This window comes from Corylus avellana, chromosome 4, assembly GCF_965113065.1.
Source record: "Corylus avellana chromosome 4, dhCorAvel1.hap1.2, whole genome shotgun sequence".
Taxonomy (NCBI): Eukaryota; Viridiplantae; Streptophyta; class Magnoliopsida; order Fagales; family Betulaceae; genus Corylus; species Corylus avellana.
In genome coordinates, this window is record NC_142493.1 from 23,581,509 (window position 1) to 23,641,535 (window position 60,027).

General features: G+C 36.5%; 7 protein-coding genes across 14 annotated transcripts; 4 read left to right on the forward strand and 3 right to left on the reverse strand.

Annotated features, from left to right (window-relative positions):
- The first annotated feature begins 1,688 nt into the window (after positions 1-1,688).
- On the forward strand, positions 1,689-20,150 carry LOC132179889 (heat stress transcription factor A-6b). 3 transcript variants are annotated; one of them, XM_059592680.2, is made up of 8 exons: positions 1,689-1,913; positions 2,227-2,504; positions 2,896-4,002; positions 4,102-4,232; positions 4,564-4,650; positions 4,738-4,832; positions 19,501-19,736; positions 19,846-20,150. In XM_059592680.2, exons 2-3 carry the CDS (start codon positions 2,268-2,270, stop codon positions 3,622-3,624), a joined length of 966 nt encoding a protein of 321 aa, XP_059448663.1. In that variant the 5' UTR covers positions 1,689-1,913; positions 2,227-2,267; the 3' UTR covers positions 3,625-4,002; positions 4,102-4,232; positions 4,564-4,650; positions 4,738-4,832; positions 19,501-19,736; positions 19,846-20,150. The 3 variants fall into 3 exon arrangements, with proteins under 3 accessions (XP_059448663.1, XP_059448662.1, XP_088371892.1); XM_059592679.2 differs by having other exon boundaries at positions 2,896-4,232; XM_088515766.1 differs by lacking the exon at positions 1,689-1,913 and having other exon boundaries at positions 2,231-2,504; positions 2,904-4,232.
- Positions 4,572-18,150, forward strand: LOC132191614 (eukaryotic translation initiation factor 4E-1-like). The gene is made up of 7 exons (XM_088515656.1): positions 4,572-4,650; positions 4,738-4,832; positions 15,946-16,022; positions 16,753-16,921; positions 17,005-17,130; positions 17,767-17,832; positions 17,944-18,150. The coding sequence occupies exons 1-7, from the start codon at positions 4,572-4,574 to the stop codon at positions 17,992-17,994; spliced, it is 663 nt and encodes a 220-aa protein (XP_088371782.1). The 3' UTR covers positions 17,995-18,150.
- A 2,420-nt stretch (positions 20,151-22,570) lies between the features above and the next one.
- Positions 22,571-24,817, forward strand: LOC132179189 (heat stress transcription factor A-6b). 3 transcript variants are annotated; one of them, XM_059591854.1, is made up of 4 exons: positions 22,571-22,797; positions 23,092-23,369; positions 23,772-24,513; positions 24,614-24,817. In XM_059591854.1, exons 2-3 carry the CDS (start codon positions 23,133-23,135, stop codon positions 24,495-24,497), a joined length of 963 nt encoding a protein of 320 aa, XP_059447837.1. In that variant the 5' UTR covers positions 22,571-22,797; positions 23,092-23,132; the 3' UTR covers positions 24,498-24,513; positions 24,614-24,817. The 3 variants fall into 3 exon arrangements, with proteins under 3 accessions (XP_059447837.1, XP_059447836.1, XP_088371581.1); XM_059591853.1 differs by having other exon boundaries at positions 23,772-24,817; XM_088515455.1 differs by lacking the exon at positions 22,571-22,797 and having other exon boundaries at positions 23,096-23,369; positions 23,780-24,817.
- Positions 24,818-38,731: 13,914 nt separating this feature from the next.
- LOC132178663 (dyggve-melchior-clausen syndrome protein) lies at positions 38,732-46,602 on the forward strand. 3 transcript variants are annotated; one of them, XM_088515829.1, is made up of 18 exons: positions 38,732-39,237; positions 39,592-39,831; positions 40,103-40,166; positions 40,252-40,381; positions 40,474-40,612; positions 40,872-41,120; positions 41,205-41,289; positions 42,553-42,655; positions 42,974-43,099; positions 43,170-43,283; positions 44,329-44,447; positions 44,548-44,581; positions 44,727-44,819; positions 44,922-45,011; positions 45,183-45,302; positions 45,394-45,485; positions 45,761-45,818; positions 46,279-46,602. In XM_088515829.1, the coding sequence occupies exons 1-18, from the start codon at positions 39,045-39,047 to the stop codon at positions 46,357-46,359; spliced, it is 2,130 nt and encodes a 709-aa protein (XP_088371955.1). In that variant the 5' UTR covers positions 38,732-39,044; the 3' UTR covers positions 46,360-46,602. The 3 variants fall into 3 exon arrangements, with proteins under 3 accessions (XP_088371955.1, XP_088371956.1, XP_059447133.1); XM_059591150.2 differs by having other exon boundaries at positions 38,733-39,237; positions 44,548-44,629; XM_088515830.1 differs by lacking the exon at positions 45,761-45,818 and having other exon boundaries at positions 44,548-44,629; positions 46,279-46,366.
- A 402-nt stretch (positions 46,603-47,004) lies between these two features.
- LOC132178665 (early light-induced protein, chloroplastic-like) lies at positions 47,005-47,918 on the reverse strand. 2 transcript variants are annotated; one of them, XM_059591153.2, is made up of 3 exons: positions 47,677-47,918; positions 47,497-47,571; positions 47,005-47,406 (listed from the first exon to the last, which is right to left on the reverse strand). In XM_059591153.2, exons 1-3 carry the CDS (start codon positions 47,824-47,826, stop codon positions 47,059-47,061), a joined length of 573 nt encoding a protein of 190 aa, XP_059447136.2. In that variant the 5' UTR covers positions 47,827-47,918; the 3' UTR covers positions 47,005-47,058. The 2 variants fall into 2 exon arrangements, with proteins under 2 accessions (XP_059447136.2, XP_059447137.2); XM_059591154.2 differs by having other exon boundaries at positions 47,005-47,403; positions 47,677-47,916.
- Positions 47,919-53,106: 5,188 nt separating this feature from the next.
- On the reverse strand, positions 53,107-54,115 carry LOC132178987 (early light-induced protein, chloroplastic). Its single transcript, XM_059591587.2, has 3 exons — positions 53,858-54,115; positions 53,658-53,732; positions 53,107-53,567 (listed from the first exon to the last, which is right to left on the reverse strand). Exons 1-3 carry the CDS (start codon positions 54,005-54,007, stop codon positions 53,223-53,225), a joined length of 570 nt encoding a protein of 189 aa, XP_059447570.2. The 5' UTR covers positions 54,008-54,115; the 3' UTR covers positions 53,107-53,222.
- A 4,064-nt stretch (positions 54,116-58,179) lies between these two features.
- Positions 58,180-59,164, reverse strand: LOC132179075 (early light-induced protein, chloroplastic). Its single transcript, XM_059591703.2, has 3 exons — positions 58,924-59,164; positions 58,755-58,790; positions 58,180-58,654 (listed from the first exon to the last, which is right to left on the reverse strand). Exons 1-3 carry the CDS (start codon positions 59,071-59,073, stop codon positions 58,310-58,312), a joined length of 531 nt encoding a protein of 176 aa, XP_059447686.2. The 5' UTR covers positions 59,074-59,164; the 3' UTR covers positions 58,180-58,309.
- Positions 59,165-60,027: the final 863 nt, after the last annotated feature.

Here is a 60,027-nt window from a genome sequence, read left to right on the forward strand (position 1 = left end):
AGGTTCCCCAATGGGTGTAATTAAATCAAAAGTTCGAACCAAAGAATCTGAAAGACGCCAACAACAAACAAAAGTGAAAAGTCGGAAAATGCAAAAAGATGCTAATCAAGCTCGGGTGAGATCTAAAACATTTATCATTCTATCACGTTTAATCCCTTTGTTAATAGTTTCCAAAAGGTAGCTTAATTGGCTGGAACCATGCCTAATGAAGCAGAGGTCTTTAGTTCGAATCCTCATTTCTCTCTTGTGTGGACATGTCCACCAAAAAAAAAAAAAAATTTCCCTTTGTTAATAACGTTAGAATTACTCAGCCACGTCTTGTTGAATGATTTGTTCACTAGCCTCCAATAAAAATGGACCCCAATTTCATTAATATTATATATACTTAATGAAAAACGCAATCCATCAACCCCACACAGCATTTAAATGGAGCCTATAGGTGTTCGCAAAAAATCGCATAATTTCAAATTCCCACAACCATAGTATCAATTGTCAAAATAATGGAAGGGTTTGTGTTTCATTTTAGGCTTAGAAAGATATGGCATCTCTCCATAAACAAAGAACAGTGGCCTTCACTCTGAATGAAAATTATGGCTTAATTAAGAGGCTTATAAAGGTAGGATGAAAACTGGGTTTTAAAAGGTGAGTTGGCTACAAAAATAAAATTATATGTACCCATTTTGATCGATCAAACTTTAAGGTTTCAAGATCGCATATGTTTGATCGATCCAATTGCAATCGAAGTGCCGATCGAACCTCTCTGAAATTCGTAAAAAAAAAACATATCATTGGTTTGACCAATCCAGCTACGTATGATCACACATCAATCAAAATCTCTAGTTTTTTATTTTCAACCTATTGTTGAATCGACATTTTACACCGACTTAACCCTGAACCAAAACTGAAAACATTTTACGACCCAAAATCACATGTTTGAACACATAAATTTGCCAACATACTAAAACGTAACACTTAATGTGATACCCACGTACATGATAGCAAACCTACCAAATAAAACCCACTACAGTTGCAATTCTACAAACTTCTAATATTTTGAGACTCTGCTTTTAAAATATATATATAATAACTTTTATAAGGGCTTGACATAAACTAAGACTTTTGTGCTTTCTAATAAGAGCATGACAAATCAGCGTAAAAATTTTCACCAAGACCTCATATGCCTTAAAATACAAGATTTTTTATAATAAACTTTTCATATTCATCCTACCTAAACCCACCGCGACCCGTCCACGTAATCCACAAAAAAAAAAAAAGAGAAAAAAGTCAAAAAGCCACCTATATTATTGCTGACTGGCTTCCGAAATAATTCTTCATCAATAGTGGGTTCCACCCTTCACAACACCATCACTCCATGGAAATTCCAGAATGTTCTGAAAGCCATTTCCAGTGCCATTAGAGGAAGGAAGCACACCACACATCTTCCCAATTGCAGAATTGCTCTCGAACTTTCCAGTATACGAAATTCTTTTTTTCTAAACAAACAAAAGAAAGATGCAAGGGCTACGAAAGTCGGTATTATTTATTTATATATTTATTACTTTAATAAATTTATTCCATCACACTCTACAACTTTCTTTTTTGTCCTTTTAGGTAAACAAATCTATATAAGCGTGCCAAACTACTTTCCCAAAGGAGAAAGGAGCTAGAGGATTGAGGGGAGAGAAAAATATCTCAATCCTATTTAGGCTGTCCTTGCACCATCGCCTTCTCCCAAAAAGTAAAAAGAGAAAACAACCTACCCCCACCCCACCCTACCCAACAACAACAAAAAATAAAAAGAGCAGCAAGATATCTATAAATTGAAGATATCCTTTTCACATTGACATCCTTAGTTCTTAGTTCTTCCGAGTTCCTCTCCCTTTCCCGACCTTCACAGCCGCGCGCCGCTCGAGGTCAGTTTTATCATAGTATTGGTGTTTGATTATATTTCTGTTACGTTTGATCTTTCTTTCCCTACCTTGTTTTTTGTTTTGTTTTGTTTTGTTTTCTTTAATTTCATTCCCGTAGAACCCATTTGAAGAAACCTTCTATATATTATGAACATATACAGCTAGCTAGCCTACTCTCATTAAAATTAAAGTAGAAGTTTCAACTGCATTCAGCATATATAGCCATCTTATTTGCTCAAAAACCCAAATAAAATCCATATTTCTGTGACCAACCCAGATCACAATTAATCTTCTTTGTGCCTTTTTTTCTAACCAGGAATCATAAAGGAAGCAAGTTTGTCTTTTTCGCCGCCGTCTATGGATATTCATCCTCCTCCTCAGCCAATAGAGGGACTCCATGACGCAGGCCCTCCACCCTTCCTTACCAAAACCTATGACTTCGTCGACGACCCCACAACAAACAATATTGTTTCTTGGAGTACAGGGAGCAACAGCTTCATCGTTTGGGATCCCCAGATCTTTGCAACGAGTCTTCTCCCCAGATACTTCAAGCACAACAATTTCTCTAGCTTTGTCAGGCAGCTCAACACTTATGTAAGCGTTATTTAGACATTTCCATCTTTGTTTGCTTCTCTTCTTTTCCTGTTTAATAGATTTGATTGGTCTCTCTCTTTTTATCTCTTTATTTAATGGGTACGTTACTTAGTGCGGACATTTTGTTTGTTTAATTGAAAAAGATAGATCACAATTGTATACTTCGTACTCTTTCTCTGTAAATAGAGTATTGTAAAAGGCTTTGATGTGTAAACTTTTGCCATAGCCGAATTAACTTAATTTTCTTTTATGGGTTTCTTTTCTTTGTCATCTCTCATAAGTTTTAACTAATAAATTTTAGAGTTGTTATGACTTTTAAGTAGTATTCATCAATGTTACTCTGAGATTGTTTATGAATGTGATCCTGAGGAAGGAATTTGATTAATGTTAGGGCTTTAGGAAGGTTGATCCAGAGAGGTGGGAGTTTGCCAATGAAGGGTTTCTTAGAGGAAGGAAGCAGCTTCTGAAGAACATCAGGAGGAAGGCGACTCAACCTCAGGCTTCACAGCAGCCTCTGGACGCTTGTGTTGAGGTTGGGCGGTTTGGATTAGATGGAGAAGTTGATTGGTTGAGGCGTGACAAGCAGGTTCTAATGGCAGAACTGGTGAAGCTTAGACAGGAACAGCAGAATACTAGAACTTACCTTCAATCAATGGAAGATAGACTTAGAAAGACAGAACGGAAACAGCATCAGACGATGAATTTCTTGGCAAGAGCAATGCAGAATCCCAACTTTTTACAGCAATTAGTTCAGCAGAAGAACAGAAGAAAAGAATTCGAGGCAGCAATAAGTAAGAAGAGAAGGCGACCTATTGATCAAGGTGGAGGAGGAACCTTTGTTGTTAAAGTTGAGCCTCAGGATTCCAGTGGCATGTCCGAGTTAGAAGTTTCAGAGCTGGACAGATCACTTGGTATTAACATGCAAAAGAACCCATTGGAAGAACATATCGAGAATGGAGATCAGGAACATGATGAAGGATTCTGGGAAAATTTGTTAAATGAGAATATCGAAGAAGAAATTGTCCTATGGCCGGGTCTTGAACAAGAAGATGATGATGAGGAAGATCATGTGGATGTTTTGGCTGAGCAGCTCGATTACTTGGCCTCTACTCCTAATTAAATAGATGTTCAGAAGTGTACTATTTTGCTTCAATTATGATCAGCTGGCTTTGGCTTGGAGAGTACTTGTTATCTGACTGCCAAATTAATCTACTGTTTGTTTTCCTATTTATTTAGGTCTCCTGGGTTTCTTGGAATGGACAAGCTAGGGAGCGCATGCAATACATGAACACTCAACTCTCAAGAATGTACTTCAAAGGGCTAAGCAGACGGCATAAATGCATGACATTGCAAACAATATTAATTGCTTGTTTTGTATAAGTACTCTACAATTAATTCTATCTCTTTTAGGTGCCCTTGAATGTGATTAATTAATTGTCTCCCATTGATCTTTAATTAGTGGTGGACGTCTAATATTGCCTTTCCCTTTAGTACGCAGGTTTGAATTGCTATATTGATTTTTCATTCTTCTTCTCAAAATATATAGAAAACTCCATGCATGAACTCTTTAACAGATTGTAATTGCTTCTTATGCAAGGAATGGGAGTAAATTTAGTCATATGCAGCTGGACTTGATGAGGAGCTAGGGTTAGCTCCAAACAATAAAACCCATATGCGGACAACACATTTCAGATCATGCATGCTACACTTTGTCTCTCACTGTTTTCGGTAACACTATATTTTTGCTCTCTACGTTTAATTTTCTGCAGTATAATTTGGCATTTTATAAGTGTCCTGGAGGTTGTGGATTATAATGATTAAAAGCTTAAAATCTTATTCATTGCGTTTGGCACATTATAAAACCATCGTTCTCGTGAACAAATCTCCTTTTAATAGAGCAATATGTCATTTGTCAGATTGTTTTGCATAGATATTTCAACTTGATTCCTAATGATCCAATCATGTAAATCCCTATGGGTTGAATTCATTGCTTCACACTCCCTTATAAAAAGGTCTTTTGCAGTCGTGGGTTGTATTCTCAAACTTTCAATATATACAGGATGGTACATGGATGACAGTGATGCAGACCAGAGACTTCCCCATCACAAGGAACGAAAGGAGTTTGTATCCATAGATCAACTTGCTGGTGAGCATCTTTAGAGAACATTAAATTTGTTAGATCAATAAATGTTTGGGTCTCTGACTTCATATGAGCCATTTTGTTGACTTATAGAACTCGGAGTACTCAGTTGGCGACTGGATGCTGATAACTATGAAGCTGATGAGGTGTTAAAGAAGATTCGTGAAGACCGTGGTTATTCCTACTTGGTTTGTCAGAAAACTTGTGTTTGTTAGTTTGTTGAGTTTGCCGCACTTACATACATTTTTATGTTTCTAGTGTGAAAAGGTCTAGTAAGACACGATTGTTCTTTGACTAACTTATGGTTAGTCTACGTGCTTTGTCGCGCTAGCTTATCAAGTAAAAATAATAATAGTCAACCCTCGTATTTGTTAGCTCAAGATTGTAAAACATCACATACATATAAGATTGGGCCCTATAGCCAATGAACTATCGTTCAAATGGCACCTCCTCTCCCTATAAGAATAGGGTGGGAGGGCATTAGATGTGTATGTAACTTAGGTTAGTAAAAAGAATCTGTTGGACTCTATTGGTTAAAATTTGCTTGATTCATTCTTACATTTAAAAGCTCATGATTAAGTCTTGCTATTTAAAAAGTTGCAAATTGAAATGAGTCTCTTTTTTTCCTCTTACTTTCTATTTAAAAATCGCAAATTAAGTCAAGGTGGCGATTGTTTAGTGTGACTTGAATCTAGAGTGGGCCCCACTGCTTTTTCCTCTTACTTTCTTTGGTCTTGCGTATCCTGCTTGGAGTAGGAGAGGAATTCCTTGCTAGACACTTATTGGGTTTATTTCTCCAAGTTGGAATGTGATTGTTTCACCGACTTTAGTGCCCTATAAAAGGCTTGTAGCATGAGCCTTTGGGTGTGTGCCAAACGTGAGTATTTGTGAGCACCAAAGGGAGGAGAAAAAGAGAGAATTTGAGAGGAGGTATAAGGACTGCCATGATGTTTTCTTCTTGGTGGTTTTTGGAGGAGCCAAAAACAAGTGATTAGAAGAAAAATGTGTTGCAGAGTGAGAAAAAAGTAGAGATCAGCTGTCATCTTTTCCAACAAAAGAAGAGTTTGTACACTTGTCTTTTGTATTCTATTTTGAGAATAATCTCTCTTGTGTGATAGTGAGAATTGGGTGTATAGGAGCTTTGGGATTTGAGTGATTTTTTCTCTACTATTTTTGTACTCCATCTTTTGATAGTGGATTTTCTTCTGGTCGTCTCGGCCAGTGAATGTAGGCTTGTTAAGCTGAACCACTTAAATCTTTGTATCGTGTGTGATTGCTTATCTTTGTTTTTTCGCATTTTTCTTATTTTTCGCATCTCACGAGTCTTGAGAAATATGATTAATTTCCTAAGAACTGGTATCAGAGCTTTTGGTTTGAGTGGGAGCGATGGCAAGTGAAGAAGGAAAGATGGGAATCGAGAAGTTTGACGACAAAGATTTTGGGTATTGGAAAGTATAGATTGAAAATATTCTTTATGGGAAGAATCTTCATCAACCTCTTTTGGAAAAACAACCCGACGACATGGATGATAGCGAGTGGGCTCTGCTTGATAGTAAAGCCCTAGCAGTTATCAGGTTATTACTGTCAAAATTAGTTGCACACAACTTTGTAAAGGAGAAGTTCACAGCAAGTCTAATGGCGGCTTTATCAAGTATGTATGAAAAACCGTCGGCTAACAACAAGGTGCATTTGCTGAAAAATTTGTTCAACCTAAAGATGGCAGAAGGGGCTTCGGTGGCACATCATCTCAATGAGTTCAACACTATCACAAATCAATTGTCGTTGGCGGAAATTGATTTTGATGATGAGGTTCGTGCGTTGATCGTCTTGTCATCTTTGCCAAATAGCTGGGAAGCAGTGAGGATGGCTGTGAGTAACTCTGTAGGAAAGAGTAAACTGAGCTATGAAGACGTTAGGGATTTGATTCTCAGTGAATAGGTTCGCAGAAGAGATGCGGGTGAAGCCTTTTGTTTTAGTGTTGCTTTAAACCTCGAGACTCGGGACAGAGGGACAAGACAGAAACTCTGATCAAGGTAGATCAAATTCCAAAAAAGGGAGAAACAAATCCAGATTCGGACAACAACCTGAGTGTTGGAACTGTGGCAAGACTGGCCACTACAAGAAGAATTGCAGGAAACTACGAAAGGAGACTGAGAATGATTATGCAAACGTAGTGACAGAAGATGTATATGATGCCCTACTTGTCTCTGTCGTCAGTTCCCTTGATTCTTGGGTCTTAGACTCGGGAGTATCTTTTCATACGACAACGATCCGTGAAATTCTCGAGAATTATGTTGGTGGAGGTTTTGGGAAGGTGTATTTCGCTGTCGGAATGGTGCTGGATGTTGTGGGCTTAGGCGATGTTCGCATTAGAGTTCACACAATGACTTAGTATGGAAGCTACAGAAGGTCAGGCATGTTCCAAAGCTGAAGAAAAATCTGATTTCAATGGGACAGCTTGATGAGGAAGGACATTCAATTCATTTCCACGATAGAAAGTGGAAGGTTTGCAAGGGAGCTAGAATTTTGGCTCGTGGTCATAAGACGGGTACTCTCTATATGACTACGAATAGTAAAGATACAGTTGATGTTGTAGATACGAGTTGACTCAAAATTATGGCACCTAAGGCTTGGGCACATGAGCAAGAAAGAGATGAAGGTACTTATGTCAAAGGACAAACTATTGGAGTTGAAGTCAGTTGAGTCTGATTTGTGTGAAGGTTGCATCTTAGGGAAACAGAAGAAGGTGAGTTTCGCGGAAGTTGGCAAAGCACCTAAGCTTGGAAAGTTGGAGCTAGTACACATGGATTTGTGGGGTCCCGCACCAGTGGCATCTCTTGGAGGCTCGCGGTATTAAATCACATTTATTGATGACTCAAGCATGAAGGTATGGGTTTATTTCTTAAAAAGTAAATTTGATGTATTTGAGACTTTTAAGAAATGGAAGGCTATGGTTGAGACTGAAACGGGCTTGAAGCTCAAGCGTTTGAGATCAGACAATGGAGGAGAATATAAAGACAAGAGGTTTAAATAGTTTTGTGCAGTGAATGAGATTAGAATGGAGAAAATTATCCCGGGAACACCGCAGCAGAATGGCGTAGCTAAGTGCATGAACAAGACTCTCAATGAGCGTGCCAGGAGTATGAGATTGCATGTTGGGTTACCAAAGACTTTCTGAGTTGATGCAGTGAGCACTGCTGCATACCTAATAAATAGAGGGCCTTCCGTTCCCCTGAGCCATAGACTACCAGAAGAAGTCTGAAGTGGAAAAGAGGTAAATTTTTCACATCTGAAAGTTTTTGGTTGTGCTTCGTTTGTCCATGTTGAGTATGATGCTATGAGTAAACTAGATGGAAAATCTAGTAAGTGTTTCTTCATTGAATATAGAGATGAGGCTTTCGGTTATCGATTTTGGGATGATCAAAATCGGAATATCATTAGAAGTCGGAATGTGACTTTTAATGAGTGTGCTATGTACAAGGATGAGTCAAGTAAAGAACCTAAAGTTATAGAGCATGAACCGAAGAAGTCTGAGTTTGTTAACTTAGATGAGTTTTCTGAAAGTACAGTGCAGAGAGAAACAATTCGTGGAGGTGGAGCTTGATGAATAGTGTTCACTCACGGATGAATGTGATGACAGAAAATCGTCAAGAAATTTAAAGCATCGGGAAGAGTCTTATTCTTTAGCAAGGGGCAAAGAGAAACGTCATCGAAAAGCAACAAAGAGGTATGGTTTCTTTTGCTCAAACAGCTAGTAGTGGAGATCCATCATCTATTCAGAATGGTATGTCGAAAGAGGTGGAGTCACCACGGAGTGGTAAAGCTTGGGATTCGGCAAAATTAGCCAAGAGAAAGAATGCTAAAGGGTGCAGATGGGTCTACAAGAAGAAAAATTCGTCAAAAAAAGCTGTATGGTCGACGGGACTGATAGGAAGGCATGGTATAATGTCTAAATTAGGTCCTATACTCAAGTTCAAGAGGCGCTTGGACTTGAAGGACACTTGTGGAGTGTGATTGCCCTTAGGGGCTGAGGCGGAGACATCCGGAGGAGACACGTTTTGTTAGACTTAATGGTGGATTCAAGTCAAGGTGGAGATTGTTGAGTGTGACTTGAATCTAGAGTGGGCCCCATTGCTTTTTTCTCTTACTTTCTTTGGTCTTACGTATCCTACTTGGAGTAGGAGAAGAATTCCTTTTCAGACACTTATTGGGTTTATTTCTCCAAATTGGAATGTGATTGTTTCATCGACTTTAGTGGCTTATAAAAGGCTTGTAGCATGAGCCTTTGGGTGTGTGCCAAACGTGAGTATTTGTGAGCACCAAAGGGAGGAAAAAAAGAGAGAATTTGAGAGGAGGTACAAGGATTGCCACGGAGTTTTCTTCTTGGTGGTTTTTGGAGGAGCCAAAAACACAAGTGATTAGAAGAAAAATGTGCTACAGAGTGAGAGAAGAAAATAGAGATCAGCTGCATCTGTTCCAGCAAAAGAAGAGTTTGTGCATCTGTCTTTTGTATTCTATTTTGGGAATAATCTCTCTTGTGTGATAGTGAAATTTGGGTGTATTGGGGCTTTGGGATTTGAGTGATTTTCTCTCTACTATTTTTGTACTCCATCTTTTGATAGTGGATTTTCTTCGGGTTGTCTCTGCCGGTGGATGTAGGCTTGTTAAGCCGAACCACTTAAATCTTTGTATCGTGTGTGATTGCTTATCTTTGTTATTTCGCATTCTTCTTATTTTTTGCATCTCATGGATCTTGGGAAATATGATTAATTTCCTAACATTTGAAACATCCCCAGTCCACAACCGTTGAACACACTCCATCCAGATTTTTACCTTTTCTACTGATACACCTCTTGACCACTTTTTAAGTTCTGACTATTCTGATTATTATCTTTCTCAATGCTGCATTAACTTAAGACTTGGGCTATGCAATATTGTTGCCCATGTATTGACATATACGTTATGAGACATTTGTCCACTACAAGAAATTTGGTCATTAGCAACCAACTTATTAGCGGCGACCCCAAAGTTGCCGCTAATGAGGGATCATTAGCGGCGACTTTTAAAAGTCGCCGCTAATGAGAGGCAATTAGCGGCAACTTTATCGTCGCCGCTAATAGCGGACGCTAAATACCAAAATAGTTGATATTTAGCAGCAACACTAATAGCGGCAACATGTGTTGCCGCTATTTACTACCCATCAGCGGCCACCTTACCAAGTTGCCGCTGTTAGGCACTCAATAGCGGCGACTCGAGTTGCCGCTATTTAAACACAATTAGTGGCAACAATCTATTGCCGCTATTATGAGCGCAACAGCGGCAACTTCAAAAGTTGCCGCTATTAGAGGATCAATAGCGGCAACTATGGTAGTTGCCGCTAATCGTCCTGACAAAAAACAAATAAAAAAATACTTGTCCTAATAGCGGCAACATAAAGTGGCCGCTATTAAGGGCCTAATAGCGGCAACGTTAAAAGTTGCCGCTATTGGAGGATCAATAGCGGCAACTTTGGTAGTTGCCGCTAATCGTCCAGACAAAAAACAAATAAAAAAATACTTGTCCTAATAGCGGCAACTACCAAAGTTGCCGCTATTGGAGGATCAATAGCGGCAACTTTGGTAGTTGCCGCTAATCGTCCTGACAAAAAACAAATAAAAAAATACTTGTCCTAATAGCGGCAACATAAAGTGGCCGCTATTAAGGGCCTAATAGCGGCAACGTTAAAAGTTGCCGCTATTGGAGGATCAATAGCGGCAACTTTGGTAGTTGCCGCTAATCGTCCAGACAAAAAACAAATAAAAAATACTTGTCCTAATAGCGGCAACATAAAGTCGCCGCTATTAGGGGCCTAATAGCGGCAACGTTAAAAGTTGCCGCTATTGGAGGATCAATAGCGGCAACTTTGGTACTTGCCGCTAATCGTCCAGACAAAAAACAAATAAAAAAATACTTGTCCTAATAGCGGCAACATAAAGTTGCCGCTATTAAGGGCCTAATAGCGGCAACTACCAAAGTTGCCGCTATTGGAGGATCAATAGCGGCAACTTTGGTAGTTGCCGCTAATCGTCCAGACAAAAAACAAATAAAAAAATACTTATCCTAATAGCGGCAACATAAAATCGCCGCTATTAGGGGCCTAATAGCGGCAACGTTAAAAGTTGCCGCTATTGGAGGATCAATAGCGGCAACTTTGGTACTTGCCGCTAATCGTCCAGACAAAAAACAAATAAAAAAATACTTGTCCTAATAGCGGCAACATAAAGTTGCCGCTATTAGGGGCCTAATAGCGGCTACATAAAGTTGCCGCTATTAGGGGCCTAATAGCGGCAACGTTAAAAGTGGCCGCTATTGGAGGATCAATAGCGGCGACTTTGGTAGTTGCCGCTAATCGTCCAGACAAAAAAAATAAAAAAATACTTGGCCTAGTAGCGGCAACAATATTAAGATCCTAATAGCGGCAACTTAAAAAGTTGCCGCTATTTAGAGATCAATAGCGGCAACTTTGGTAGTTGCCGCTATTCATCCAGACAAAAAAACAAATAAAAAACTACTTGGCCTATTAGCGGCAACATAAAGTTGCCGCTATTAGGTGCCTAATAGCGGCAACTTTCAAGGTGGCCGCTATTAAGTGCCTAATAGCGGCAACTTTAAAAAGTTGCCGCTATTGATCCCTCAATAGTGACAACCTTAGTATTTGCCGCTATTTAGCACTGAAAAAAAAAAAAAAAATAAAAAAAAATTAATTAATTAATTAATTAATTAAATTTTAAATATTGGGACAATGCTAGTGACCTTACATATATAATAGAAAAGATTATTTACCAAAAATTCACCTCCAATAATATGTCATTATTTCTTTTATATTAATTATTGGTGAATTTTTTCTATTTTCTATTCTTATTTTTTATAAAAAAATCAATATTTATTTTTTCCTTTTAAAGAGAACAAATTCTCGTATTAATTATTATTGAAGTTTTCTATTTCTTATTCTTATTTAAATGTTTGATCGAACAATCGACCGATCTTGGTGAATTAATTCAATTGATCGTGATAGGATCAAATGATCGATCGATCAAGGTGAATTAGTTCGATTGATCGTGATAAGAACAAATGATTGATCGAACATCCAATTGATCCTAATGAATTAGTTCGATTGATCATGATAATATCAAATGTTCGATCAAACATCCGATCAATCTAAATGAATTAGTTCGATTGATCGTGATATGTTTAAATGATCGATTAAATATCCGATCGATCCTAATGAATTAGTTCGATTGATCGTGATAGGATCAAATGTTCGATCAAACATCCGATCGATCTAAATGCTTTAGTTCGATTGATCGTAATATATTTAAATGATCGATTAAACATCCGATCGATCCTAATGAATTAGTTCGATTAATCGTGATAGGATCAGATGTTTGATCAAACATCTAATCGATCCTAATGAATTAGCTCGATTGATCTTGATAGAATCAAATGTTCGATCGATCTTACTAAATTAATTCGATTGATCGTGATAGGATCAAATTATCGGTTAAACATCCGATTGATCCTACTGAATTAATTCGATTGATCGTGATAAGATCAAATGATCGATCAAACATCCGATCGATCCAGGTAAATTAGTTGGATTGATCGTGATAGGATCAAACGATCGATCAAACATTTGATCGATCCTAAGGAATTAGTTCGATTGATCACGATATGATCAAATGATCGGTCAAACATCTGATCGATCCTTGTGAATTAGTTCGATTGATCGTGATAGGATCAAATGCTCAAATAAATATCCGATCGATCCTAATGAATTAGTTTGATTGATCGTGATAGGATTAAATGTTCGATCAAACATCCGATCGATCCTAGTGAATTAGTTCGATTGATCGTGATATGATCAATTGATAGATCAAACTGGATATAATTGAAGGTTTGTAAGCTTTTTATATTATCTTAGTGCCTTAGTTATATTGATCTTATATTATCTTTGGATTTTGTATTATTTTATAATTAATTATAAGATAAATATCAACTTAATTATTTTTATCATAAAAATTTATTAAACGAAATTTTTTAGTTAATAGTATAATAATAAGAACATATTACAAGAGAAAAATTAAAAAAAAATAATAATAATAATAAATAAAAAAATATTAAAAAATTGTAAGTATAATTTTTTTATAAAAAAAAAATACCTCAAATAGCGGCAACATACTGGATCGCCGCTATTTGAGATAATTAGCGGCGACTGTAGTCGCCGCTATTGAATGTACCAAATAAAATTAGCGCCATCTCTGAAATTGGCGCTAATTTTCTGAAATTTTCATACAATTTTTTTTTTTTGTTTTCTGACTCAAAGTTCCAAAATCACTCTCTCTCTCTCTCCTATATTGGAATTTCCCTCGGCGCACTCGTCACTGGTGTCGGCCACCTCTCTCTTTTCCTTCCGATCTGATATTTTCCCCGTTCCCTCCGTCATCCATGTTCGGATCGTAAGCTAAGAGCATGCCCAGCGAGTTCGGCGAAACCCATTCGTAGCCAAATTTTACCGGGTGAACTCAAAATACCCCCGCTACAGCAAGTTCAGACAAACATATCTCGCCATTTCTTTTCTTAATTCCAGGTCATTCTCTCCCTCTTCGCGCAGCTCTGTTTGGTTCTATAAAATTTTGTTTGTATTCCTTTTTATGCGTCTTAATGGCCTTACAGTCTCTGCGATTTGGTGTTTGATTTTAGTTTTGGTTGACACTGCGTTGCTGCTCTGCAAAACACCGGTGGGAACACGACAAAAATACCAGTCCGCAAAATCTCTCTCTTGTAGTGGTTAGTCTTCAGACGTTTTCTTGCCATTGGAAGTCTCTCTGTATTTAGGGAAATAGGAGATTTTGATGCTTTTCTTTGTTTTTATTCTTTTCCAATGTTAATATTTGATTTTTGTCAGTGGGTTTGGTGAATCTGAGGGGAATCAGATTATCAACAAATTTGCAGTGAGATCACCGTCGAGTTCAATGATTGCTCTAAATAACTGCTACTTTCATGCCCTTAAATACACCACCCCATGTGAATTGTGTATTGACATTCCATGTAAATGCTGTGGAATATCATGTGATTTGTTTTGTTTTGGCAATTACAATCATGTGTTCTTTGATGATGTTACTCTGCTTTTAGCTTCGGGATTCAAACTTTATCCTACACATAATCTGCAATATGATTTGCTAAATAGGTTCAATCTCTGCCATCATTGCTTTTAGATTTGCTATATGATTTGTTATTCAATTTTTGAAGCATCATAATGGATGCAAGCCCTAGAACTTCAGTCTAGGTATTCACATATTTAATAAGCCAACGAGAATCCTCAATTAGAAGCTTAGCATTGGCAATTCTTTTAGACCAAGACTTTGAAGAATTTTTAACCCTTGACAGGATGAAATCTCATGGATACTCTCAGGGCCTTTGCTTGCCCCTTTGCCTCCAACATTTGGCAAAGCCTTTTCAGGGCTGAAAAGCCTTCAGACCTAGCTCAATTTTTAACCAACAACTGAGCTGGCATTGATGAAGGTGTTTATACCAAAACTCAACAAATCATTCTTACTCTAGGCAGGGTAATAAATGTGTAGGGCATCTTTGTAGAATGTAAGAGTAATCACTACCAAGCCTTTGAGTAAAGAATTGTATGATTGATGATAAGTCATAGTCTAGCAAAATAATCGGTCAAGAAAATAATTCTTCAGCTAGTGGTCCTCCGTATATGCTCTGTTTTTCATGGTATTGAGTGGGATTGTATTTTTTTTTTTTTTTCTTCTTTCTCTTAGGAATCTCACAGTCATGGATTAGGTGTGTGTTTGATTATGTGTTTATATACCTGTTGGGCCTCTCCACCTACAAACTTAAGCTTTTGGGTTAATGCTTTAACATGGTATTAAAGCTCGGTTTGTTTGTTCTTGGACTCCATGTCAAAGGCCTGTTTATCTTTGTTTTCATTTTGATTGGGTAATTGGACGAATTTGTCTCTGTTTGGAATGTTAGTGTATCCACAACTCTTGATTGCGTGTGTGCTTTATATGGGTTAATGTATTTTGTTGGCCTCTTGAACCACTAGTTTAGCATTTGGTTTAGATGCTTAAAAACTTTCAATTTTGCCCATTTTGGATCGATGCTAAGATTCAAATTGAAAACCCACTTGTGAATGAGTTCATCCAAAATTGCTCTTTTTCTTTTTTCTGTTACTGTTTTTTAACTTTTGATGTGCTACTTTGAGCAGATTTAGTTCTGTGTTTACGACTTACCCTATGGTGTTGAATTTTGTGTTTTTTATGTTTGTTTTAGTTTAAAGTTCTTGGGTGTGTCAAGTGGTAGAGACATTGTGCTTCGGTTTAAAAGAACTTTGTTTAAGTGAATTTGGTAGGTTTTTTGCAAATAGTTGAATATTGCATTCAAAACCCTAATTTAACAAAATTTCTGGTTTCATATGAATCATGTAGTTGAATTTTCTTTTTTTTCCTTTTTTTTTTTTTTCTTTTTTTTATGGAGTATTACATGAATCTGTAGAGTATTCTGTATATTTGTGCAGATACTGGTTTTTTATTCAGTTAAATGTTGGTTTCATACTTTTTTGTTGAGATTGATCACCGTATGGTATCATATTCATGTCTATATGTGGTTCTTGTTATTTATGTGCCATACTTTATAGTTGACTGAATACACTTTTGGTCCCTGAAATTCAGAAATTTTAATTTCTCCCCCTCTAACAACTTTCTCCCAACTATATGTACATCCATCTACTTGCACGTCATGTGATTTTAAGAGAAGCAAAACTTTGTGAACTGCACCTACCTCTATTATTTTTGAGTCAGTAGACTTTCTTCATTTGTTTGCTAGGGCTGAAATCCATAATTATACTCTTAACCGTGGGATTTTTTTCCTTAATCGTTGCGGTGCAGGGTGGAACTCTTTCAAGTTTATAGATACATCAATTGTCATGGACCACTAAAACATCAACTATATAGACTTATTTTAAAAAATTATCAAATATTGAGACAACGCCTTTTTGCTTTTTTAATTTTGGGGATCCCGGTGGGAGGGGGGTTTGAATCAAGTATTCTTTCTTTTTCTTTTTTTGATGAATATTTAGTAACCTTTCTTTTTTTTGATGGATGATTTATATAAATCATCCATCTTATAAGGTTTTTATAAGTAATAACCTTATTAAGTGTAAACACAGTCAAATTTAACAAATTTTAAGTGCATGTGTGTGAAACTCCTTTTTCTTTAATAATTGCCCTGTAATTGTTCATTTAGGTGAGGAGGGACTTTGCTTCTGACTCCTTGAAGAAACCAAATTTGCATTACATAGATGAGAACCAGCCTATACAAATGTTTGTTTGTTGGAATCTTCCTATTGCCAGAATCTCTTGGGAGCTTGCTCTTACTGCTGCTTCTTCTAGCCTCACCTTCACCATCACTGCCTTCTCGCATCATAACCTATTTTCCTTATCTCATGCAATAGAGGGAACAAGACTGAAAAGCCCAAACTGAGCTCAACAATTTAATACTTACCGATATAGAGGCTGTCCTGCCTGTACCTCTGTGAGACAGAGAGGGGATGTTAGTGTTTCTTTCCCTTGAAATTTGACAATATTTTATGTACTTCGTTGTGGGAGTAGTTGGCTTCATTTCTATACCTCTCTGCTAAACATTAGCTATTTGTCTTAACCTGTTTGATCTAGTACTTTTTCTTTCCCTAAAATAAATTCTCTTCTATCTAGTACTTAAAATTCGTTAACAATTCCCATACTCTCTGTCGAAACAAATATAGGTACCAATTGAATGATGGGAACCCCCTTCCCCCTTTTCTCTTTGGTTTTGGCCAGAGAACCCTATTTCTCTGCACATGTATAAAATGAAAATGGGGCCTGAAGACATGGGAGAATATCATAGCATCTCATTGCATCTAAATTTTTTGGCATAGTTTGTATGATTATGATCTCGAATCTCTGCTTCCGTAACTGCTGATTTGCCTTCTTGAACTATCAATGCCTCTGGTCTCTCTATCAATCTCCTCAAAATAACTGACAAATTTGCCTGGGCAATTTATTCCTTGCACAGTCTTTACAATAATATTCATCATCCAAGCAAGTTGGGTCACGGAGCAGACATCTATTGTTTTAAACATAAAATAGAGCCAAAATGGGAGGACCCTGTTTGTGCCAATGGAGGGAAGTGGACTATAACCTTTTTTAATAGAGGGAAATCTGACACTTTTTGGTTGTATACGGTATGTTTCAGACAATCTTTGTAAGTTAACACTGAATCAAAAATTCTTTGTGGCATCTAATTTTCTGAGTGTGCTGATACTAGTTGCTGGCAATGATTGGAGAGCAATTTGATCATGGGGATGAAATTTGTGGAGCAGTTGTCAATGTCAGAGCTAGGCAGGAAAAAATAAGCGTGTGGACCAAGAATGCTACAAATGAAGCTGCACAGGTAACTTTTTTTGAAGCAGATAAACCCACCAGCCTTCATCATACTGCCTTTATTATTTGTCCCCATTTTTATTTTATTTTTTTGACCCACAAGAAAACTTTTCATACTTTGTCTCCCACGTATGGATACTATATCACTGAAGCACATTAATTTTTGCTTTTGTTTATATGAGCACAACATGGATCCTTGGTTTGTATTTTACTGTGGCTATTCCTTTATTGCTCCCCTTTAATGCCCCACTTAGATTGCAAGAAGGTAGAGGAAAAGAAGGGAAATTTTATATGTGCACGTTGGAATGGTTATCGTATGACTCAAAATACTTGATACTAAGTGGAGCAATTGGGTGAGCCCATATGATCACTTGGATTAATCTATTGGACACATTTTATCTTTTCCCATTGTTCACTTTTTTATTCATGGGTTCTATATGAAATAATCCTTTGATTCTCGAAGATTCAAGTGAGAGGAATAAGAATTGATTTAGCTTCCTTAGATCAATTTAAGAAATTTTCATGGATTTCACCTGTAAACAAGGCCTGGTTGAATTGCTGTTATTGGTCATTTTTAGCGACTGTTTTTATTCTGATTGTAAAAAGGCCTGCATAGCATCTCATGCCAATTTTTTTTTGGCTGCAGATGAGCATTGGGAAACAGTGGAAGGAGTTTCTCGACTACAATGAGACGATAGGATTTATATTCCATGTAAGGATACTTTTTGGAGAATGTACTTAATTTGTTTTCCTTTATTGGCTCTCACCTCATTTATCATAGGTTATGGGTTTTGTAAGTAATTTTCTGGTCTTCCTCCTTCAGGATGATGCAAAGAAACTTGACAAAGCTGCCAAGAATCGGTACACAGTATGATTGATGTGTATGCCAAGAGGATGCAAGATGTTTTCTGGTTGCTGCCTCATCCTAGATACCATTCTAGGGCTTGGTCTGATGAGTTGTCCCTGCTTTGGACTATTTTCCATTTTGTGAAAGAAATTTACAATGATAAGCTGAATTAGACTTCCTTAATTTTGGTCTTGGATATGCATTTTGCCCTTAATTAAAGCCAATTATCCACCCTATGGGATTGATTTCCCCTAGGGGCCTACGGGAAGGTTTACCAACGGTCGTAATATCGTCGATTTCATTGGTCTGCATTTTGCTCTTTCTCATTACATTATTATTATATTATATGGTACGGTTGCCAAAGTATGATATATATATATATATATATATATATATATATATATATATATGTGGTGTTTTTTTTTTTTTTTTTCCCAATAGCGGCGACCCTTAGGTTGCCGCTATTGAGTTTCTATTTTTTAATTCATTAGCGGCAACTCCTAAGTTGCCGCTAATTACAAACAAATAGCGGCAACTTTCAGTTGCCGCTAATGATAGAGGAATAGCGGCAACTTTAAGTTGCCGCTATTGACCTTTTCCATTTTTTTTTTTAATTTTCTTACTATAGTCGCCGGTAATACTGGATAAATAGCGGCAACTACGGGTTGCCGCTAATGATAGAGCAATAGCGGCAACTCCAAGTTGCCGCTATTGACTTTTTTTATTTTAATTTTTTTAATTTTCTTATATCATTAGCGGCGAGTTTATGTCGCCGCTAATGACATACAAATAGCGGCAACTTTAAGGTTGCCGCTAATGATATACAATAGCGGCAACCTTAGAACCATTTTGAACCATTTTTTCCGGCAAAAAAAAATGTATTAGCGGCAACTCTAAGTCGCCGCTAATGACATACAAATAGCGGCAACGTTGAAAGTCGCCGGTATTTAGCTTCACCGTCCACTTACTACCAACCACCAAATAGCGGCCGCGAGTCGCCGGTATTTGTGAATAGCGGCAAGTTTTTCCTCATTAGCGGCAACTTGGAGTCGCCGCTAATGACCATAATTTTTGTAGTGGTCTTACATGACATTGACTCCTGTGGAGGTGACTCTTGTTGTCATAACTTCTTATGCTTCCCTTTTTGCTTGCTTCGCAGTATTTTGAAATTTAGTTTATTAAACTTTGGATATGGATGTATTCTGTTATTACATCTTCCTATTAATGTATTCCTATGCTGCACGTCACTAAGTAGCACAAACATGTGTACTAAATGGATAACGCACACGGGTGGGACATATCTTGGACTTGTTTGAAAAATTAGATTAATTGCCCTTTGGTACTCATGACTCATGAGACATTGGTTTCACATGCCATGGACATGTTCTTGTGGGCTTCTTTTCAATGCCTCACTGCGATTGCAAAGTGCTGTTTAAAAAGGCCCGCCATTGTTTCTCGTAGTATCTGATATTCTTATGTTATATTATTATACATAAGAGATGTTTCTCATTAATGTATATATTTTTTGTTCAGGCAATGCGGCTATTTGTTGGTTATCCAATTTGGACTCGATTTAATCGTCCTCACGAAGGGCTGGCAAAACAGGTACTTGGTACGTACCTGTTTATTTTATGCATGCTTTTTTATAATAAGATTTTAGATTAGATGCATGAATTATCTAAAACCTTATTATAAAAAAACATGCATAAAATAAATAGGTACCTGCCAAGTACCTGTTTTGCCAGTCTGCATGATCATCTCCCTGCAAGGTATGTTTTTGTCTCTTCTCTCTATTGTGGACATCCATGCTTGTCTATTTTGGTCTAGAGGGCATTCAGAAAGCTTCCTTGAGTGTTATGGAGGTTTTATTTCATGCAGGAAGGAGTATCTTAAAGGTTTTGTGGAGAATGAAGTTGGTGATAGTGCTGTTGATGCTGCCGCCTGAAATCTTCAGCTGCTTCTAAAACTGATCTCAAACAAAAATGTCTTGGCTTAAATAAAAACACCAATGTTTGTATGGTCTGGTATGCACGTGTGGTTCCCTTTCTTGCCAATATCTCTCACTATGCTACTGTAGACTGCTTACCCACTACACAAACTTATATCTGTACCTGTTGTATGCTGTATATGGATGAAAATTGATAGAACCTTTTATATATTCAATAAGCATAAGTTCCTCGTTGTATTTGTATTGTGTTAATGGAAGCATACATACTTTGCGGGAAGGGGTGAGTGAGATAGACATCAAGCATTTTTGTGGAGGATTTCTACTGCCTTCGGGAGTGTTCCCTATTAGGCTGCTGCTGGTTCAGTAGGGGAGAGAAACGTCGAAAGAAGTGACATGTTTTATGCTTTGCAGATCTCGAGCAAAAGTAATTTGCTCTGAAAATAAGTGTCATGTCACTGATTACGATTCCTTCAAGACCCCAAATAAAAAATATATATATGTATATTATGCGTCTTATTATTTTATTATTTGTAGGGGGGGCCCAAAAGGTGCGCAACTGGCCCTTCAGTTCATTCAGAGGCTATTATGCTTTGTAATAATGATTTACAATGCAATCACATTGCAGATTTGCAGCGCACTAGCAATTGACCCGACAATATTTTAATGGGATGAAGGGAAGGGTGTAGAACCTCAAAGAATATGCCCGACAAAATCATATTTCCATACTTTTTTGCCTTACCAGTAGAATATCCTCTTACCAATTCCCTAAACCCCAGGGAAAAAATAATAATAATAATTTTTTGACCTACAAGATCTGAATTAAGAGAAACTTGAATCCAAATGGGAGAAGGTATTCATCTGCCGACAATTGCTTAATTAAATCATGATCATGTTGATAAGATATTGAGGTGAAATTGAGAATAGTCTAAACCCACTGAACTTGTAATGTGTGTATTGTTTGATTTGTCTAGTTGTGACTTGTGATTTCCCACTGAATAATTCGGTTCCCCAATGGGTGTAATTAAATCAAAAGTTCAAACCAAAGAATCTCAAAGACGCCCACAACAAACAAAAGTGAAAAGTCGAAAAATGCAAGAATTGAAGATGCTAATCAAGCTTGGGTGAGATCTACAACATTTACCATTCTACCACGTTTAATCCCTTTGTTAATAACGTTAGAATTACTCAGCCACGTCTTGTTGAATGATTTGTTCACTAGCCTCCAATAAAAATGGACCCCAACTCCATTAATATTATACTTGATGAAAAACGCAATCTAACAACCCGGCCACACAGCATTTAAAGGGAGCCAATATGTGTTCGCAAACAATCGCAATAATTTCAAATTCCCACAACCATAGTATCAATTGTCAAAATAATGGAAGGGTTTGTGTTTCATTTTAGGCTTAGAAAGATATGGCATCTCTCCATAAACAAAGAACAGTAGCCTTCACTCTGAATGAAAATTATGGCTTAATAGGCTTATAAAAGTAGGATGAAAACTGGGTTTTAAAGGTAAGTTGGCTACAAAAATAAAATTATATGTACCCATTTTGATCGATCAAACTTTAAGGTTTCAAGATTGCATATGTTTGATCGATCCAATTGCAATTGAAGTGCCGATCGAACCTCTCTGAAATTTGTAAAAAAAAAATATCATTGGTCTGACCGATCCAGTTATGTTCAATCACGCATCAATCAAAATCTCCAACTTTTTATTTTTAACCTTCTGCTTAATCGACATTTTACATCGACTCAACCATGAACCAAAACTTAAAACATTTTAGGACCCAAAATCACATGTTTTAACACATAAATTTGCCAACATACTAAAACATAACACTTTTTTTTTTTTACATGTCCACGGGCTTCATGAGGCGTGGTGTCCAGCCGATTGAACTACTACTTGAGGACCTAAAACATAACACTTAATGCGATATCTACCTACATAATAGCAAATCTACCAAACAAAACCCATTCCGGCTGCAATTCTACAAACCTCTAATATTTTGAGACCCTACTTTTAAAATATATATATATAATAACTTTTGTAAGAACTTGACACAAACTAAGACATTTGTGCTCATCAAGTAAGATCTAGAGCATGACAAAGGAGATTTTCACCAAGACCTCTTATGCCTTAAAATACAAGATTCTTTTATAATAAACTTTTCATATTCATCCTACCTAGACCCACTGCAGCCGTCCAAAGAATTCACAAAAAAAAAAAAAAATTAAAAAAAAAAAAAGGTCAAAAAGCCACCTATGTTATTACTGACTGACTTCCGAAATAATTCTTCATCAATGTATAGTGGGTTCCACCCTTCACAACACCATCACTCCATGGAAATTCCAGAATGTTCTGAAAGCCATTTCCAGTGCCATTAGAGGAAGGAAGCACACCACACATCTTTCCAATTGCAGAATTGCTCTGGAACTTTCCAGAATACGAAATTCTTTTTTTCTAAACAAACAAAAGAAAGATACAAGGGCTACGAAAGTCGGTATTATTTATTTATATATTTTTTACTTTAATAAATTTATTCCATCACACTCTACAACCTTCTTGTCATTTTAGGTAAACAAATCTATATAAGCGTGCCAAACTACTTTCCCAAAGGAGAAAGGAGTGAGAGGATTGAGGAGAGAGAAAAATATCTCAATCCTATTTAGGCTCTCCTTGCACCATCGCCTTCTCCCAAAAAGTAAAAAGAGAAAAGAACCTACCCCCACCCCACCCTACCCAACAACAACAAAAAAAATAAAAAGAGCAGCAAGATATCTATAAATTGAAGATATCCTTTTCACATTGACATCCTTAGTTCTTAGTTCTTCCGAGTTCCTCTCCCTTTCCCGACCTTCACAGCCGCGCGCCGCTCGAGGTCAGTTTTATCATAGTATTGGTGTTTGATTATATTTCTGTTACGTTTGATCTTTCTTTCCCTACCTTGTTTTTTTGTTTTGTTTTGTTTTCTTTAATTTCATTCCCGTAGAAACCTTCTATATATTATGAACAGCTAGCTAGCCTACTCTCATTAAAATTAAAGTAGAAGTTTCAACTGCATTCAGCATATATATATAGCCATCTTATTTGCTCAAAAACCCAAATCAAATCCATATTTCTGTGACCAACCCAGATCACAATTAATCTTCTTTGTGCCTTTTTTTCTAACCAGGAATCATAAAGGGAGCAAGTTCGTCTTTTTCGCCGCCGTCAATGGATATTCATCCTCCTCCTCGGCCAATAGAGGGACTCCATGACGCAGGCCCTCCACCCTTCCTTACCAAAACCTATGACTTCGTCGACGACCCCACAACAAACAATATTGTTTCTTGGAGTACAGGGGGCAACAGCTTCATCGTCTGGGATCCCCAGATCTTTGCAACGAGTCTTCTCCCCAGATACTTCAAGCACAACAATTTCTCTAGCTTTGTCAGGCAGCTCAACACTTATGTAAGCGTTATTTAGACATTTCCATCTTTGTTTGCATCTCTTCTTTTCCTGTTTAATAGATTTGATTGGTCTCTCTCTCTTTTCTCTTTATTTAATGGGTACGTTACTTAGTGCGGACATTTTGTTTGTTTAATTGAAAAAGATAGATCACAATTGTAAAAGTATACTTTCGTACTTTTTCTCTCTCTGTAAATAGAGTATCGTAAAAGGCTTTGATGTGTGAACTAATGCGATTGGCCGAATTACTTTAATTTTCTTTTATGTGGTTCTTTTCCTTGTCGTCTCTCGTAAGTTCTAACTAATAAATTTTAGAGTTGTTATGACTTTTAAGTAGTATTCATCAATGTTACTCTGAGATTGTTTATGAATGTGATCATGAGGAAGGAATTTGATTAATGTTAGGGCTTTAGGAAGGTTGATCCAGAGAGGTGGGAGTTTGCCAATGAAGGGTTTCTTAGAGGAAGGAAGCAGCTTCTGAAGAACATCAGGAGGAAGGCGACTCAACCTCAGGCTTCACAGCAGCCTCTGGACGCTTGTGTTGAGGTTGGGCGGTTTGGATTAGACGGAGAAGTTGATTGGTTGAGGCGTGACAAGCAGGTTCTAATGGCGGAACTGGTGAAGCTTAGACAGGAACAGCAGAATACTAGAAGTTACCTTCAATCAATGGAAGATAGACTTAGAAAGACAGAACGGAAACAGCATCAGACGATGAATTTCTTGGCAAGAGCAATGCAGAATCCCAACTTTTTACAGCAATTAGTTCAGCAGAAGAACAGAAGAAAAGAATTCGAGGCAGCAATAAGTAAGAAGAGAAGGCGCCCTATTGATCAAGGTGGAGGAGGAACCTTTGTTGTTAAAGTTGAGCCTCAGGATTCCAGTGGCATGTCCGAGTTAGAAGTTTCAGAGCTGGAAAGATCACTTGGTATTAACATGCAAAAGAACCCATTGGAAGAACATATAGAGAATGGAGATCAGGAACATGATGAAGGATTCTGGGAAAATCTGTTAAATGAGAATATCGAAGAAGAAATTGGCCTATTGGGTCTTGAACAAGAAGATGATGATGAGGAAGATCATGTGGATGTTTTGGCTGAGCAGCTCGGTTACTTGGCCTCTACTCCTAATTAAATAGATGATCAGAAGTGTACTATTTTGCTTCAATTATGATCAGCTGGCTTTGGCTTGGGGAGTACTTGTTATCTGACTGCCTAATTAATCTACTGTTTGTTTTCCTATTTATTTAGGTCTCCTTGGGTTTCTTGGAATGGACAAGCTAGGGAGCGCATGCAATGTACATGAACACTCAACTCTGAAGAATGCACTTCAAAGGGCTAAGCAGACGGCATTAATGCATGACATTGCGAACAATATTAATTGCTTGTTTTGTATAATTACTCTACAATTAATTCTATCTCTTTTAGGTGCCCTTCAATGTGATTAATTAATTGTCTCCCATTGATCTTTAGTGGTGTACGTCTATTGCCTTTCCCTTTAGTACGTTCGAATTGCTATATTGATTTTTCATTCTTGTTCTCAAAATATATAGAAAACTCCATGCATGAACTCTTTAACAGATTGTAATTGCTTCTTATGCAAGGAATGGGAGTAAATTTAGTCATATGCAGCTGGACTTGATGAGGAGCTAGGGTTAGCTCCAAACATTAAAACCCATATGCGGACAACATATTTCAGATCATGCATGCTACACTTTGTCTCTCACTGTTTTGGGTAACACTATATTTTTGCTCTCTACGTTTAATTTTCTGCAGTATAATTTGGCATTTTATAATTAGTGTCCTGGAGGTTGTGGATTATAATGATTAAAAGCTTAAAATCTTATTCATTGCTTTTGGCACATTATAAAAGTACCATTGTTCTCGTGAACAAATCTCCTTTTACAATCTAGTGAAACATGTACTCGAAAGGCTAGCTAGGGTTGCGGCAATGTATTTACTTTAATAAGTCCACCGCCCCCCCTCCAAAAAAAAGTCCCAATGACGAAGTGACATATCATTCTACATAAAAGTGCTATGATCATTATGCCGGAAAACTCTAAAAATTGGATTGAGATCCGGGGTTATTGAACGGGATGCAATATATATATATATATATATATATATATATATATTTTTGGGTCAAATTCATTTTAGACCGTTACAACAAAGAAAAAATATAAAAAGGAAGGGCAAGAAGGGCGGCTGAACCATCCCTGTAGTGTAGGGTGGTATGGCCACAACCAAACAGGGCTTAACAGTTATTAATTTTTTTTTTTTTGGTCATAATTTTGGACGTTTATTTATTTATTTTTACGAACAAAAAGGTAGTTGAGATACACTAATGGTAGCTATTCTATTTTGGTATGACCATAGTAACACTTGCCTATTGGAAATCGCATAAAAGAAGTGTAGACGGTAAGAATCGCAAACGCTCTTTTAAATCTAACTGAGGTATAGCTTAACTCAATTCTATCAAGGCATCAGTTGGACTCAAAATGACTAATATCAATACTAATTAATAAGATATACTGAGAATTCCATTTCGAGAGCCGAACTCTCACATAATACATGTCTAATTACATTGAGGATTTCCCTAAAGCCACTAAATCACCACCATTGATGGTTGGTTGTTATTTCAGAAAAAATAAATAAATAAATAAATAATGTATTGCATGTATCTGGTGCAATACCTAGCTGGGTATTGGATCTCAACCCGTCCATTCTACAGTGAAGGGTTAACAAAACCTGGCTTGGCCACTGCATGTAAAAAACTGTTTCAAGCATATTTGGTTTTTTAAGAAAATTAATTAGGACCATATATCTGCGCATCTCAGCATCTGTAGGAAACTTTTGTACATGTGTAACTGCTTCATCTTTTTATGGGCAAAAAGGAAAAAGGTAGAATACCAGCTTCCTCTTTTAAGTCACATAAGCTCAGAGATTGAGTTGGATAACAAAGCATGTTGCAGTCTGCTGAAGCGATAAGGTTTCACATGCTGGGCATGAGCATTGTGTAGGTTTCACGTGATGTGCATGCCACCTCAGAAATTGGCGATTGCCATTCTGTAGGTACAATGTATATGATGGGTTTTACCATGAGAAATGTTAGGGGTTAATATTTTATTTTTTATTTTTTAATTTAGCCTATTTCATCTCACAAATTAACAATTAAATTTGTGAACTTATATGAACCTCACATAAGTCAATGATAAATCTCACAAATCTAATAGTTGATTTATATTCCTAATTTAGATTGGGATGATGGGTCTCCTCCATATTTCTATCTGTTGGAATTGGTAACTCATATTAATATCAGTGGAAGGCTAAGTAGACGGGATCGGAGTGAGCGTCACGATAGCGACGTTCATGGCTCATATTAAAATTGATATGTTTTGCATTTTCAATTTACAAAACATTATCAAGTTTGTACATAAAATATAACATACAACAACATATATGCAGTTTATGGCCTCACTCATGTAATAAAAACGGATAGTCTTATACATACTAAATATTAAATTTTATTTGCAATTTACAATGTAATAAAAATGCATCATTATATACATACACTAAAAATAACATAAACATTACATAATTACAACAATTGTTTTTTTTTTTGACAATAACAACATTAATTACAAAATCAGAAAAACTTCTAAGACTCAGAATGTTACAAAATTTTACAAAATCAAACTCTCGTACTCACATTCTCACACTCTGTAAATACATGGTCAATGCAACTTCATTCTCGATGGTTGTGTCACACTGTGCCCTTTCAGCCTTAAGACTATTAAGAAACTATATTTCTGAATATAATGATATTCATTGTTGCCATTTCATATGGCATGTATTGATATTTATAATGTTTACAGAGTATAACAACCCGATCCTAACAACCTATTCCTAAGATAAATACATTATACAAAAGCGAAGATTAGAGATTACAAGGAGATAAGCTTATCCTTCATCTACACTTTGAATATCTATTTTATCATTAGGATCACAATTATCAATTGCTGATGTTTGAATATTTGAACGTGGAGTTGGTTTAATACATGCTTCAATATCCTCCCACAAGATCAACGAGGTAGATTGAACGTTGAGCTTGGTGCAAAAATGTTGAAACCGAGTAGAGACAATTGGTTTTGTGAGAACATCAGCAATTTGGTCTTTGCTTGGAACAATCCAAACTTGGAGAGATTTATCAACCACGCGATCATATACGAAGTGGAAATCGATTTCCACATGTTTTGTTCGATCATGGAACACCGGGTTGATAGAGAGGCAGGTTGCTCCAATATTATCACACCATAATTTCGGTGTAGATGTGACTGAAATCCTAAGATCACGGAGCAAGGCTTGAATCCACAAAATTTCGGCAGTGGTATTTGCCACGGCTTTGTATTCCGCCTCGGTACTGGATTGGGAGACCGTTGGTTGTTTCCTTGAGCTCCATTAAAATGAGATTAGACCCCAAGCAAACGCAATAGGCACCAGTGAATTTTCGATCATTAGGGTAAACAGCCAAATCCGTATCAGAGAATGCCTCAATCTGAGTAGATGTGATGTGTTGTAATAATAAGCCATGATTGACAGTGTGTTTAGGATATCTGAGAATTCTTTTAAGATATTTGAGAATTATTTTAACAGCCTAGCCAGTGAAGCTTGGTAGGATTATGCATGAATTGACACACTCGATTTACAGCAAACGCCAAGTCTAGACGAGTGAGAGAAAGGCATTGGAGAGAGCCTATCGTGCATCGATAAAGAGAAGGATCATCCATTTTATCACCAGAGAAAGCAGACAGAGAGCTCGATGATGACATAGGAGACGATATTAGTTTTGCCTCAATCATATTTGTCCGTTTTAGAAGATCCATGATGTACCGATGTTGAGTAAGGACAGTCCAGACATGAGATGAAATATTTCGACTCCAGGAGAAAAAATTCAATTTGCCGAGATCCTTGACTGCATAGTCCACACGAAGATGCCCCAGTAATTCATCTATGTGCAAACTGACTAACAGATAATAAGTTTTTGCAAATATGAGGAACACATAAGAGTTGGTTTAACAAAAATTGACAACGTGGAGTGGAGAGTGTGGCAGAACCAATATGTGATATAGACAAACCTAATCCGTTCCCAACACGTTTTTGATCGGTACCCGTATACTCTTCTGAAGACAGGTTGAGATTCATCATATTATTAGTCAGGTGATGAGTTGCACCTGTATCTGGATACCAATTTTCATCTGAGGTCAGATTTGGAGAGGAATACAACGCCTGACGAGCAGGAGAGTTGGATGGAAAGAAGGAGCCACGACCACGGTTCCCAGGGTTATGTCCACGGTAGCTAGTTTGTCCTCCAAACGAGGATCCACTGCCACAATGCTCAGGTGCACAAGCAGAAAGATGTGCAGAGGGTGAAGATAAATTTGCAGATGGGAGATTATGCTCAATCCGCATCTCGTGGGCAAGAAGATGACCGTAAATCACATCGAGAGTTAACGGATCCACTCTGGTTGTAACTGATCTAACAAACAGATCGTATTATGATCCAAGGCTAGCCAAGAGGAAAGAAAGTCTCAAAATCGTTGAGAGGTTGTCCGGCAATGGCAAGAGAATCACTCATGGTTTTGATTTTTTGAAAATGTTCAGTAATGGAAGAGTTGCCCTTTTTAGTAGTGGCCAACTGATAATGGATTTGCATCACACGTGCCCGAAATTGGGATGCAAACATAGTGAGGAGTGTATTCCAGAGAGCAAACATAATGGGACATCCAACTGCATGAATGACGAAAGGTTCTGTCAAGGTCGAGATGAGGACACTGAGGATCATTTGATCACGTTGAGTCCACACGAGAAATTCTGGATTCACGATTGTAGAAGGAGCATCTGGTGCTGTGCTTGGATTCGTGATAACCTAAGGTGGAGGAAGAGCGGAGCCATCCACAAAACAGCACGCATCTTGGCCTTTAAGATATGCTAAAATATGAGTTCTCCAAGAACTGAAATTATCCTTGGATAATTTGATATAAAGAGAAGGATTCATGTTTGGAACAGTGAAAATAGCATGTGGTGCTGGAGTTGGTTGTGTAGGTGGTATTTGACGATTGAGCCATCTAATTAAATTAGCTAATTTCTGATAAGAAAAAGACGTTGGTCTATATGAGCTCTAATACCATATTAAGACACTATATTTTTGAATATAATGATATTCACTATTGCCATTTCATATGGCTTGTATTGATATTTATAATGTTTACAGAGTATAACAACCTAATCCTAAGTTAACTACATAATACAAAAGAGAAGATAAGAGATTACAAGGAGATAAGATAAGCTTATCCTTTATCTACACTTTGAATATCTATCTTATCATTAGGCTCACAATTATCAATTGCGGATGTTTGAATATTTGAATGTGGAGTTGGTTTAACACATGCTTCAATAGACTTGCATGTCAGTCCCTCAACTTTGTCAACACTCACTACAAAAATTTTATTTTTTGGTAACGGCCCATTAGTGACATGTCAACAAGCTAAGCTTGACATGTCACTAACAGTTAGTGATGTGTCATTAGCAACGTGTGTGACAGGTTAACAAATTGGAAGTTATTAATGGGAATTTAATAATGTGTCAAACTTGATACGTTATTAAAGTTTAAAAAATAAAGAAATTTTTTTTTTTTCAAATTTTTTTTCTGGATTTTTTTTTTCAAATAATATCATGGGATCTGATTTTCAAAAATCCAAACCCAGCAGCAAATCAAAATTTAATTGAAAAAAAAAATTAATTGAACTTGGAATAGATCAATAGATTCAAACCTAGTAGCAAAAAATAAACCAGCAGCAAAAATTAATTTAAGCAAAAATTTCACTCATTGTGTGGAGTTGGAGAGTACCCAAAATCAGAAACCTACAACACCAAAGAACCAAAAAAATCAATACGTTTAAAAGCTAAGACAAATGACAAAAAAAATCAACCAGAAATATCAGAAAAATTACCCATTAGAGTATACGATGTCCGTTCCCCAAGTGAATTTAACTTGAAAAATCAAACCAAACAAACCACAAAAATTAGACCCAGAAAAATTTCAAACACCTAAACCCAGCCAAAAAAAAAAAATTCAAAATCCCAAACCCAGCAAAAAAAAAAAAATCAGATCTTCTCTTCTCTTTTTCATCTTCTTCTTATCTTCTCTTCTTTTTCTCTTCTCATTTTCTTTTTCTTCTTCCCATCTGAGCGAAGAGGGAGCTGGCATGGGGGTATACTGGGCATGAATGCGCAGAGAGAAAAAGAAATGAAAATAGAAGAAGAAAGAAGAAAGAAGAAGGTAGCGCGTGCCCGGGAGGAAGAAAAAAGAAAAAGAGAAAAAGAGGGACGTGCGTCCAATGCCCATTGGTGACGTGTGTCTAGCTGGCACGTCACCAATGGGTCACGTCACTAGTATCTTAATTTCACAAAAAAAAAAGAGATGGCAGCTTTAGTAACATGTCAAAGTTGACACGTCACCGTGTCAACTTTAACACATTACCAATTCCAAAACTGAAATATATATATATTAAAAAATATTTTTTTTTTTAAAAAGAAGGAAAATGTTAAGTGTTTTTCTAGTGTACTCCTGGTGTCCTTCTAACTATAATGTGGCTTTTAAAATCACCAATAGATTAAAAGTCAATAATGATAATTTCAAATTCAACGATAATTTTAAAAGGCACATCACAGTTGGGAGGACATCAGGAGAACACTAGAAGAACACCTAGCATTTCCCAAAAAAAAAATTTGACAAGTTATTTGGTGATGTGTCAACTTTAACACGTTACCAATTCCAAAATTTAAAAAAAAAAAAAATTTTAAAAAAAAAAATTTTAAAAAAAATTAAAAATTAAAAAATTAAAAAACATTAAAAAAAAAAAATTGACAACTTTAGTACCGTGCCAAATTTGACACACGTTACTAAATTTTTTCAGATTTTTTATTTTTTATTTTTTTAAATAAAACTTTGACAACTTTAGTAACGTACGTGTCAAGTTTAACATGTCATCATTTCGAAAACTGAAAAAAATAAAAATAAAAATAAAACTTTGATAACTTTAGTAACATGTTAAAGTTGACACATCACCAAATGATGACATGTCAACTTTGACATGTTACCAAAGACTTTAGTAACGTGTGAGAAATTGACACGTCACCAAATGGTGATGTGTGAAAAAATCCTGTACTCTAGACACATCACTAAAAGCGCTTTTTTTTTTTTTTTTGGTAGTGACTCATTCACGGTACACGTAGATTTCAGGATCAAGCCATTTAAAAAAATCACAAGATCGATCATGTTTCATATTTAATCGCAAATAAAATCAACCACTTCTTAACTACCCAGCCTGAGAAAAAACTAATATATATGTATAAAGTATCAAATACTTCTTACCTTATAATTTACACAATAATACAAAATTATATTTGGTGAAGGTTGTTATGACGCACAACTTGATTCCACATTTGCACAGTGGATTATTATATTTTGAACTGTCGAAGGAAGCCATATATTACCAACGTGGAAGTGACTACTCAGGGAGAGAGGAAGAACAAGCATTGAGGCTAGCAACGGTCGAGTGGAAGAACAATGACGATGACCACGTGAGGTGTCCTCCATTAGAATTTAATAAAAAATCATAACGGATGGTTGACATTACAATTAAAATTCTAAAATATGGGAACTTGATATTGCAAATTTTTTTAACTTTGGGAGTATGATTGCAAAAATGCCTAAATATTGGGCGCATGGTGGGTAGGTGCAGTTTTCCCATTATTTGTTTATGGGGGCTTATGTCAAAAATAGCTCATTTGGACTTCCTCCTAACTAAGTTAACCAATTAAGGTTCATAACTCACTAAATGACCCTAAACTGGTGCACCACACTTGGCCAACTTGGCCGCCATTGACCCAAAACACATCTAAGGCTCCGTTTACTTCGACGTAAAATGGTTTTCAGAAAATGATTTTCGTATTTTACGGTGTTTACTTCGATGTAAAATAGTAGTCAATGGAAAATATTTTCTTTTGGACCGAAAATTCTTCTTTAATTTTAGGAAAATGGTTTACGGTTTTGAAAACCGTAAACCATTTTCCGACTATGAGCATCTCATTCTTAAATTGATGGATCTTGCCAAGACCCGCCTAGAACCTCGTCGGGACTTGACCGGGTCCCACCCGGGACTTGACCGAGACCCGCCCGGGACCTGAGCGGGACTTGACCGAGAATAGCCCGGGACTTGACCGGGACCCGCTCGGGACTTGCCCGGGACCCGCCCGGGACATGACCGGGACCCGCCTAGGACCTGCCCGGGACTTGACCGGGACCCTCTCGGGACCCGCTCGAGACTTCACCGGGACCCGCCCAGGACCTGGCCAGGACTTGCCCTGGAACCGCCCGGGACGTAACCGAGACCTGACCGGGACCCGCCCGGGACCTGCTCGGGACTTGACCGGGACCCGCCCGGGACCTAACCGAGACTCCGGAGGGACCTGCCTGGGACCTAACCGGGACTCCGGAGGGACCTGCCCGGGACCTAACCGGGACATGACCGGGACCCGCTCGGGACTTGACCGGGACATGACCGGGACCTGCCCGGGACTTGACCGGGACCTTCTCGGGACCCGCCCGGGACTTGACCGGGACCCGCCCGGGACTTGCCCGGAAACCGCCCGGGACTTGCCCGAGACCTGACCGGGACTTGCCCAGGACCCTCCCGGGACCTAACCAGGACACGCCCGGGACCTCACCAGGACCCTCCCGGGACTTGACCGGGACCCGCCTGGGACCTGACTGGGACTTGACTGGGACCCGCCCGGGACCTGCCCGGGACCCCGGAGGGACTTGCCTGGGACCCTGGTGGGACCTGCTCGGGACCTAACCGGGACCTGACCGGTCAAGTCCTGGGCGGGTCCCAGGAAAGTCCTGGTCAAGTCCCGGGTGGGTCCCGGTCAAGTCTCAGTCAGGTCCTAGGCAAGTCCCAGTCAGGTCCCGGGCAGGTCCAACCAGGGTCCCGGCCAAGTCTCGGGCGGGTCTCGGTCAGGTCCCGAGCAGGTCCCGGTCAAGTCTCGAGCAGGTCCCGGTCAAGTCCCGGGAGGGTCCCGGTCAGGTCCCTCTGGGGTCCTGGTCAGGTCCTGGGCAGGTCCCGGGCGCGTCTCAGTCAAGTCCCTAAAGGGTCCTAGTCAGGTCCCGGGCGGGTCTCGAGTGTGTCCCGGTCAAGTCTCGGGCAGGTCCTGAGCGGGTCCCGGTCAAGTCTCGTGCAAGTCTTAGTGTGGACCTTATTGGAAAAAATATATATAAAAAATAAAATAAATAAAAAAAATATTAAAAAAAATTATTTTCCATGTGCAAGGTAAACGCCGTAAAATGTTTTCGACGGAAAATATTTTCAGGGAAAATGGATTTCCTGAAAATATTTTACGAAGGAAATCATTTTACGTCGAAGTAAACGGAGCCTAGACTTATCACTTAATAAAATTTGGACAGAAACTTTCAAGTTTAATGAAAACTTGTTCATGATACAATTTGTGAGATATCATTTAATTCCTTGGAATAGCTTTAACACCATCTAAAGGGCTATTGATTAGAAATTCTTTAACAGTCAAAAGAAAAAAAAAAAAAAAAAATTGTAAGGTTTTTGGCTATAAAAGTTTATGACAGCCCAAAATCCATGTTCATGACTCATTTTAAAATCATTTTTCATATCATTTTATAACTATGGGCTTTAGGTATGAGATCTTAAGTCATTTTTCATAAAAGATCATTATTAAAGGGGCATTATAGACTTCTCATTTTTAAAGGACAAATATTTTTCTACAAAAAAAAAAAAAAAAATATCTTGTGAACATAGACTTGAATGATTTTTAGGTTATGAAACTACAATCTTACAAAATCATGAATTTTGGTTACTAAATGACATTGTAACTTTTCATTAAAGCATAGTGATGTTCATATGTTCATACACTAGCTTGGCTATTTACAAAACCCATGGTTATCTATAGGGGTGCAAAGGCGGGCGGTTAAAAACCGCCCGCTAACCGCTATAACCGCCAACCGCTTAACCGCCTAACCGCATTAACCACTAACCGCTATAACCGCCATCTGCTTAACCGCCTAATCGCATTAACCGCTAACCGCCTAACCGCTATAACCGCCTAGCGGTTAGCAGTTATTGGGTCTACTAACCGTAACCACTAACCGCCTTTTTATATAATATATTTTTATAATTATAATTATAAAAATATTTATACATATAACATAATCACTTGATCATTAATTCACAATTTTTTTTAAAAATAATTAAATCACAATTTGAGTATTAATATATTATCACTATAATTTATATGATTATATCATATAATCACTTGATCATTAAATTACAATTTTTTTTAAAAAATAATTAAATCACAATTTGAGTATTAATATATTATCACTATAATTTATATGATTATATCACATGCGATTGATCATTAAATCATTTGATTATATAATAACAAATTATACATATATAATATGACATAACTCATAAGTATATCAATTCATACTAATACAACAATTAAATATCTAGAGACTTATTTCAAATGTATGTTATAAACTTATAAGTCTATATAAGTCTACATATGTATATGAATAATATAAACGTATAATATCAATACTTAATCATATGATTCAATGACAATTCAAATATTTCATTCAAGACTTCAAGTGAATCATATTATTAATGTACAATGATGATATGATTCGTATAATATCAAATTAAGTAATTGACATTGGATTAAACAATGACCAATGTGTTACTTATAAACACAATTTAAGTATTAATGTATTATCATTATAATTTTAATAATTTATATATTATCACTATAATTGATATGATTATATCACATGATGACTTGATCATTAAATCATATGATTATATAATAATAAATAATGCATATATAATATGACATAACTCATAAGTCATAAGTCTACAAGTTAATCATATGATTCATGTACAATGATAATTACAATTGATTCAATTGAATTAAACAATATATTACTTATAACTACAAGTCTACAATTTAATTAAAGCATTATTAAATACTTTAGGAATTTAGGATTTAGAAGATATTAAAAATACAAGAAAAAAAAATGAGGGTAAAAAAAAGCCCAAAAAGCCCTAAAGAAAGCCCAAAAAGCCAAAAAAAAAGTAAAATTTTAAAAAAGCGGTTAGCGGGCGGTTATCTATTTCGCTAACCGCTAACCGTCTAACGGTTAGCGGTTGCGGTTAGTGAAATCTATTAACCGCTAAGGCGGTTACGGTTAGCGGTTATTGCCACTAACCGTTAACCGTAATCGTCTTTGCACCCCTAGTTATCTAAGATGAGATTGGTTTAAGAGGCTGATGCATATCTTACATGCATGGGTTTAGCTATTACACGTTTTTATGAAATTGCTTGGCATGTGTTCTCTTGGGTATAAAAAGATTTAACACTATATGGACTTAGTTATCAAGTAAAGCAACATAGCCCCACACACACACACACACACACATATATATATATATATCATTACTTAAGCAAAAATTTCACCTATACGTTTTTTCTCGTTAACCACTTATGAAGGCAGTTAGGAAAAACCACTAACCACCTAGGCGGTTAGGGTTAGCGGTTTTAGGTTTTGAAAAAACCGCTAACCGCCTTTATATATATATATATATATATATATATATATACACAAATATATAAAAATGCATGAAATGATGTCGTTTTTGTGTTTAAATGCATATAAAAATACATCAAAATCTAGAAATTATGTCATATGTAGTAGTGTATTATCATATTATCATAAAAACGATATCGTTTTATTTTTTATTTTTTAACTTTTAATTTTTTCTTTAAAAAATGGTTAGCATGTAGTTATTAAGGTTAATAACCGCTAACCGCCGGTTAACGCATAGGCGGTTAGCGGAGGTGGTTACGGTTAACGGTTATAGTCAATAACTGCTAACCGTTAACCGTAACCGTATTTTCACCCCCACATATAGGTTTAAGCATAACATAACATGTTTTTTCAATATTTAAGGAATCTATCACATATAAGTGCAAATATAACATAAATAATAACTTCGAAAGAGGGAGGATGGATTATTTATAAAGTTATAATGGTGTGGTTGAAAACACTAGGAGAATTTAATAAGCTTCAATTTGCCAAAGACTGCGGAGTCTTATGAGTTAGTAAAGTATAGGAAGTGGTTTGAGCTTCTCGAGTGATAGTGTTGGAAGAAGTTGAAATGGTTGACTTAATTAATTAAGGTTAATTTTTCAAAAAAAAAAATTAAGGTTAAGAAATATTTTATACCCTATTATCTTATATGCAATGTGTCATGATTAATTAAACCATCAAATTATGAAATTCATTAGCCCTTAATTATGATCTTCTTTAAGGGGCTTTGATCCAATTTCTTACTAAGCTCACTAGGTCAATATCAATGGTTTACATACCTAAGTCCAAGATTTTAGGCTAATTCTCTTACTATGTACTAGAATGTGAGGGTGTTACAACATGAGTAATGAAAAAGTAAATTAGGTAAGAAAAGAAAGAGATAAAAGTAATTAAGAAATTTTTAGGGTTGTAGGGTAATTCGAGAAATCCTAATTCTTCCGATCAAACGACAAACATTAAAGCAAATTATACTTTTGATCTATCTCTGTTTTATTAATGAACATAGGATGCCTTATATATATATATATATAGGAGAACTCTAAAAATGAGAACATGCTCATCCTTAAAACTTCTAATAATATATAACCTAGTCCCAATAAGACTCCTAATAATAAAATAACCCTATTAATCCTAATAAGGCTCCACATAACAATGACCTTAATTATTGTGTTCTGAATCATTTTCATCCGATGTCTCTCTTCTTGGATTTTCCTTCACAGTCAGTGGCCTCAAATAGTCAAATCCCCAAGACACCCCCTTTTCCCATTTTCTTGTATTTTATTTTATTTTTTTACCTGAGCAATACTCCTTTAATTTCTTGTATTTCCATAGAAAAAGAGAGAGAGAGAGAGAATTATTGAGTCATGTAAGCTAAGTCAACTTTTGAACCCTTCTCTCTACCTTCCCAGCCACGTCTTGCCCAACTAAAATCCTAATAATACCAATTTTGACAAAAAAAGATTAGTAAATTTAGCAATATCTAAAAATAAAAAAAATAAAAAAATTGTCTTGTACAAAAGGTGAATGTGATCGTCGTCCTATATATAAGGTTATTAAAGGGTCGCTATCTTCTTTGTGTTCTTTTAATAAAAAAAAATAAAAAAAAAAGGTAGGATATGAAAAATACATAATTTTTTAATAAAATAATTTAGATAAAAAAAAATTTGTCGGCATTAAAATTGAAAAAACCAATGGGATGGTTTGATAGTAAACATGAAACAGCCCATAAAGCGCCAAATGGGACCTCTGATTCTCAGCCTCAAAGCCTTATCTATAGGCACCGACAGCCCAACTCCCCCCGGACCCCCCCCAACAGTCTCAATCCACTCACAAAGACTACTCTGTCCCGTGGGGTATCCAAAGCCAAATGTTCGCATCTCTCTCTGCCGTTGATCAAACATCTGGAAGCACCTCACTCTGCAATACACGTAATTAAGTCCCAGGAAAAGTACAAAGATGACTTTTCCTCTTCATCTTTTAATCTCATTCCTTCTTTATTGCCGGAGGGAGTGGGGCCAAGCCCTAAAAGAATCGCATTTCGTGTTCCTACAATGCAATAATAATAATAATAATAATAATTTAGAATTTATATAGTCCCTTAAATCTCCCTAGTCAATGGTGGCTAAACCCATGGCGCACGTTAATTTGGTAGCACCTAGAGAAATGCGTGAGTGAGGGCTTAACAATGACGGACGAACCTTAATTTATTAAATTCTACTTCACTATATAAAGTTAATAATTTGTACTTTATTTTCAATTTTCACATAAATATATTGTAGAGAGAAGCCTCTCAGTCTCAGATAAATTTTTTTCATATTTTTCGTTTCTCCCAAGGAAATTAAAATGATAAACTATAAATTTTATATGTTTTGATATTACATTTTAAATAAAAAAAAAACTTACAAATAAATAAAAATCCATAAAAAAAACTATGAAATTATATATATATATATATATATTGACATGTTCGTATAAGATGAGAAAAGAAATTCGAACAAGTGACTTCTATTTTTTTAAGCGTAGTCCCAATCGATTGAATTATCTCTTGAAGGCAACATAGATATTTTTTAAAACGCAGCAAAAATAACTTTTCCAATTTTATATTATAATCCAGAATTTCTACGCAAAATCCAAAGGCAAGTTCGTCAATTAGCACTCCGGAACCAAAAATTGCTCCAAAGTCCAGTCTCCTAAATCTTCGTTTCGAAGCTTTCTCTCTCTCTCTCTCTCTCTCTCTCACGTACGCACAGAAACAATTCGTTTTCAGTCACCGTAAATCCAACCGATCCAGCCCTCTGAACCTCATCTCTCTCTCTCTCTCTCTCTCTCTCTCTCTCTCTCTCTGTATAATGTCATTGAAGCCGATCAATTACGAGTTGGAGATCACGTGGCTCGGCTTCTGATCGGGGGACTCGGTGACAATCGACATTTTGAGTTCGAATGGGAACCGTGCCTTCAACGCCTAGAAGGAGCGGCAGCGCGCGGCCGCAGGACACGGCGGAGTACCTGATCGGGACCTTCGTCGGCGAGAAATCGTTCCCTATCTCCTCCGATTTCTGGCACAAACTCCTCGAGCTCCCTCTCAACCTTAACTGGCCCTCGCACCGTGTTCGGGGGGCCTGCGAGCTCTTCGGTAAGCAAATTTCCTATTAGTTTTTCTCGTAATTATTATTAATTTTCATTTCATAGCGTTTGACAGTGTAGGAATACGGTTGTTTAGAATTCGAACGCGCCCGAGCTGTATTTGTAATTCGAAGTTTCTTGTGCTTGATTAAAGGATTTTAGGTGTCAATGTGAGTGAAATATTCGAGTTGTGAATCTATAAGTGCATATACTGATTTTTTTCTCAGGAAAAAAAAGAAAAAAAGAAAAAGAAATAAAGAATAGGATGACTGATTTTTGTGCTATTCTTTAGCTTTATTAATTTATTAATTTTTCATATTTTGACTTTGGGTGTTGTTTTTTTTTGTTCTCTACCTCTATGCAGCACAAAACAACCAATACACGAAGCATCTTGCAAAGATTTTGATCCACCTTTCTTGGTGTTTGCAAGAGTGTGTTTCGGCTTCCGGTGCTCCGTCCAATGTTTACGAAAAGGCTGTTAATGCCGTCTACATCTCATCTGTTTTCTTGAAGCACTTGATCGAAAATGCCAAAAACGATGACATTGAGGAGTTATATCTGTCCCTGGATGAAAAAGAACCTATTCCAAAGGATTTTATTCAAGGTAATTGGTTTGTAATTGGGCATAACTTCTATATATTGGTTACTCTCTTTGGTTTGAAATGGTACGATTATTAATGGAAAAGATAAAAATATGTGGTGATCTTCCCGTAATGACATTTACTATATATTAGAGGCGGCACAGCTTTAATGTTTTGTTTTGAGCCTTGTCTTGTGTATTTTAGCTGCTTGTTTGATGGCTATCTTTTCTATTTATTGAAAAAAAAAAAAAAAAAAAGCATTGTGGGCCTCAAATTAATGTGTTTTATATGCAGATGAAAACATCGAGAATCTTGTTGTGCGTAGTGTGCTTAGCTTTATCAGCTCAGTAGATGTGAGGTACATGTGAGACTATTCTATTGGTTTTTGATGGTTGAAAATTATATATTTTGTTCCCCTGATTATTTGTTTGTGTCTTCACAAGTCCCAACACGTATTTCCTACACTTGGAGCTGCTTAATTTCATGCTGATTGCAATGTCGACTCAGCTTCTTTGTGGGCCATCTCCGGGACCAAAAGATGTGAACCCATTTATTGATGCAGCAATGGTTCAGGTTACAAGATTTTCAGCTTTATTAGTTAGCTCCAAATCTCCAGATATTTTCAATATATTGCTGGTGTCTTAGATTGTTACTGCTATTTTCAGGATGGCTCTTTGGTTAGTTTGGTTGTGCGAAAACTTCTGCTCAATTACATCTCTCAACCTCCCTTCAAAAGTGCAACTTATTCCATATTTTATGAAGGAAGTCAGCCTAGTGTTCTTCAAAGAGTCGGTTCTGCAGCTGGTATGCTGGTTTCTTTGATTCTCATATTCTTTCTATTTTGCTCCTACGAGCTTTAACTGGGAGTGCTACTGATAACAGATCAAATAGCATTATCTTGTGCTTTGTCTTCCATCAATTGTCCCAATCTTTTGCACCTTAATGTTTCTTTAGAATACTTTCACATCCTTTTCACCAATGCAAGATGATTTTTTTGAGCAATGTTCAAGGCTTACATCACTGACAGAAGCTTCTGTGGACATTGTACTCTTTTTCTTTGCAGCCAATTTTGTCTTATTGCCATTGAGTTATTTGGGCAGTTCAAGAGGTGAAGGTTCAAGAAGTCCATTGGCGGACTGCAGTCTCCTTGTGCTTCTTGTTCTCATTCATTATCATAAATGTGTTGTGAGCAACGAGTCCGTGACAGAGAGAATTGTTGATAGTGCTACTTCAGATTCTCTTCTGAAAGAAAATACACATTTTTCTGACAACCCTTACTGCAAGGCTTTGGAAAATGCCACGGATTTTGAATGTATGATACTAAATCTCATTTTTCAAATTTTTTTTTTTTAAATTGCCAAGGCTGTCTTTGGTAAATCAGTGCCCTGCTTTGCAGTTGACCGTATAGATGTTGAGGGGAATGCACATATTGGTCCTGTAGTGAGGTTACCTTTTGCTGCTCTGTTCGATACTCTGGGCATGTGAGTGTGTATGCTTCCTTCTGTATCAGTGTTTGAAAGTTTAGACTTACTACTTGAGTTATATCATGTGAGATTACTCTGATTTTATCTGTGCTAGAATTTATTTTTGGGTTGAAATTGGATTTACACTTTTCAGTACATAGATTTCACTTGTTTTCTGTATGTTATCTAGGTGATACAGCATTCAGTATGATAATGAATTCAATGACATTTGAATGAAGTGTACTATGTTGCACCTACCATTTGCATTCATCAGCTGACCATATTTGGTTAAAATAGACTAATTTCATTAGCTTTCTTGATTACTACCAAATGAATCTTAATTATATTTTACCTTGTGCAATGTCTGCCGTGATTTGTCTTTTATGCTGGGTAGTCAGCAATTTAGTTCACCAATCTTGTTTTAGATTATCATGCATATCTTAATAGTGTTTAGGCTACTTTCCTTCTTATCCTGGGTTCAGAGGGTTGAAACCCTAGTTCTATGAGTCATTTTTATAGCGTCAAAACCCTAGCATTTGAAATCCAGGGTTCTTTTTCAGATTCTATCTTTGCCACTAGTGACATGGAAGCTTCATTCTTAAATATATTAATATTTTGCAATCGAAAATTTGTGTGCGTAAGAACCTGATATGGTTCAAGTCACAGCCATAGTCTTTATATTCTGGAAATATAAGAAGTTCTCACATCAAACAACAGAGGAATAGGTGTTGAACATATTTTTTTAATTGGTATGTCAGATATGCACCTGGTGGGCTTTGAACTCACATCTTCACCTTTCACCCCATCTCTTATGGGGAAAGGAAGTGTCATTTGAGTTAGAGCTCATTGGCCGGTGGTAAAGAAACTTGAAGAAGCTTTGCTGAACCTTATCCTGATAAAGATAGGATTACTCTTATTTAATTTTCAACAGGAAGAACAGTAAAATATGTATCATTATTTGGCTGCTTTTATTGCTAGGTGTACCTAGATTGTTGTGGCCATAACAATGAAGGTTGGAGCTATTTGGTACTTGCTGTTATTTTTCTTGTATTATTGTTAGGAAAATGTTTCTAACTTGTAAGGATACGAATTTTATCATGTGCTTTCTCAGGGTTTTGAATTTCATTGCATTTTTTTTTTATTTTTTTTTTATGTAGTTTTTTCCCTTTGGAGCTATAATAATATTTGAAACTGAAAGTATAAGTATGGTTCTAGTTTCTCTATCTTGTACAAAAATCAGAGATCATAAGATTGTAATAATTTAGGGTTTTGATGCTGCAGGTGCTTGGCTGATGAGGCTGCTGTCCTTTTGCTTTATTCATTACTGCAGGGGAACTCAGACTTTTTGGAGTATGTCTTGGTGCGGACTGATTTGGATACATTGGTATGGAGAAGCTGTTTAAGATTTTCAAAAGTATATAAAGAATGTTATATATTTATCATATATAAGTGGTGCAAAGAGCTTATGAAAACAGTTGTTGTCACTCTCTTTAAATATTATATTTTTAGATATATCATGCAAGTACTTATCAAAAATAAAAAAAATAAAAAATATGATATAAGTAATTTGCTCACCCTTGTGCTCAATTAAGTTCTTAGATTATATTTAATCAAGCAATCTGGTGTATTGTGTTTACTACTGATGTGGCATAGGTGCGGCAAAGCCTGATTCTGGTCTATGTTTTTGTGATGAAATTAACAGTTGATGCCCATTTTGGAAGCTCTATATGATGCACCTAGGAGGACAGCTAATCAAATCTACATGTTGCTGATTATACTTCTGATACTAAGTCAGGATTCTTCATTTAATGCAAGCATTCATAAGTTGGTAAGGATTGCATCTATTTGCCATTTGGCTTTTAGATAAGGATTGAATTTAATTTAGATTGTGTGGACAGATCCTGCCTGGTGTCTCATGGTACAAAGAACGCCTCCTTCAGCAGACATCTCTTGGTTCCCTGATGGTCATTATTCTCATAAGGACTGTGCAATATAATCTGTCTAAGTTGCGGGTAAGTCTTTAATGATCCATATTGCTGATCTGCTTATGTTCTACTTTTATGGTGACTTTATTGAATACAGTGTGTGCTGTAGCAGGCTGCATCTTTAACTTGAATTGAATTCAATTATGTGAAAATCCTTTTGGAAATATTCCACCATCTGAGGCCTGAGATTTGATATAATTTATTCAATTTGCCAATGTCCATTACAAGTGTTCGTTTTGATAGTTACGTACGAGTCAAGCACCTATATGAGATTGAACTTGTGACCTTACCCTCCTTCCATTTTTTATGGTGGGAGTAGATGCTTGGTTTGAAGGCTGTTGACGTACAAATGTATTGATGGATATATCAATTCAGACCTTGTTGCTAAGGGATGACAATGTGGTGTCTTCCTTAATCTAATCCCCTAGAAAATCCTCTACCAAATAGCCCCAAACCTTGGCTGGATATTTGTACTTCACCCATACCTGCCCCTAACCAGGTTAGGTCTATCCAGAACCCGTCCTAGAGGGCTGAGACTAGATGAGTTATGCAATTAATTGCTTTCTTTGGGTTCACTAAAGAATTAATGCATATATGCACCAATGCATACTAATTCTATATAGAAGATACCAGGCAATATATCAACTGCCATCCCAACCTGAAATAGGTTTGTAATCTTAATTCTGAAACCAATCCTAGCCATAAAATTCAGTCAGTTATTTTTTCTTATAAGCGAATCCTGTCCATCCCACCTTCGACCCTTATTGGCTACTGTTCTTTGGACAAAATAGCATACCCTTCCACAGGTGTGTATGGAGGGTGAGTTCAGGGGTTCAGAGCCCGTACAAGTGTGTATGGTTGTATTTACCTATTCCGAAAAGAAAAAAAAGCCCTCTGATAGATTGAATAGTTATTTAAAAATTTGACGTTTCACAACAACATTTCAAAAACAGTTTCCATTAATGTTTTCTTATAAGCATTTCACATCAAAGATTTTGTTGATGTGTAGCTGGATATCTAACTTTTAGCAAAATTCTTCCCATTATCATTTTTAAAATGTTCTATTGTACAGGATGTTTATCTCCATACAACTTGTCTAGCAACATTGGCAAACCTGGCACCTCATGTCCACCGTTTGAGTTCATATGCATCACAGAGGCTGGTCAGCCTTTTCTTTATGCTCTCGCGCAAGTAGGTTACTTCTGTTCCTTTTTAATTTTGCCAAACTTCATACTTATGTTCATATGTCATTATCTTATGATTGTTTCCTTTAATGTAATCCTGGATTTAGGTATAACAAATTAGCAGAGCTACGAGATAATAAGGTGCATATAGCCAAAGGCGACTCAATAAACTCTCTTTCAGATGATATGGTCTGTAACAGTTACAATTACAAATTTTATGCTATTTGGATGTTGCCCCTCCTTATACTTTATTTTGTTTGGCTAAGCAAGATGATTTTTGTTGCAGTCGACAGAGTTACATATATATACGGATTTCCTGAGACTTGTTCTTGAAATTTTAAATGCAATTTTGACTTATGCCTTGCCAAGGAATCCTGAGGTATCATCTTTTGGTTGAGGATTGAAGTGAGATAAATCTTCTTTAATTTCACATTTACACCTTTCATATTTTCTGAATTCCTCACTGTATGAAATGAGGCAGGTCGTATATGCTATAATGCACAGGCAGGAGGTCTTTCAGCCATTCAAGAATCATCCACGCTTCAACGAGCTGCTTGAAAACATTTATACTGTATGCTCCCTCATATTTATTGGAAATATTTTTGTTTATTCTTTGTCTTGGCAATCTTGCATTTTGTTACATGGCAAGCTTAGGTTGTAGGTTACTTACCCAACATTGTTTGATTTTATGCTATGCTTTCCTGAGTGCATTTGAAATTCATTTTCTCTTTTGGCTCTTTAGGTATTAGATTTTTTTAATAGTCGCATGGATGCCCAAAGTACAGATGGTGAATGGTCAGTAGAGAAAGTACTACAACTTATAATTATTAACTGCCGATCTTGGCGGGGTGAGGGAATGAAGGTAATGGAAATGGAAAAAGGATGGTAGAATTAGTGGTCCAGTCTAAACTGGGAATGTTATCCAAAGGATTAACATGCCGTTGTTCTCACAGATGTTCACGCAATTACGCTTCACTTATGAACAAGAGAGTCATCCGGAAGAGTTCTTTATTCCTTACGTGTGGCAGCTAGTTTTATCCCATTGGTATTGTTCCTGCATCCTCTCCAAGTACTATTTTATAAAATTCTACTCAACTAAGCCATGATCCAACTGCGCTGCATGATCATGTTGGTTTTTGAATTTCGTAACCTCATTTGAATAATTATCACGGAGGTTCATTCCTCATTTCTAATAAACTGGAGGTCACATGTCCGTTTTAATGAATCTTGTTTTGATTTTTAGTTTTTTCATTTGTCTGCTATATGCGGTTCTTATATGTATCACTGATTCCTTTGTTCTTTCCTACTCCCTTTCTTCAGTGGATTCGGCTTCAATTCGGAAGTCATAAATTTGTTTCCAGTTGATCCACCTGTAGAAGTAAGTTTCTGGATACATTTTTATGAAGTTAACTTATAATCTAATAGTGTAGTTAGATATCTTTTCTAATAGAAGTTTAATAATTATGTTCCTTTTACTTTTAAACATGTGGGTTGAATATATACATATGCACATATATATCAAAATATAAATAAGAGTGAGAGATAGCCTTAGGAAATAGTAAGGAGCTTTTGATATATAATATATGATTTTTTTTTTTTTTTTTCAGAAATAGAACTTTGACTCTAGCTTTTTCCTAGTATGAAATATCTCTTAACAATATTGAAGCAGATGGCTAGGTGCAAGGAAATTTAGTCTAGTAATATTATAATTTTCTTTCTCTGTACTTATCAAAAAAGAAAAAGAAAAGAAATCTTCTTTCTCTTTAATGTATGCTACCGGTTTCCTTCACATTTCGTTTGATTGTTATTTTGCATGACACACTAATTCTTGGATGCAGAAGCAAGAAAATGAAGAAGTGGTAAGTAGTAAGTACCAAAATGGAGAGTTGAGCATGCACGGACTTCTCCTTGATCCGTAGGTGGTGCAATATATAATATCACCACCAGAAAGATTCATGTTAATTGGTGCATATGTAAATATATGAAATAGTAGAATATGTATTCTTCTCATTCTTTCTGTTCATATGTTTGCTACACTGTAGAGGCCCTTTTCCACACGGAAATTTGAGATAATCTATGTAATGAATAAGAGATGACGCTTATTAACCGAGAAAAGAAAATAATAATAAGAGAATTAGAGCCGATGCTCAATTCTACTTCAATACGGTTGTTGGAGCTCAATTTACTCAACTTCATTCCATTGGTTTGAGTGTATGAAGTCTTGGAGTAGTAGCAAAGTTGGATATGGATGTATTAATTCAAATTGAATTGCGATATAACGTACTATTGCAATCCATTTGTGCATTTTATAGTCAACATTAGACGCTTTGCTATATTGCAACATTAAGCATTAAATTAGATAGAATAGTATCAATTGAGCTTGTTTTACTGTCGTGCGACAATCCACGACGATTTTAGATGGATAAATGAAGAGCACCTTCAAAGGCTATTAAAATTTCTTCATTCGTTATAGATGTAAAGGTGTACGTTGAGATTTCCCATTTGAATTGATAAATTCCTATGCTTTGATTCACTGAAATTGGTTTACACTATTTACTTTCGAATTACATGGAACTATATTGTTTTATTCATCGGTTCTGAAGTAGCAAAATCTGAGTCTACACAAGGGTTCCACCCTTCACATACTCGGTGAAAGCGAGTGCAACCAAACCCAACATGGCAAACCTCCCATTCCACATCTCAGCATCTGAAGTCATAAACCCTTTTGACTTGGACTCCACGCTCACCCCTTTGAACAAAGGAATCAGAGATGCAAATGATAGCACAATGGTGGTTCCTACGAACCATGGGATCCCGCCGTTGGATATCTGAGCAAACACGTCCTGGCCCCTGGATAGCTCTACCGCCATTGCAGCAACGAAGCCAACCATGGCTAGCCTGCCATTGATCCTCTCCGGTGCGGGCCCACTGAATGCCAACACGTCAGAGAACTTCGTGCTCACCTGCTCATACCAAAACACGTTGTCAAATCAAAATGCATGGTACAACGACGGTGTACAAATGGTTATATCCTACAGCACTAGAGTTATTTCTACCTTAGGTTTAAGTGGCGCCTGTGGTATCGGTGGTGGAGTAGCCGCAACAGGTGTTGGCTGCTCTTGCTTGTCTTCCTGTAAGCCAAGGAAATGGACGGTTAGGATCATTTCTTGCACTTGGTTAAGCTATAACCTGAGAAAATAATAATAATAATAAGAGAAGCTTGAGACTCTACGTACCTCTGCCATGGACCGCACACGCACGGTAGCATTCCTAGGCAAACGTCGCACATAAGTACTGGGAAGAAACTGGTTCACCCTAGACCCAGTGGCCAAACGGGTCACAGGGGTGGCCAAGTAGGATTGCATTGCAGCCGAAGTAATCATCATGAATGCTTACTGGAACAAATGCTAAATTATGTAGTGGAGAAATGTGAACTTAGAACTAATGCCTATTTGTGAGTGTGGATATCGCACTTCCACGAGAGTACGAGTGCGTATATATAGTGTGCCAGGGCAGGCAGAGGGGTGGATATTTAGGATCCACGTCCTCCTATATACATTTTGAAAAGCTCATTGGTTCACGTGGGTTCGTTTGTCCACACATGATGCTGTAAGCGGCGTGGCCCTCAAAAGCACCGCTGCATTCCACTTTGTGAGTTTGTGGCCAAAATGGTTCCAAGCTTTCTCTTTTCAACGGACTAGTACATTCCAGATTTTACCCCTCACAGATTATGTGGCTCAGTTTTCTGTTGTTGGCCAATGGGGCTAATTTTATCTAGAATAGAATTAATTGAAGGGTTAAATACCTCATACTTTTTTGGGGTTTTGTTAACTTTATTATTATTTTTTTTTGGAATTTCATTTTTATCACAGGAAGTTCTTGTGATTTTGATAATAGACCAAGTTAATCATCCGTCAGTTAACCGTTAGTTGACTTAACGGAATTCCACGTAGACCAATCAAATGTTGACATGTGACACCTATTTAATTTTTTTTTTTAATTAAAAAAAATGTATTTTCGAAAAAAAAAAAAAACAAACAAACAAAAAAGAAAAGAAAAACAATTGGGGGTGGCTCGGCCACCCCCTTGGCCATTTGGGGGTGGCCGACCATGGGGGTGGCCGAAACCACCCCCAATGGTGGTTGGAGGTGGTTTCGGCCACCCCCTAAGCTCCATGAAGGTGGCCGAGCCACCCCCAGGACCCACTGGGGGTGGTTTCGGCCACCCCTTGGGCACCAAAGAGCCACCCCCAATTGTTTTTTTTTTTTTTTTTTTTTGAAAATACTTTTTTTTTTTATTAAAAAAAAATTAAATAGGTGCCACGTGTCAACATTTGATTGGTCCACGTGGAATTTCGTTAAGTTAATTAACGGTCAATTGACGGAGGACTAACTTGATCTATTATCAAAACCACATGGACCTCCTGTGATAAAAATGAAACTTCAAGAAGAAAAAAATAAAGTTGGCAAACTCCAGGGAGGTATGAGGTATTTAACCCTTAATTGAATTCTTTCTCGAGGAAACTGCTTCAGAGCCTATAAAAGGACAAGCTGGTAATGAACTTTGTCGACTAATATCAGAATGTAAATCTCAACCAAACAAACATATACAATCAACATTTCAATAGGATTAGAGAGTAACAGTACCTTGCCAATATTCAAGATCTCGTTATCATGATTATGTCCGTAAACATTTCCGGTATCAAAGATCCTTGTATAAGTTGGGAAGATATCATACAGTGTGATATAGTGGAAAACTAAGTAACCACAATAGAAGCATCTTGCTTATTCTTCTGACCAAAAAGCATGTACGCTTGAGAAAGATAAAACTTAATTCTCTAATTTGATAATAATTCAATTGAGTTTCTGTTTTAGCTAACAAACTAAACACACACACACACACACACACACACACATATATATATATATATATATAAAAGAAAAAAAATACTTGTAGAGAAAGTAAATATAATCCTAGTAGCAATAGTAAACATAATCTTAATAAAGAAATGAAATCATTAAAGTAAATCTAATCATATTAAAGAAAAGAAATAAAGTCCTAATAAAAAAAAATCTATAAATAAAATCCTAATCAAATAAAATTAAATCATAATTCTAAAATAGAAAATTAAATATAATTGAAAATCAATTTGAATTATGACAAATAATTCCTTTTATACTTCCATTGTGTGAGAATGAGTAAAATTATGATCAAACGACACTGTTCCAATATTATTTTTGACATTTTTCTTATTTTCGTTTTCACCGAAAATATATGTAAATGTCATCCTACATCAAACACCCCCACTTGAAAAAAACTCGTCCTTGAGTTTTCTTTGGGACATGGCACGCGTGGCTCCTTCGAAGAAATGTAGTTGGAGAAATCTACATAAATATCACCAAGACACAATTTTTCCTTTTTGTCTACTCCATAAAAATTCCTCCTACGATTTCTAGCTCTTGGATGCCAATTTTGGTGCTGATCATGATGAGTTGCACCTGTGGTTGGGGAGGTTGTGCTTGTTCTTCCACTGGTGTAGATGTTGGAACCAATGATTGTGGCTGCACATATTTTTTCTCTGATGGCAACTCTACTTTTTCAACCAAATTAACAGTCTCCACATCCTTTTCACCATAATTAATATTTTCTTCATAGGTGAAGTGCCTATTTGAAGATTTATATGAATATGGTTACGGACAAGTCGAATGTGATCGACTTATATCATCATCAAAGTACTTGTCAACAAAAGGAATCTAAACGGGTTTCACTTGGATGCCATCGTCATCCTAGGAATCATTGTCCCTCTGATTCCAAAGAGAACCCATCTGCATGTGTTCCAATGTCTCCCACAATTGGCGCAACTTCTGTTGTACCATTTGCTGGAACTCCTGCAATTCGGCTCTCCAAACAATCTCTGATCGCTTGATGTATCGTTGGTAGTTGGATCTTAAAACACTTCTCTAACAAACGACTTTGTTATAGAAGTTGTTATTGTAGTACAAGTTGGCCATCAAATCCGGATAATGCCGGCTCGGATACCCCATGAATTCGGCTCTCAAAAGAGCCCCTCTCCTACAAGCGATGTTGTTGGAGAAGGTTGTCACCATTGCGCTGATTCGCCATTGATCAGGATAAAGCCTTCTCTGATACTATCATATCTGACATAGCAGAAGACTAAGTAACCAGAATCAGAAGTGTCCGCGTCTTCAGACCAAAAGATAAAACAAACCCACAAGCTTACGAAAGCTAAAACTCCGCATATTATTTGAGAGAAAATTCTTTAATTTGATAATAATTCAATTGAGTCTCTGTTTTACATTACAGACTAATATATATATGTATATAGAGAGAGAGAGAGAGAGAGAGAGAGAGAGAAAGTAAACCTCATTATCCTAGTAGCAACAATAAACATAATCCTAATAAGAAAATGAAATAATTAAAGTAAATCTAATGATAATAAGGAAAAGAAATGAAGTCACAATCAAATAAAATCTTCTACAAATGAAATCCCAATAAAATAAAATTTAAAAAATCCTAATTCTAATTGGCAATGATACTAGGTGTTATAAAAGTTAGGATGTTTGATGGAATTGTCAAGAGACTTACTAATGTCAGATATGTTCTAGCCCTTATGAAAAATTTAATTTCATTAGGCACAATGGATTCTTTGGACTATGGTTATTTAGCGAAAGATAAAGTTATGAAAATAATTAAAGGTGCTATGTTGATAACAAAGGGTAAAAAAATTGGCAATTTCTATAATTAAGTTACTCGAGGACACAGTTACAGATACATGCATGTAGAGCTACAGCGTCCACCTCAATAGAACCAGATAATGATAATATGGTTTTGTGGCATATGTGGCTTGGACATTTGAGCGAGCATAGTATGCTTGAACTTCACAATAGGTATTTGTTGAAATGTGTGAAGTCATGTAAATTAGGTTTCTGCAAGTACTGTGTGTATGAGAAGCAACGAAGAGTCAGCTTGAAGGTGGCATTTCATACAAGTAAATGTGTTCTCGATTATGTTCATTCAGATATTTAGGGACCAGTGGTGATGCCGTCAAACGGAGGTTCACATTATTTTGTCAATTTTATTAATGATTTTTCAAGAAATGTTTGGGTTTATTTTATGAGGCACAAGTCAAAGGTTTTCACCATCTTCAAGCAGTGGAAGGCACAGATGGAAAATCAAACTCGAAGAAAACTGAAGTATCTGAGATTCGACAATGGGTTAGTGTACAAAGACACTGCATTCTTGGAATTCTGTAAAACAGAAGGCATTACTCATCACTTCACAATTAGAATGACTCCACAACAAAACGAAGTTGCCAAAATTATGAATAGAACACTGCTGAAAAAAAAAAATGAAAAAATAAAAAGGGCGAGATGCATGAGGTAGATTGCCAAAGAGTTTCTAGGTTGATGCAATTAATTATGCTTGCTTAATCACCAACTGATCTCCATTCGTAGGTATTGATTCAAGGTTCCTAAAGAAGTATGGTTAGGTAAACCAATTGATTATTTTGTGTTGAGAATATTTGGTCGTCCTACATACGTTCATGTGCAAAGTAGAGAACGGTCGAAATTAGATTCAAAGTTAAGAAAGTGTATTTGTTTTGGTTTGGAATCTAGTGTTAAAGGTTATAGGCTCTGAGATCCAATCTCAAAGAAGAAGATTCTTAGCAGAGACGTGGTGTTTGATGAGGTGGCCTGTATGTTAAGAAATGACAAAGGATGAAACATCGACTGACAACCAGAAAGGGAAACAAATCATAGAGGTGGAGCTTGATGAACAACGTTCACTCATGGATGAATGTGATGATAAAGAATCTTCAAGAGACTCACGACACCGATAAAAGTCTTATTCTTTAGCAAGAGACAAAGATAAATGTGATAAAAAAGCACCGGAGAGGTATGGATTTGAGAATATAGTTCCTTTTGCTCTGATAGCTGGTAGTGGAGACTCATCGTCTGTTCTGAATAGCATGCTGAAAGAGGAGGAGTCACTACAGAATGGTAAAACTTGGGAATCAGTAGAATTGCTCGAGGGAAAGGAGCCTAAATGGTGCAAATCGGTCTATAGAAAGAAAGAGCCAACAATAAAAGTTGTATGGCCAAGAGGACTGGCAGAGAAGCCTGGTGTTATGTCTAAACTAGATCCTATGCTCAAATTCAAAAGATGCTTGGACTTGAGTGTTACTTGTGGATTGTGATAGCCCATAGGGACTTGGGTGGAGGCATCTAAAAGAGGTTAGTATTGTTAGACTTAATGAGATTCAATTCAAAGCGGAGATTATTGATGTGGTGACACTCATCCCTTTAAGTCGATGGAATCTGTTGGTTTTCCTCTTGGTTTGGGATTCGATCTCAAATTTCCTTTTAGACTTTGTATTAGATTTTTTGACACCAACTTGAACTTGTTTTTTGGGTGCCAACATAGTCATCCTATATATATAAAGGACAAGATTCCTTTTGTTCGGGGTATTACATACAGAGCCGCACAGAAGAGGAAGAGAAAGAGTGAGCTGTTGTGTGTGATGTATGCTATGTTATAAGCTCACTAAAATACTGCCCAATGTGTCAATCCATTTGTGCATTTTGTCAGGTTCCCGTACGTCATCAAACAAACAAACAAAGAAAAAAACCTGTAGAGAGCTTCCATTTGAATTGATAAATTCGTATGCTTTGATTTACTAAAATTGATTTACACTATTTGCTTCAGAATTACATGGAACTATATTGTTTTATTCATCGGTTCTAATTAACAAAATCAGAGTTTACACAAGGGTTCCACCCTTCACAAACTCGGTGAAGGCGAGTGCAACCAAACCCAACATGGCAAACCTCCCATTCCACATCTCAGCATCTGAAGTCATAAACCCTTCTGACTTCGACTCCACGCTCACCCCTTTGAACAAAGGAATCAGAGATGCAAATGATAGCACAATGGTGGTTCCTACGAACCATGGGATCCCGCCGTTGGATATCTGAGCAAACACGTCCTGGCCCCTGGATAGCTCTACCGCCATCGCAGCAACGAAGCCAACCATGGCTAGCCTGCCGTTGATCCTCTCCGGTGCGGGCCCACTGAACGCTAACACGTCAGAGAACTTCGTGCTCACCTGCTCATACCAAAACACGTTGTCAAATCAAAATGCATGGTACAACAGTGTACAAATGGTTATATCCTACAGCACTAGAGTTATTTCTACCTTAGGTTTAAGTGGCGCCTGTGGTATCGGTGGTGGAGTAGCTACAACAGGTGTTGGCTGCTCTTGATTGTCTTTCTGTAAGCCAAGGAAACAGACGGTTAGAATCATTTCTTGAACATCAATCAGCATGTGATCGTTACTTAGTTAAGCTATAACCTGAGAAAAAGAAAAAAATAAGAGAAGCTAGAGACTCTACATACCTCTGCCGTGGACCGCACACGCACGGTAGCATTCCTAGGCAAACGTGGCACATAAGTGCTGGGAAGAAAGTGGTTCACTCTAGACCCAGTGGCCAAACGGGTCATAGGGTTGGCCAAGTAGGATTGCATTGCAGCCGAAATAGTCATCATGAATGCTTACTGGACCAAAGTTTTGAACAAATGCTAGATTATGTAGTGGAGAAATGTGAGCTTGGAATGCCTATTTGTGAGTGTGGATATTGCACTTCTTCGAGAGTATGGGCGCGTAGATATAGTGTACGAGGGGAGGCAGAGGGGTGGATATTTAGGATCCACGTCTTCCTATATATATTTTGAAAAGCTCATTGGTTCACGTGGGTTCGTTGTTTGTCGACACATGATGCTGTATGCGGCGTGGCCCTCACAAGCACCGCTGCATTCCTCTTGTGAGTTTGTGGCCAAAATGGTTCCAGGCTCGATCTCTCTTTTCAACGGACTAGTACATTCCAAATTTTACCCCCTATAGATTGTGTGGCTCAGTTTTCTGTAGTTGGGGGTAATTTTCTGTAGAGTATAGTTAATTGAATTCTTTATCGAGGAAGCTGCTTAAGAGCCTAAAAGGACAAGATATATAATTAACTTTGTCCACTAATATGAGAATGGCAACCAAACAAACATATACAATCAACATTTCAATAGGATTAGAGAGTAACAATACCTTGCCAATCATGATCTCGTTATATATCATGATTATGTCCATAAACATTTGCAGTATCAAAGATCCTTGTATAAGTTGGGAACATAGAGTTTAAGTAACCACAATTAGAAGCGTTTGCGCCCTCTACCAAAAAATAAAACAAGCCCGTAGGTTTAAGAAAGATAAAACTTAATTTTCTGATTTGATAATAATTCAATTAAGTCTCGGTTTTACATAACAAACACACACACACACACACACACACACACATATATATAGAAAGAAAAAAAAAATACTTGTAAAGAAAGTAAACATAATCCTATGAGTAATTCTAGAAGGCCTACTTGTGTCTTACTAAGAATGATGTGGCTATTAAAATCACCATTTGATCAAAATTCAATAATGATCAATCACAAGCCTAATGGTAATTTTAATAGTCACATCATTCTTAGTAGGACACAAGTAAGCCTTCTAGAATTAGTCTAATCCTAGTAGCAATAGTAAACTTAAATAAGGAAATGAAATGATTAAAGTAAATATAATCCTATTAAGGAAAATGAATAAAGTCCTAATAAAAAAAAAATCTACAAATATAATCCTAATAAAATAAAATAAAATCATAGTTCTAAAATAGAAAATTAAATATAATTGAAAATCAGTTTGAATCATGACAAATATTTGCTTTTGTACTTAATTCCATTGTTTGAGAACGAGTAAAATTCTGATCAAACGGCATTGCTATAATATTAATTATTTGACATTTTTCTTATTTTCATCTTCACCAAAAATATGGGTAAATGTTGTCCTACATCAAACACCCCCACTTGAAAAAAACTCGTCCTCGAGTTTTCTTCGGGACATGGCACGCGTGGCTCCTTCGAAGAAATGTACTTGGAGAAATCTACATAAATATCACCAAGACACAATTAAAGTAAATGTAATGATAATAAGGAAAAGAAATAAAGTTATAATCAAATAAAATCTTCTACAAATGAAATCCTAATAAAATAAAATAAATTCTAATTCTAAAATAAAAAAATTAAATATAATTGACAATTAGTTCGAATGGTGACAGGTATTTCCTTTTGTACTTTCAATGTCTGTCTGAGAATGGGTAAAATTCTGATCAAACAGAGCTATTCCAATATTATTTTTGACATTTTTCTTATTTTTTGTTTTCATCAAAAATATACGCAAACTAATGTCGTCCTACATGAGAGTGGGGGTTAAAAATTTGAGAAGTATGAAGATGAGCTTCTGCCGGTTAAGCTTAGGGGATGTTGTCCACCAATTGTGGATGCAAAGGAACAACATTAATCAAACATGGGAATCAGCCCAAAACTGAAGAGGAGAATGTTCAAAGAATTACTTGGGAAATCAGGGCGCAAGAATGATTGCTAAAGGGCGATTCAAGAGGAGTAAGGAGAACTTGGCGTTATGCAGTAGTTGGAAAATTTTGAGTTCAGCCTAATTGCAGATTGTCTTTGTTTTTTGAGGACGTTCGTTGAGTCATGCATGTAAAATAGCTTAGCTGGCTTTGTGTTGTTCTGCTTTACTGCAGATTGTAATTTGCAATTAATATGATGTTGCTTGCTGGAGTTCCTGTTTGATATCTGGAGGGTTGTATCGATGGAGGTTCATTCCTCATTTCTAATAAACTGGAGGTCACGGGCCTCTTTTAATGAATCTTGTTATTGATTTTTAGTTTTTCCATTTGTCTGCTATATATATACGATTTTTTTATCTCTTTCTTTGATGAAAGAAATAAAACTACTCCTATAAGAATAAATATTTTAATATGTTTTATGGGTCTTATGATTTAAGGGTCTTATGTTTTAACTCATTCCATCTGGTTTTAAATTACAGATATGTGAATTTTTTTAATATGTTTTAATTTATATGGATTAAAACTAAAATTATATATCGTTCTTATGATAGTATTTTTTTTATGTGATTTATATATTCATGCAAACTTATGTGTAATTGTGTCACTATGTTTAACAATATACTGTTGAATAACATTTTGTATTTATTTTATTTTATTATTATTGAAATAGGCAAGATAGATTTTTTTACACAATTTTTTTGACCTATAATAAAAAATACAATAAAGATGTGTTTTAAGTTTTAAAATCAAATTATAATGAATAATCCCGAAGGTTCTAAGCTAGTATATATAATATATGTGTCATTGATTCCTTTGTTCTGTCCTACACTCTTTCTTCAGTGGATTCAGCTTCAATTCAGCTTCAATTCAGAAGCCATAAATTTGTTTCCGGTTGATCCACCTTTACAAGTAAGTATCTGGATACATTTTTATGAAGTTAACTTATAATCTATAGTGTAGTTATATATCTTTTCTAATAGAAGTTTAATAATTATATATGTTCCTTAATTTTTACTTTTAAACTTGTGGGTTGAATATATATATAAAATAGCCGAAACTTCTCTTAGAAATGCTTTAAAATTACGACATATGGCGTGAACTCATTTTTTTTAAACGCTAAACCGGTTTTTTAAGACATAATATTTGCATGTTAAACCCATCACTTTTTAAGAGTGAACCGGCTTTTTACTTAAAAAACCGGTCATTAAATTAGCTTAACTAAGGGCATTTAATTATATTTCAATAATTTTTCATATATTAATTATTCAATAAATTAATTATTATTAATGTCCAATTCAAATAAGGAAACAAATAATACAAATCAAATTATTATGCATTAATACGTTTAGTTACTTTAATATCTATATTAATATGTTTACGATTCTCCAAAAAAAAAAAAAAAAAGTTTAGGGTCTCTCACTTAACCGGTTAATAATTTTCCGTATATAAATTATTCAATATATTAAGTATTATTAATTAATGTCCAAATCAAATAAGAAAACAAATAATACAAATCAAATTGTTATGTATTAATACGTTTAATCACTTTAATATGTGTATTAAAATGTTTAGGATTCTCCCAAAAAAGAAAAAAATACGTTTAGGGTCTTTCACTGAACCGGGTAAAATTGACCCAGTTCATATCTCTCCCTAATGCTTAAATCCACGTTTTGAATTTTAATTAGATAAAATGTGTGTTTAAATTTCTTTTATTTGTTTAGGTTTGACAAACAATTAATTAAATTGTAGGATTTTCTACAAATACTGGTTGTTCTGTTTGAATTAGGTTCTATGCTCAAGTTCAAAAAATACTTGGATCGATTTGAGTGTCAGTTATAGATTGTGATAGCACTTAGGGACTTTGCCGGAGGCAAAGGAGATTCAAGTTATAGATTGAATCCCATTAAGTCGATGGAATCTGTTAGTTTTACTCTTACTTTGGGATTCGATCTCAAATTTCCTTTTAGACTTTGTATTAGGTTTTTTGACACCAAATTGAACTTGTTTTTTGGGTGCCAATTAACATAGTCATTCTATATATATATAAAGGACATGGGTCCTTTTGTTCTGGGTATTACATACAGAGCCGCACAAGAGAGAAAAGGAATAGAAAGAGTGGACTGTTGTGTGTGATGTCTCCGTAGGCTATGTTATAAGCTCACTAAAATACTCCCCAAATGTGTCAATCCATTTGTGCATTTTGTCGAGGTTCCGTCATCAAAAAAAAAAAAAAAGGCACATGCATGTAGAGAGGTCCCATTTGAAATGATAAATTCGTATGCTTTGATTTACTAACATTGGTTTACACTATTTGCTTCAGAATTACATATATGGAACTATATTGTTTTATTCATCGGTTCTAATTACTTCTAAGTAGCAAAATCAGAGTCTACACAAGGGTTCCACCCTTCATATACTCGGTGAAGGCAAGTGCAACCAAACCCAACATGGCAAACCTCCCATTCCACATCTCAGCATCTGAAGTCATAAACCCGTCTGACTTGGACTCCACGCTCACCCCTTTGAACAAAGGAATCAGAGATGCAAATGATAGCACAATGGTGGTTCCTACGAACCATGGGATCCCGCCGTTGGATATCTGAGCAAACACATCCTGGCCCCTGTATAGCTCTACCGCCATCGCAGAAACGAAGCCAACCATGGCTAGCCTGCCGTTGATCCTCTCCGGTGCGGGCCCACTGAATGCAAACAAGTCAGAGAAGTTCGTGCTCATCTGCTCATACCAAAACACCTTGTCAAATCAAAATGCATGGTACAACGGTGTACAAATAGTTATATATATATCCTACAGCACTAGTACTATTTATACGTACCTTAGGTTTAGGTGTTGGTTGCTCTTGCTTGTCTTTCTGTAAGCCAAGGAATTACAGACGGTTAGGATCATTTATTGCACATCAATCAGCATGTGATCGTTACTTAGTTAAGCTATAACCTGGGAAAATAATAATAATAATAATAAGAGAAGCTTCAGACTCTACGTACCTCTGCCATGGACCGCACACGCATGGTAGCATTCCTAGGCAAACGTGGCACATAAGTGCTGGGAAGAAACTGGTTCACCCTAGACCCAGTGGCCAAACGGGTCACAGGGGTGGCGAAGCAGGATTGCATTGCAGCCGAAGTAGTCATCATGAATGCTTAGCTAGTGGAACAAATGCTAAATTATGTAGTGGAGAAATGTGAGCTTGGAATTAATGCCTATTTGTGAGTGTGGATATTGCACTTCTACGAGAGTATGGGTGCGTATATATAGTGTGCGAGGGCAGGCAGATGGGTGGATATTTGTATATTTTGAAAAGCTCATTGGTTCACGTGCATGGGTTGGTTTGTCCACGTACATGATGGTGTAAGCGCGCGGCGTGGCCCTCACAAGCACCGCTGCATTTCACTTGTGAGTTTGAGGCCAAAATGGTTCCAGCGTTGATTTGTCTTTTCTACGGACTCGCGCATTCCAAATTTTACCCCTCACTACAGTCACAGATTTTGTGGCTCAGTTTTCTGTTGTTGGCCAATGGGGTAAATTTCTCTAAAGTTAAATGAGAACCACTTTCTCGCATGTTTTTCTTGTTTTACACCTCGTTAATTGGTGACGGGTTAAAACTAATACGGCACAAATATTTTTAGTGACGTGTTACACAATGACACGCCACTAAAGAATTTTAATACATATATATACGTTATTAAATACTCAGTTTTTTGTAGTATAATAAGAAAAGTTGGTGGGAATTCAGACTACAGTACTTACATTTTGATGTATGTATAGTTTTTGCTCATAGCGTACCATAATTATTCCTACACCAGCCTTAAATTTCAAATTGTGTATAAACGCTAATTCAAGCAACCATACACACATAAGAAATCAAACATAAATAATAATATTCCTCCAACAAATTGTGAAAACAGTTGTCTCTTCTTCTGCAAATTCTACTAAAGCGAAATATATTATTAGAAACTAATGCTTTAAAAAAAATATAGAAAATAAAAATTTAAGAAGACTTGAAAATTCTTTAAATGCATATTACAAATTGTTTACAAAAGAGTACTGTTGAATAATTAAACCAACAAATTCTGAAAAAATAAAATAAA

Bases quoted from the DNA above. Each gene is read 5' to 3' on its own strand.
- LOC132179889 (XM_059592679.2), top strand. From the start codon at position 2,268: ATGGATATTCATCCTCCTCCTCAGCCAATAGAGGGACTCCATGACGCA. The intron at 2,505-2,895 runs GTAAGCGTTATT...GATTAATGTTAG, and splicing joins TCAGGCAGCTCAACACTTAT to GGCTTTAGGAAGGTTGATCC.
- LOC132191614 (XM_088515656.1), top strand. From the start codon at position 4,572: ATGGATGACAGTGATGCAGACCAGAGACTTCCCCATCACAAGGAACGA. The intron at 4,833-15,945 runs GTTTGTCAGAAA...TTGTTCATTTAG, and splicing joins ACCGTGGTTATTCCTACTTG to GTGAGGAGGGACTTTGCTTC. The intron at 17,833-17,943 runs GTAAGGATACTT...TTCCTCCTTCAG, and splicing joins CGATAGGATTTATATTCCAT to GATGATGCAAAGAAACTTGA.
- LOC132179189 (XM_059591853.1), top strand. From the start codon at position 23,133: ATGGATATTCATCCTCCTCCTCGGCCAATAGAGGGACTCCATGACGCA. The intron at 23,370-23,771 runs GTAAGCGTTATT...GATTAATGTTAG, and splicing joins TCAGGCAGCTCAACACTTAT to GGCTTTAGGAAGGTTGATCC.
- LOC132178663 (XM_059591150.2), top strand. From the start codon at position 39,045: ATGGGAACCGTGCCTTCAACGCCTAGAAGGAGCGGCAGCGCGCGGCCG. The intron at 39,238-39,591 runs GTAAGCAAATTT...ACCTCTATGCAG, and splicing joins GGGGGCCTGCGAGCTCTTCG to CACAAAACAACCAATACACG. The intron at 39,832-40,102 runs GTAATTGGTTTG...TTTTATATGCAG, and splicing joins TCCAAAGGATTTTATTCAAG to ATGAAAACATCGAGAATCTT.
- LOC132178665 (XM_059591153.2), bottom strand. From the start codon at position 47,826: ATGATGATTACTTCGGCTGCAATGCAATCCTACTTGGCCACCCCTGTG. The intron at 47,572-47,676 runs GTACGTAGAGTC...CTTGGCTTACAG, and splicing joins GTGTGCGGTCCATGGCAGAG to GAAGACAAGCAAGAGCAGCC. The intron at 47,407-47,496 runs GTAGAAATAACT...TTTTGGTATGAG, and splicing joins AGGCGCCACTTAAACCTAAG to CAGGTGAGCACGAAGTTCTC.
- LOC132178987 (XM_059591587.2), bottom strand. From the start codon at position 54,007: ATGATGACTATTTCGGCTGCAATGCAATCCTACTTGGCCAACCCTATG. The intron at 53,733-53,857 runs GTATGTAGAGTC...CTTGGCTTACAG, and splicing joins GTGTGCGGTCCACGGCAGAG to AAAGACAATCAAGAGCAGCC. The intron at 53,568-53,657 runs GTAGAAATAACT...TGGTATGAGCAG, and splicing joins AGGCGCCACTTAAACCTAAG to GTGAGCACGAAGTTCTCTGA.
- LOC132179075 (XM_059591703.2), bottom strand. From the start codon at position 59,073: ATGATGACTACTTCGGCTGCAATGCAATCCTGCTTCGCCACCCCTGTG. The intron at 58,791-58,923 runs GTACGTAGAGTC...CTTGGCTTACAG, and splicing joins GTGTGCGGTCCATGGCAGAG to AAAGACAAGCAAGAGCAACC. The intron at 58,655-58,754 runs GTACGTATAAAT...TGGTATGAGCAG, and splicing joins AACCAACACCTAAACCTAAG to ATGAGCACGAACTTCTCTGA.